General features: G+C 36.2%; 6 protein-coding genes, 2 long non-coding RNA genes and 1 pseudogene across 12 annotated transcripts; 7 read left to right on the top strand and 2 right to left on the bottom strand.

Moving 5' to 3' along the window:
* Window positions 1-13,100: 13,100 nt before the first annotated feature.
* On the bottom strand, window positions 13,101-15,708 carry LOC113329015. Of its 2 annotated transcripts, XR_003349699.1 has the most exons (7): window positions 15,268-15,708; window positions 14,892-14,969; window positions 14,607-14,767; window positions 14,393-14,462; window positions 14,018-14,195; window positions 13,625-13,794; window positions 13,101-13,382 (listed from the first exon to the last, which is right to left on the bottom strand). It is a non-coding gene; the product is annotated as an uncharacterized LOC113329015 (long non-coding RNA). The 2 variants fall into 2 exon arrangements; XR_003349700.1 differs by lacking the exon at window positions 14,393-14,462.
* Window positions 15,709-21,164: 5,456 nt separating this feature from the next.
* Window positions 21,165-21,524, top strand: LOC113329084. Its single transcript, XM_026576056.1, has one exon. The coding sequence runs from the start codon at window positions 21,165-21,167 to the stop codon at window positions 21,522-21,524; it is 360 nt and encodes a 119-aa protein (XP_026431841.1).
* A 1,250-nt stretch (window positions 21,525-22,774) lies between these two features.
* LOC113329085 lies at window positions 22,775-23,137 on the top strand. The gene has a single exon (XM_026576057.1). The coding sequence runs from the start codon at window positions 22,775-22,777 to the stop codon at window positions 23,135-23,137; it is 363 nt and encodes a 120-aa protein (XP_026431842.1).
* Window positions 23,138-24,732: 1,595 nt separating this feature from the next.
* Window positions 24,733-25,095, top strand: LOC113329086. The gene has a single exon (XM_026576058.1). It carries the CDS (start codon window positions 24,733-24,735, stop codon window positions 25,093-25,095), a length of 363 nt encoding a protein of 120 aa, XP_026431843.1.
* A 6,129-nt stretch (window positions 25,096-31,224) lies between these two features.
* On the top strand, window positions 31,225-33,079 carry LOC113329256. The gene is made up of 2 exons (XR_003349773.1): window positions 31,225-32,011; window positions 32,146-33,079. It is a non-coding gene; the product is annotated as an uncharacterized LOC113329256 (long non-coding RNA).
* Window positions 33,080-33,587: 508 nt separating this feature from the next.
* LOC113329228 (macrophage migration inhibitory factor homolog) lies at window positions 33,588-39,444 on the top strand. 2 transcript variants are annotated; one of them, XM_026576189.1, is made up of 3 exons: window positions 33,588-33,840; window positions 38,759-39,094; window positions 39,217-39,444. In XM_026576189.1, the coding sequence occupies exons 1-2, from the start codon at window positions 33,730-33,732 to the stop codon at window positions 39,053-39,055; spliced, it is 408 nt and encodes a 135-aa protein (XP_026431974.1). In that variant the 5' UTR covers window positions 33,588-33,729; the 3' UTR covers window positions 39,056-39,094; window positions 39,217-39,444. The 2 variants fall into 2 exon arrangements, with proteins under 2 accessions (XP_026431974.1, XP_026431975.1); XM_026576190.1 differs by having other exon boundaries at window positions 38,759-38,959.
* Window positions 39,445-45,098: 5,654 nt separating this feature from the next.
* LOC113329208 (PRA1 family protein B1-like) lies at window positions 45,099-47,915 on the top strand. Of its 3 annotated transcripts, XM_026576172.1 has the most exons (3): window positions 45,099-45,865; window positions 47,223-47,447; window positions 47,617-47,915. In XM_026576172.1, exon 1 carries the CDS (start codon window positions 45,155-45,157, stop codon window positions 45,812-45,814), a length of 660 nt encoding a protein of 219 aa, XP_026431957.1. In that variant the 5' UTR covers window positions 45,099-45,154; the 3' UTR covers window positions 45,815-45,865; window positions 47,223-47,447; window positions 47,617-47,915. The 3 variants fall into 3 exon arrangements, with proteins under 3 accessions (XP_026431957.1, XP_026431958.1, XP_026431955.1); XM_026576173.1 differs by lacking the exons at window positions 47,223-47,447; window positions 47,617-47,915 and adding an exon at window positions 46,399-46,723; XM_026576170.1 differs by lacking the exons at window positions 47,223-47,447; window positions 47,617-47,915 and adding an exon at window positions 46,396-46,639.
* A 77-nt stretch (window positions 47,916-47,992) lies between these two features.
* Window positions 47,993-49,388, bottom strand: LOC113329087 (F-box/kelch-repeat protein At3g23880-like). Its single transcript, XM_026576059.1, has one exon. The coding sequence runs from the start codon at window positions 49,268-49,270 to the stop codon at window positions 47,993-47,995; it is 1,278 nt and encodes a 425-aa protein (XP_026431844.1). The 5' UTR covers window positions 49,271-49,388.
* Window positions 49,389-56,860: 7,472 nt separating this feature from the next.
* On the top strand, window positions 56,861-59,002 carry LOC113329245 (annotated as a pseudogene).
* Window positions 59,003-72,089: the final 13,087 nt, after the last annotated feature.

Genomic DNA, 72,089 nt, shown 5'->3' on the forward strand with positions numbered 1-72,089 from the left:
TCAAAGTCTGGTCAACTGTCTAACTGGTCTGGTCACCGAGTCAATTCACTAAATCGGTGATTCAATAGATCCGACTCAGACAGATATATTGAGTCAGCTACATAAAATGAGTCAGCTGAACTGACTGGGACAACTAATAGGTTTCCCTCTATTGCAGCTACAAGAATACAACTAACTTGATTCTATACATAACATTACACAAATCATTCACTTTAAGCGAAATATATAATTCGATACAATTGTAGTTTAAGCTTACCTGCAATTGCAGTACAAGCAACACCCATTCTACAAAATAATCCATCAGTTGGGGCCAAGCTAAAGACTACTTCAACTGAACTCAATTCAACACTATCACTTCCATCAAACCACACTGCCAGCACTAACCTATACAGCTCATACACCTCATGTCCGTAACCACCAACATTACAACATCATTGCTCCTCTGATTCTTCCCAATACACACTCACATACAAACACCAAAAGTGTATTTACTAAAGATTCATTCATGCGTGCAACAAGCTCTTACATTCATAATCACCACCACAATTTACAATAACAGCTCCACTAATACTTCCACCTTCAACACCAGTTCTGAAATAACAACTGCAGCTACACTGCCTGTGCCTGCACTTTCCAGTTCTTTATCTAAATTACCACCGGGCTCATTTACTGCAACCATCTGAGCTAAACAAATTCTGCATCATCTATAGCCACCATCACCAGCTGCAATAAAACAAACCCTACTTCTTCCCAGCTCATACAACCAGTACCATATCCTCTTATATGTCTAGTACATACTACCTGCACCACTAACTGTAAGACAATCATACACAGCCTCCACTATATCCATCTAAAACTCCATATTCATTCACTTCTATTGCTCTTTAACTCTATAACTACCTTGCAAACATAACACCAACATCAACACCAACACTACAGTAAACCACCACAAGTCAACTTAGCCACTGCCATTAACTCAATTCTTCTCTGCAATAGCGATTTTTCCTAATCAATTCAGTTCAATTATCTTTAACTTAAACTCATTACAGCACCACCAGATACTCAATTCCATTTCCACCAAATCTCATACACAAATAACCATAATCATTATTATAACTCAGCCACCTTGTTTATCACAGAAGCATCCAACAGATCATTTCACTAACACCAAAAGCAAACGAAACTTAATTTTCTTTCATCCTCTCACAACCGCACCTCAAACCCTTCTCTAACACATTTCTCTCAGGGTTTGATATTCAAGCATACTATAATTTGGTTCTATTCTATTAGAAATAGAAGTGAAGGTGGTTAATCAGGAAGTAGAAGAATACATTGGGTTGAATCTGAAACAATCTGAGACCAGTGAATCTAAAAGTGTTATTGTTGATTAGAGATTCACAATATCTTGTTTTAAGGAATATGAAACATGGTAAGTTTTTTTATTTTGGTTTTCTTTTGTATTTTAATTTGAGGGTTAGGGTTTTGATTTTTCAATTTTTAGGGTCGATTTTTTGGATGGGTGTGAATTTCTCATGTTATTTGTTCATGATTGAAAATAGTGTGCTCTTGCTAAATCAGATTCGAAAGAATGTTTGTTGATTTTCAAAAATGGAGATGGAAGAATAGGTCCTGCTGCAGATAATGAAGGTTGATGACTTTGAATTCCATGATTAAAGATTAAAGCTTTTACTTTTGGTTAATAAACTTCATTTCCTAATTAATTTTGATTTTTTTTTTGATTTTAGTGTTTATGGGTTTTTGGTTTTAATCTGTTTGTGTTTTATGTGGTTGTAGATGTGGAAGAACTTTTCTCGCAGTGCGATCCTGGTGAGGATATTTCTGCTCCTTCTACCTATATCTCTATTTACACTATTGTTGTTAACTTTCAGCTAATTTTTCATGTTTTTGGGTTTTTTCTCGATTTTTAGTTATCAATTTGATTAGTAGATTATGATTAATGTGAGTGGTTCTTCTGGTCTGGTCTGGTCTGTTTTTTTTTTTTGATTTTTTGATTACTAATTTGACCGAATTAGAGAATTTGATTTGATTTTGACGAAGAATTATTAGTGTTTGAAGAGGATTAGTTTGGGGTTTCAAAATGAGTGACTTGTGTTGGCCTGTGATACTGGTTTTGATACTCAAGAATGAGCTATACATATGATTCTTATCGGTATTCTCAAATGGAGTTGTTGTTGTATGTTTTTAAGAAGTTTTCCACTTACATTCTGTATACTCTTTATTTGATGCAGATATTCGGGTTCATAAATTCTATGAATGTTGAAGATGAGGAAGATGTCGTATCTAGGTAAATATGTGTTACTCTCATTCATTTGTTAATGTGGTTATCAATTAGAGTTCTGTAATGACGGTGTGCACTATTAGGTCTGTGTTTTTTTATTGAATTTCTAGTAAACATGTTTTTTTTAATAGCATAAGTATAACGACAATCCATACTTTACAAACTAAAGTCTCACAAAGAGAATCACATTCTGTAAATGTGGAACTACCAATTTAAGTGTTGTTAAGATCGAATGGAAGGATGGCATGGTAAAGCATATTTTATCTGTTGCTTCTAAACATATATCTAGCTGTATGTATTAACATTAACATAATTTTACTCATTATCTTTTGTCTTAACATGCCATTATTACTGAATATTTACACGACACTCCTAATTTTGATACAAGGCGAGAATTCTTATCTTTATGTTTACAATGTTTGACGCTAATTTGTTTGTCACATGTGTACCTTCATTAAAAATTCTACTCCTTTGTTTACTTGCACTGATTAACGTATTTCTTTTTGTACATGGATTGCTAGTCCAGTTTGTAGTTTCTGCAAATTTTTTTGCACATAAATGCATGTATTAATTGAGGCAGTTAATAATTCTTCGTGCAGGCTTTCTTCCAAAAGTTAGGACTCGGAAAGGTTAACTTATTGATTCTGCTTGAACCTGCATTAAATACATGATAGGCTCATTCATAGATATCGATTTTTTTTTTATGAAATAAGCTTAAATCCTATGTAGTATGTACGCATAGTTTAAAAATCATGAATATATATGTTTTCTTCCCCATCCCTTGGTCCCTTGGATCATAAAATTTAAGTAATGTATATTTATGGGTGTGGTTTCAATGGTATAAAATCAACATATGAATGATTTAGCAACATGATTACTAAAGTTGAGTTAGGTACAAGAATTTTAGTTTCTTGAAGAAACGTTATAGATTGTCTTCCTGGTAATTTTATATTAGGTTTTCGATACTACTAGGATGTAGGAAACATTGGCCCTCAATTATTACTGAAATTGCTGTCCTTTTCAGAAAGTTATAATTTTGAACATTTTTTGGAATATTAAACATTCTAACTATCTCAACCATTTTCTTTAATGATTTACTGATGAACATTATCACATCCTTTGATTTGAATTAGGTTTCCTTAACTGTTTTTGCTTATTTAGGGTTCAAATACGTGGATTTCGGTATATTGGATTGATTTTAATTATTTGTGTTGTTAGAAGTCGTTCGATTTTGGTATGGGCTTTCATTTTTTTTTTCTCTTTTCTAGTTATGGGTTTTCTTAAATGGGATGGAAGTTGTGTTTGTGGGGTTTTACTGCCATTTTATTTGTATGTTGTTGCTGTGGTGGTGCTTTTTCTTAGGTTGGTTGTAGGTGTATGGTTATGGCTATTAGTGGTAACCCTTTGTGTTCTGTTTGATGATTGCTCTCTCTATTACTAAAGGTAGTCTCTTTTTCCATAAAAATTTCTCACTACATACTTTGTGTTCCTGCTGACTTGTTAGGTCGCTCTTCTAGACAGCGAGACCACCTGTGAGAAAAGATATGTTTCTTGCATCAGTGAATGTAATGTCTGCTTCTATTGTATTTGCACTTGGATTGGTGCTTGTGAGGTGTATCCCTAACATGAAATTGTTTTGGATATTTCAGCATATGCAGATGTAGTGATGTGCTATCTTGGACCAAGTTCACAGATGAAGTCGACATGTAATTTCGCAGTAATGAAAGTCACAGTTGAGTATTTGTTCTTAATCTGCCTGTATTTGATTGTTCTCAGCTGGATTTACTTAACGATATACTCTGATCCATGTTTCTTTTGCAGTCATTCTTTGATTTGGAGAACACAAACAATGAACTTAAAAGTGAATTTAAAGGACCTTTACCATAACTTAGCAGTATTAGGAAACACAGTCTCTGTGATTTTACTATGTTTATCAGTTTTCACAATTCACATATCCTGAAATAAGAATTCCCATTGATCTCCCTAAAATAAGATATCATCATAAAATGCAGAAGCAAACTCATTGTCTCATTATCATGTACATAGTTACACCTAATGAGCTTGTATTTTTAAAAGTCAAATAACCAATAACCTGATATTATCCTTATATATGGTAATGAATGAAAATATGGGTTTACTGAGGGAAGCTCATAATCATGCTGAAAAGATCTGCCTTTGTAAAACTCGATGAATATATTGGCAGATCTTACTTCCTGTCAAATGGTTACAATGTATAAGATGACACATGTTTGTTTTGCATTCTATCATATATTAGTTTGTTCATCTGTCGTATTTATTTAGAATATGAAACCAAACATGCTAACAATATATGCTTAACTGACCTATGAGGAATTTGTACTGATCTTCACAACTTTTCACTTTTTATCCTCCTTGAATGTTTCTCTGATTGTTGCTTGTGTTCTTGGTGTCGGTTCTATAATGATTCAGTGGTTTCCATGGATGAATTTTGTTGTAGCTCATGCTTTGTTTCCTCTTCTGGTTGGGATTGTAATAGGGTTTTTACCATTTAAATCCATTTATTCAACAAATAGGTTTCTTTGTTTCCTCGTGCTTTTCTCAATCACTTCGCTAATAAAAACTGGTTTTATTGTTTTTATAAGCATTTTCTTGAGTATTCTGACCTCCCCACATTAATGAGCTGATGGCTTTTGCTGTGCAGGTACACCATTATGAAGTAGGAATAAGTTATTCATTATCATCGGAGTTTATAATTTTGTTGTTTAATCAATAGTTTTTTAGTTCATCGTTTTGTAATCGAATCCTAGAACTACAGATTACACTGGTCAGAACTATAGATTTTAATCCTTTGTGTAAATTGAAACCAATGAATCAATGAATGTTAAATTGAATGATTATTTGTGTGCAAGTTTAATTTGATTCTCATTTTTATTTGGTTTGAATTTGTTTTCATTTGATTCTCATTTGAATTCTAATTTGAGTTTCATTTGATTCTCATTTGAATTTGGTTTTCATTTGAGTTTCATTTTTGTGTTTGATTTCAGATTTAGTCATATTCAGTCAGGCCAGACAACCAATCTGAATCTATTTTTTTATACTAAGATTTATATCTATGACTGACTGAAGTCGGTCATATTGTATCAACTGTTAAAATCAGTCGTTGATATAAGATTTTCAACGACCCCCAAAGACACGTCATAGTTGAAAAAGACACTCAAACAACGACCCTTTCTTTGACCGACAAAGCAAGTCATTGATACGAGTTAAATGACATAATTTGTCGGTCGCAAAACTTCTGATTTCCACTAGTGGATTCAATCAAGCAACTGAAACTTAATTCTGCTTTACTTGTCTCTAATTCAGTACATCGTCTCAAACCACAAACAATTCATCTCCATGAATCCCAGATTAACATAAACCCTAATTTAATCCCCAAATCATTCTTCTCTGATTCGAACACAAAACCCATCACCAACTACCTGATTTCATCTTCAAATTCATCTCCAAATCAAACTCAGAATCCTAATATCAAATTTAAACCACTCTATTCTAATTCAAGATAAACCCAACTTAATTCAATCTGCTAAATCGTCATCTCCATCTTCCATTTCTTTTTTGAGCCTAAAATGAAACCCTAACTCATGGTTCATCATCAAAAAAACTTCAAATATTCAATCAAACATCTACCCATGATTCTACAACTAACCACAACTCCATAAATCATCTTCTACATCTCCAGATTTCAATCCACTTTGCGAACCCTAATTTCTAATTTATAACAACATCAACATCTCCTCTTCTTCTCAAAACTAAACAACATCGGCAACATATTCTAGTTCATCTACTCTAACTCATCGATTGTCTCTCTATCTCATACCAACTCTCATCACCCTAAGAGGAAGAAGAACTTGAGAAAAGAACAGAGAAGCGAAAGAGGAGAAGCAGAGAAGAAGAGGAAAGAAGAAGAAAAGAGAAAGTGAAAGTCTTCTCTCGACATGTTTCAGTGATAAGGCCAATGACCCATGATAAAGGCACCTACCCAAACATTAAATGGAGGAAGGTCGGTTAACTGCAAAATAACTATTTTGCCCTTTAAACAGAACTGATGATATCTTCTTCATCCGGTGTCCGATTGACACGTTCGAGTAGTCCATCTCGCATAACTTCTTGATATATATCCAACTAGCTTCATATCTAGGTTGTTGTTAGATTAATTTATATTAATTAACATTCGTGTTAAACTAATCAATTTATTAGCGACTAATACGTCTCTTGACTAGTCTAATAGCGTTGATGAGCTCGAGGGTCTTTACACATACATTTCTTCTTACTTCTCCATGAAATCAACGAGTCTCCCAAGAAAACATAGTATCCTGTAATAGATTTTCTGTCCGTAATATCCTCAGCCCAATCGGAATTTGAGTAAGCTTGAAGAGTTAGATTAGACTTGGATGAGAAATACATATCTTGATGAAGAGACCCCTTGATATATCTTAGAATTCTGAGAACAACTGCATAATGAGTAGACCTTGGAGAAGACATAAACTGACTGACTATGTAAACTTTATGACTTATGTATGGTCTATTAATGGTCAAGTAATTTAGACTCCCTACTAGTTGACGATACTGTGTTGGATTAGGCAATAGAGTCCCATCTGTAGGACTGTATTTTACATTCAATTCAATAGGTGCATCAGTTACCTAATTGTCAGACAGCCCTGCACGTTGTAGAATCTCATATTCATATTTGACTTGTGATATGAAATAACCAGTGGGTGACATGCCAACTTTAATGCCAAGAAAGTAACTTAAAGATCCAAGATCTTTCATCTTAAAACAATCACTGAGGTTTGATTTGAGTTCAGTAATACCTTGTAGGGCACTGCCAGTAATAACCATGTCGTCAACATACAAGAGAAGAATGAAAATTCCTTTTTCTGACGAACATACCTAAATCACAGAAGTTATGTGTAAATCCATACTGGAGAATTGCATTGCTAAACTTCTCAAACCAAGCATGAGGTGCTTGTTTGATTCCATATAATGCCCTTCGAAGCCTATATACTTGATTAGGTTCATGAGGAAAACCAGGAGGAGGTTGCATGCAAACCTCTTCTTGTAACTCACCATGAAGAAAAACGTTTTTCACGTCCATTTGATGAATCCCCCATTGTCTTGCTGCAACAACAACAAGTAATGTACGAACTGTAACCATTCTGGCACTGGTGCAAATGTTTCTTCATAGTCAACACCATACTCTTTTGTATAACCTTTTGGAAAAACTCATGATTTACATCGTTCAAACTCACAATCTGACTTGGTATTAACTTTATTGATCCATCTGCTTCCAACAACTGATTTTCTAGGAGGAAGATCCACCATTTCCCATGTCCCAGCCTCTACATGTGCTTCCAATTCATCATCCATTGAATCTTGCCATTCTGGAATGGCTGCAGCTTCTCTGTATGTTTTTGGTTCATAAAATGACAAAATAGAAGACAAGGAACAATGATAGTCTGCATACTTAGCTGGTGGTCTTCGATTGCGAGGTGGCAAAGAATTTTCTTCAGAATCAGGATCTCGTTCCTGAGTTGCACTGTCAGGTTGAGTCGTAGAGAGGTCTTGATCATCAGCATTTGGTGGATCAACAACGAGAGGAGATGGAATTTCAGGAGTAGATATAGGAAAAGTGCTAGGATTGGATTTACTAGGAAATGGATCAGAATAAGTGAAAGACTCAAAATATGATGATTTGATGCTTGGAAGTGACCAGAATGGAACTTTATCCCAGAATGTGACATGACGAGAGACACGAAGCTTTCTATTAACTATATCATAACAACGATACCCTTTTTGTTCAATACCATAACCAAAAAAGACACACAAGACATTCTTTTGACCAAGTTTATGACGTTCACGTTCTGGAAGGAGTACAAAACAAGTTGAAACAAAGACTCGAAGCTCAGAATAGTTTGGTTTCTTACCATAGAGATGCTCATAAGGTGATATTTCTCCTATGACAGCTTTTGGGACACTATTGATGGTGTAGACTGCAGTAAGGACTGATTCTCCCCATATATTGGAAGGAACTGAACCAGAAATTAACTGGGTTCTATCCGTCTCTATAATATGATGGTGTTAACGTTTTGAAACTCCATTTTGTTCCGGAGTTTCTGTACAGGACAGCTGAAGAATGGTGCCTTGGGCGTTAAGAAATTCTTTGAATGGATTGCAAAAATATTCCAAATCCTCACCAACACGAAAAACTTTGATCACTTTACCAAACTGAGTTTTTATCATGGTTGAGAAATCAACATATAACTTAAGAAAATCTGTTCTAGAGCTGAATAGATATACCCATGTATAACGCGAATAATCATCAATAAAACTGACATAATACAAAGCACCTCCCTTTGACATAATTGGAGATCTACCCCAGACATCAGAATGTATAAGAGAAAAAGGTTCAGTTGAGATAGAAGTGCTAAGATTAAAAGAAAGAGCTGGTTTTTTGCCAGTTTACAAGAGATGCAATTTGTTTTTTTATCTAACTGAGTATCTCCTAGTAAATCCTTATTGATCATACATGAAATACGAGAAAAGGAAACATGACTTAACCTAGAATGCCAAGACATGAAGGGAGATATTGACACAAGTGCAGTGGGAGTATCAGCTACAACATGACTTTTAGATTATGCTGAGAGAACAAGATATTGAAGGAGATACAACCGACCAACTCTACGGCCTATCCTAACTAGCTTCCCGGTTTTGAGATCCTGTATAGCACAACCAAAAGGAAAAAAAAAATGTGTTATAACTTTGATCACACAGTTGACCAACTGAAATAAGATTCATTATAATATTTGGTACAAGAAGCACATATGGTACATAAAAGTTATTTGAATTATTGAACAAGCCTATATGACTTGCAGTTATTGTTGATCCATCAGCAGTATGAATCTTAGGGGTGATTACAGGATGAAGATTTTCAGAAAAACTTTGATTAAAAGTCATATGGTTTGATGCTTCTGAGTCGAGAAACCATTCAGTTGAATAAATACCTAAGGAGATAGAGAAGGCAGATGCAGCTGTAGGATTGTTACCAATTGAGAGTGATTGTTTAATCATCTCTTGAATATCAACAAGATTTTGTGCAGAACTACCACCAGGTACATCTAATGCAGATGAGTTTGATGTTGATGCAGGTGAGACTGGGGCTGCCATAAATCTGGTTGGTGCACTTGATTTGTTTCCTCCATTAGCATTTATTCTTCTCGTGTTTCTTGAAGTTGGTGAGGTGCAAAATCTGGATGAATGACCAAGTTCCTTACAGTACCCACACTGTGTTGTGGGCGTGTAAGGTATTATTGGAGAAGGTGAGGAATTTGCTGATGGAATATTGCAATTCCTTGCAAAGTGCCCAAAAGTCTTGCAATTGTGACATTGTACTTGAAACATGTCACGTTGCACTGAAGCACTTGAGTTTCTTGAAATGTTATTTGAACTTGAACGTGTAGGCACGGAAAACACTCTTGATATCTCTGGTGTGATTCTTTTTCTCGTTTCTTCTACAATAAGGTCAACCAAAGCAGCTTTCACGATTGGAAGAGGTGGTCGATGAAGAATAGATGCTCTAACAGATTCAAAGTCATCACGTAAATCCATTAGAAGTTGAACTAAACGTGTTTCCTCTCTATATTTCTTCCACAGTTCCAAAGCTACAGTCAATTTTGGTTCCATAAGTCCTAATTGATTCCAGACTATAGACATCTCAAAATGAAAAACAGAGACAATTTGATCATGTGGTTGCTTCATAGATCTAATATCTTGTTCAAGTTTATATCTCCGAGCAAAGTTGACTTGAGTGTACCTTTTTGAAAGAAAATCCCATGCATCTTTGTTTACCTTAAAACTGGTGAGTTGCATGCTTATAGAAGGAATAAACGTATTTCCAATCCAAGTGAGAATCCTGTTATTGTTAATCTCCCATTTTTCTTTTGGATCCTTTGTTTGTACTTCTTTTCCTTTGTCATTAGAACTGCTTGTTGTAGGGGCTTTTCTGTACCATCGACATACTTCCACATACTCTTTCCTTTAAGAAAACTTCTCATGAGGAGTGACCAGTGATTGTAGTTGATTCCATCAAAACTAACAATGATAGGTTGAGAATTTTCTGTTGACATGATTACTATGTTTTCTTTGGGTTGTATTTTCTCTGGGTTGTATTGCAGCGGAATCTGGTTCTCAGATCTTTCCTAGCTATGATGCCATAGTAAACATGAGCATAGAGATTCTAATAGTTGTGAGAATAATTCTCTGTGTATTCATTGATAGGAAATGACCTGATTTATACAACTTTACACAACTAGATAAGGCAAATAAAAGATACACCTAACAATATCTAGGATATATACAACAAGAATATATATGAAGTTACAACCAAATAACAACACAATAATGTCAAGATATATGAAATCTTGACCATATCTTAACACTAAACTCCTATCTAATCTTTTCTCAATTAACCTAGTATCATTTATATGATTCGACCATGTAAAAGGATAACCATAGAACCCCACATCAACTAGCCTTGCTTGATTAACATCTTCGACTGATTTTTCCATATCCAATTTCTTTATTCTACAAGCTCCCCTAGATTATTCCTTATGCAAAGTGAAATTTAGGTCTCCAATTACCATCCAGGGAAGAGTGACTGAAGACATTTGAGATTGAAAATCCCAAGTTATTTTCATTTTTTTTGGGCTTCCATAAAGATAGCTAACAATCCAATCCTTCGTAGTAATCTGATCTGTTATACAAGCATTTATGAAGAAACTTGACACCTGAATGACATCTAGTTTAAACGTATCCAACCAAGATAAAGAAACTCCGCATGATTTACCTATCGGGTCCATAACATGTATATTTTCGTATTTGACTGATCTGAACAAGCTCTCTACTTTAGGTCTGGTTTGTTTAGTTTCACTAAGAAATATTATATCTGGTTGAACCGACTTAACAAAATCTTTAAAGTGATCTCTTGTGTAATTTTTCTCGCACCCTTGATAATTCCATGACATAATTTTCATACTTCCAAAATGAATACATTCTTTATACCAGACATAATTATGCATATTTAACACACCAATATCAATCAAGTAAACATGTTTCCTTCTATTCTTACATTCATGCATAATTACCTCTTTACCAATCAGAATTGTACCAAAATCATACTTCATATTCCAAATTTAAAGAAATCTCAAGAAATTTAAACCATGCTTGCACTCAATATCATTGTTATCACTCATGTTCTTGTTTTTGCAGATGACATTAACTAAGTAAAGATTAATCTAAGAGTGTACCTGATTGTTTGTGTGAGCAGAGAGTAATATCTCGTTACTGATTCCAGCAGCTTGGTTCAGGCATGGACTAGCAGGCGTATTAATGACGTAGTCATTAAATATATCATAAGGGTCATCATGGTTCAGAACATGAATGCTAATCATTTGAGGATTATCTAGAATTATATTGGTATCACCTTCACCGAAGCAACACAAATAAGGAGTAGGAAAAAGCATATTAAGAGTCGAATCAGAAATGTTGCAAACATCAACAAAATTTTTTGAAGGAGAAATAGATTCATTTTTGCAAAGATTTTTTCCTAAAATGATCTCACCAGAAATCTCATCCCTCTGATCCACCTTCATTTTCTTAGTATTCTCATCAATCACAGTTGTCCTCCTTTTGTACTTCCTCTTCTTTTTTTCAGGTTCCACAACATTAACTGAAAAATCTAATAAAGTACTTGTTTTAATTGGTACTCTTTAGCCTCATCTATATGCTTGATCGCTTCCTCTAAATCCACTGTTTTACCGCCTTCCCTTATTACTAAAGTTCCCGTTGAAATTCCATCCATAGAAGGAGGTGGTATCATAACTCTCACCGAAGCTTCACCCACTTTTGTTTTTCCTTTAATTATGTTCATCACATCTACCATTCTATTATCCTCCCTTCTTATGTTATCATCCCTTGCAATTTGATCAGCCACCAGATTGAGTTCCCCTGAATTTTGTTCCTCAACAACAATAGGGTTCTCTTCCCCACATACCTCATTCACAACAGCTAGTAACTCTTCCTCCAATCCTTCTGTTGAACCTCTAGCCTCCTTTAGAATTAACTATATAATTGTTTCTTTTCTTACCCCATGCTTACTCATGTCAACATGACCACTATGACCAACATGATCCACATCCATCAAGATTTCAGCTTTATCTTCACTGCCAGAAGGAGTATCATTCACCGATATTACCTGACCTTCAACACAAGGTTCAGCTCGATGATCCAAAGCTCTACATAGATCACAAATCCTCCAAGGCATCACATTATAATTAACTGAAACCCATGCCCTATTCTTGATCTCTCACCAACACCCTCTTTGGAAGCGATCCTGTGACATTTATCTTGATTAACATTTTAACTGTTTTATGCTCCGATGACAGAACCATTGGTTCAGCAAACCCACATGAAAAGGCGAGGGTACCCAAATATACCTCAAGCTAAAACTTTTCCTACCTATAAGTCCTTTCTACGAAAGTGATTGTCTATGGACTGAGTCGAGACAATACAACTAATCGGTTCACACTTCGTGTGATCATCTATGGATACGAGATCGAGACAATACAACAACGAAGTATGTTTACTTGATACAAAGGTTCGGACTTAACCAAACACAATAGGATTGCTTATCAAGTAAATAGGAATTAACGCTTGTGTAATTTACTTTAATTATAATAAAACAATTATAATGCAGAATATAAAAGTATGGCGTACAAGTAAACCTTTATTATATATAAAGTGTTCTCAGAAACAACTGCCTTATAATTTATAGTGATTATCATCTAAGAGTTTTTACAGGTGGTTCTACTTCCATAATACTCTTATAATCAAGTGTCTAGTTCAACCAGCTTATATGTTAAAGCGTTTCAACAACAATAGTAGAAGCAACGTCTACAACACAATACTTACCAAGTGGTTACCTTTGACAACCTCTACAATTAACATTTCGATGCAACTCCATATCCATAGATTTATCTATCTTGTGCTTCTGAAATAAACCAAAAGGTATAGACATTAAGAGTAAAAATAATACTTAATGAGGATGAAAAGCAGTACCAATATTACAAAAAAAAACTAATAGGTGGTTCACAATAAAACAGATAGACACTGCAGTTGTCAAGAATTCAACCCAACCCTCAATGAACCAGTACCTAATAAACACTAGACAATGGTCAAAATTAAAAGTTATATAACAACAAAAGAGTATCAAAATTTCGTTAAGTTGTATACCTGACTATAATTGAATCATACAGGCTCCAACTTATCAGTTGGATGAGTTGGAGGGGCATCTTGACAATGGAAAATCGAAATGGACTTCATCCCAATTCAGAAATGCTCGAATATCCTGCTTATTAATGCTTCCATTAATTGTGATTTACATCTCCAGAGATGCAACTATACTGCAACACAGTAAAAGCACTTCCCGATCGAATCAGTTGCTCAAGTTTGTTTACTAGGAAATGGTATCTAATAGAACATGACAAAGCAAGTAATTTAAATAGATAATACTTATAGAGCTTCAACAAACAAGGTTTAAGGTATATGCCTTACCCTTAAATACAAAAGTGGGAATTAAAAACCTTCTTAGTATCTCATATTAGAATGGATGGATAAGTGAGTTACCTTTGTTAAGTGACCGCACAATCCATCGTCTAAATTGGAGGTACCCAATACAAGATCAAATCCAAGTTTGATCCAATCCCAAGGAAATAGAGATGCTAACATAAATGCCAGCACCATTTTAATAAAAGTTTGGATGTTTTGCAACCCCAAGTTTCTCAACATTTGATCCCCCATCAATCTGTACAAAAAAAAAAAACCCATCTCAATTTCAAGAGTAAAACGATCACTTTGACATAAATCTTAATAAAACTGGAAAATATTAGCTCACAATTTACCCCAAGTAGTAACATTAATAGCAATTAGTAAATCGTAATAAAGCTACAATCTTCTAACGAATTTGGTACTAATGAAACTTTTGTTTGGCCAAAAGCTCACCCGAATTCAGCTCTCTAATGAAATTGCGTTGGATGCTTCACGGATGACAGGTAAATCTGATTCTTATCCTCTGTAAGCATGAAAAGTAATATAACAATTGAAATAATGCTGAAAGGCCTTTTAGTAAACTGAAGAACCCAACTAAATGCCACTACCAATTCATTGAATAACAAAGGGTCGAAGTTTCACATAATCAGTTTCTAAGAAGACATACCATGTGCAGCGTAGATAATAATTCCTCCCACTGGACAAGGTATTCCACAACGCTTGGAACACGGCTAGTATGCATCACTGGTTCACTGTCTTCTGTTAAAGTGGGTTGCACTTCACTGATTCACTGTCTAATCTCTTAACAATGTCATTTAGATGGCTCACCTGCAACAGCCAAAAAACCATAACACCAAATTGTAATATCAATGACATGAAAGTGCAATACATATTACAAAACAAGTAGAAGACTCATCTTTAGGTAGATAAATCGAGTACAAATCTAGCTTACCATGAAACTGTTGTGCTTGAGAACCCCCCAAAATCTAATTCTTACTACTTCTCTTCTTTTGACTAATCTTCTCAATATCTTCTCAAAAGAAACACAAACCAAATTCATTGTAAATCCAACAAATTTTAGATCTAAATGATGGAATACTATCAACACAAGCCAAATCAAAACAAAAATAAACCCAAGAAAATCAATACAACTAGATTGTACACGAATATAGTAACCTAACTCACAACTCAGATCATAAAACTGAAATTAAAACCAAACCCATTATTTAAACTCCATGAAATCAAATGAAAAAGCATAAAAATTGAGGATTCTTGAAAAAAAATTTTACTATATATATAAAAATCAGACTCATAGCATCAACACTTACGAAAAATCTATGGTTTTATTATTCTTGGGCTAGTAAGCAATAGGTCATGCATAGAGTATAGAGATTTCATTTTCGAGGGATTATGTCGGAGAAAATCAAACTTCTAGGGTTCAAATGGATTATTGAATGATTGGGTTTGGTTTCTGAAGATCGTTTGTTTCTGAGATATAGGTTTAGGAAAGATAACTCTGATTAATCTTGTTGAGAACAGATATTCGATTCAATGTTATGACAATGAATCGAATGGAAGAAAGAAAAAGAACTCTGAGAGATCGAGAGACAGAGAGAGAGAATATGTGTCCAGTAGTAGCAGAAGCAGGGATAGAAATCAAAGAAAGGGGAAAATGAATCTCCATAGTCCACACGCGGACTTAATTTTATTTCTTCTAGAAGCTCCCCCGATTTACTAAACTATCCCCTTTTCCTATTTTTTTCTATAGAAACGTCTTTCCTTGGAAGCTCCATCAATTAAGAAAGCCCTAGGAAGTCATATTTATAAATCCCAAACAGACTTAAAATATCCATTTTCCACTAGTGATCCTCTTTTACCGAAACAAGTATTGTGCACACCAAAGATTATAAAACCCAAGTCAGATCTTCAATATCTTCTTTGTCTTCAAATCTTCTTAAATCTTCAGTAAAAACCTGCACACAATCACTTGAATCTCTTGTGATCAATCACGCACAAAACGGAGTCTGTTAACAATGGATTATCACAAGATCGTCTTTAGAACTAACAACAGTCTAAAGATCCATGTCGAAACTCTGAACTAGTTTGAGTGAATCTTATATCATAAGAGAAGATTATAAAGAATAAACAAACTAGGTGCAATCAGATTTCAACCACCGTTAGTCAATCAAATCAATCGAAAACAAAAGATAAACCACAATTATCTAGTTTCCCACCAACGGTACACGCTAGAGATTCTCAATCCAAAAGAAGACTTTAAACTGAGCGGCCGTAAGAGATTTCGCCTAATTAGATTACTCTCCTGTCCGAATAGGCGGCTACACCAGTTACAACAACAAAAGAGTAAATCTGTTGTTACGAAGGATTAGTTTGCTAGAAAGGAAAACTTCGAGAATTTATAGACAAGGAAGTTTGGACACCAAGGAATTTCCAAAACCGAAAATATTCTCAAGATATTCTTAAAAGCACAGATTCGGTTTTCATAATTCTTGGAAATGCTCTGTCCAAAAAATAACGATCGAAATCTCTCGGAAAATCTAATTAGTAAATGCACATTACTAATTCTGTAATTTCCCTACAAAATAAAATTAATAACCTTAATTAAAAGATTCTTAACTTACTTATGTTTCGATCCTGGAATTCTCTTCCCTTAGACGTTAAGGAATATCTTTGAACAATTAAAGAAATAAATGTTCACAGCACGTGTTCAAAGTTTGTCGACATCTTAACTTTGTAAGTTCTCTTTCACACTTATAACCTTGAAACCGATTTGCCACACTTCCAAACAAGTTTAGAATTGGTTCATCTAACTTTCAAGAAATAAGTGATTGATCAAACCAACATTCAATCACAATCATGGGTTTACGGTTCTGCCAAAACAAGTGGTTCTACCTCCATGTGAGTACTGTGCATAGTCACACTAGCTTTCCAAAAATTCGGTTGACTAGGTACTGGGATCGGTTCCCCACATATATATGGTATCTAACTTATATGTGTTGCACATGTCCATAGGATCGGTTCCCCTTTCTGATATAAACCTTGTTGCACCCCATACAAGGATCGGTCCATTTGATGTACTGCACCCCTTACAAGGATCGGTTCCCCTTTCCTTTTAATTGGTCAGACATACAAAATCCGATCATACCACAGGTGATTACTTAAGATCGGTTTTACTAATAAAAGTTATACCAATACATAAATCAGGCCTTTGTTAATAGTTCTACCAAGAACATAAGAAGTTTTGAGTGGTTATACTCTATCACACATATTGGTTGTTCATAAGATATGCAATAAATAACAAAACCAATAACACCTGGCAATTTCCTTTCCGGTCCACAAACAAGTTTATGAACTTACTTCCTTAGAACACATGTAAACATTGTTCCCTGGGATGAAATTCTCACCTCATACCCATACATAATCACAATAGCATTCAAATGATTATGGCGATGTCTTATCTACAAATTTTAATGGTTAAGCAATAAACCTCGTATTGTATTCCTTAATACTATGTCTATCTAGAGTTCAAATTTGCTACGCAGTTATGTTTTCAATATGCACGACTTGAAAAGATACGTTAGGGAATGAAACAGTTCAAGTCAAATATCACTAACCTCAAGTGGAAGGATGATTGTTGTCGTTGTAGCTCCTTGCTTCTTCACATCTTCAAGATTTCTCAATACTTGTAATGTCTCATATCCTAATACTTTCAAGCTAACCTATACGAAGTTGACTCTAGTACATAATCAAGCGACTCTTAACATGAGTTTTGATTCACTAAAATATGACAATAAAACTTGACATACCAACGCTTGGTGGGTTCAACCGAGCAATGCTCTAACACCACATAATTTACCAACTGCTGAAGCCATAACTCTATAGGCTGCTGTAGTTAAAAGCTAAGCTGGAATTCTACACATAAACACAATGAATAACTCATAATCCATATTAATAGCTGCACCAAATTGGAAGCCCATCTCTGGAATTTCAATCATCACCAACCATCCAACACCTATGGTCCATCATCTGTGATTCTCATAGTATCAATTTCAGACCCAAACTTATAAAGGTGAGCATTTAATCTTACTCCAAATTTCTTCATACCAACTTCTCTGAACATTGGCCAAGTATCTCTAACCAGTTTCTTAACTCTGCTTGTTGAGATAGTAAAAGGATAGCAAATTTTGCCTAACATACTTAAACTGTAATATTCTTTTTCTTTTTCTAACACCATATGCTTATCTAATTAGACAATTGGCTCTATCGCACTTTCTAAATTCAGATTATTCTTCATATTGACAGCTAAAGTATCCACAATATTAGAAGGAGATCAAGATTTTGACTAAGATTATTTAAGGAAATAGAGGTAGAAGCCATATGCAGGAAGAGAGTTTTCTGATTATACCTCGGTTTTAACAAATATTTATACCTGAAAAATTTTGTACCCCAAACAATCATGATACCAACTATGTTGAGACACAACCATTGGAATAAGATCAGAATTAGGTGAAATTTAGTGATGGCTTTAAATCCATAATAGTATCTAGAGGCATGAACAAGAACTACAAGATACCAAACCAGAGGATAAAAAATAAAATAACAACAAGGACAGGGAACACAAAGGGAATCAAATTGGAAGCAAACCGTGAAAAAGAAACCAAGAGTTGAAAATCAATCAGCAATTGCAAAAGGGGTAACAAACCCAAAACAAGGAAGAAATCAGAGGAGGAAACGTGAAAGAAAACTAAACCCAGTCGAATGAACACTATCACCCAATTATATCTTGAATGATACCTCACAACAACCTGTAAATCACACAACAAACCACTTGACCAAACCAGTAAGGTTAGAAATCAAATAAAAATAAGGGATCCCTTACCTGATCGAAATAGAACCTCTCTACATCAACAACCAAGGAGAAACCAGCAGCAAATCACTAATAGAAAAGCACCATTCAACTTAAATAAGTAAATGAAACTAGTGTCGATGTTACCTTAGTACAGCGGGGAAGTCATTTGGTAACGCAGGTTTCAAAATAAACTATGTACAACAATGTTCTTGTGGGCTGTTCTAAGTTTTTAGTAAAAAGAAAAACACGATAAAGATTTTCAAAGCAGACGGTTTCCAGCTTTCTATACATTTTGCCAAATGTTGTTTCACAAAGATTCCCGCAAAAAAAAGACGTTACAAAGTACCTCAGTTAACTCCAGGTATTCCAATGTTAGGCATGCACTGACCGGGCACAACACAGCACAACACGATACAACGCGCTCTCAAGCACGGCACACCTTAATTTCTGAACGACACATCACGACACGTAGCACGGCGGGCTCACCTTTTAATGGGATGTGCTGGGTTGTGCCAGCACGTTTTACACCTATGGCTACATCCACTGTAAACCCAACAGGGTGAAATATGTTATGAGATAATTACATTTACATTAGAGAATTCCTATTTATAGTGACAATAGGATAAACTAATAACCTAGAAGAGAAATAACTTGACCAGGCAAGATGTGTTTAGCTTAATTGCAGGATCTTGTAAACTGACGATTCCCTTTTCTTTTCTAGCACTCTTTGACTGTACGGTTGCTCGGTGCTGTGCACGATCAGGCAATCAACAAAAGTTTTAATTAGCCGTTATTGCGCGCATTTTTACCAGTCAGAATTTTTGAAACACGCCGAATTGCTAACCAGGTTTCACGTACACGCAACACGGAAATAAAAATGCTAATAAAATAAATAAGTAAAGAGAATGCAAACAGAATAAGATTTTGTTTATTGATCATCACAGTGATTCATGGTTACACGATTGCCGAATGATCAGCAGTATTGTTATTAGCTAATGGTATTAAATCAAATTAGAAATAACCACCATGCTTCTTAATTATTGCCGGAACCATGAGTTGCACCACAGATACCGTTACACCACTCAGGATCACTGGTACATTTATGTTCGTCATACTTTTTTAAGCAATTCCTCAAGCATTCGTCGCAGTCGTCTTGAGCCTCGACGACAATGACATTAGTAGTAGTACTGATCAGCAACATACCCATAATCAACATTGAGATGAACATAATCTTATTGCAACCGGCCATTTTCTCTCTTTCTCTCTAGATATATAAATATATTGATATTAATTAGCTCTTATTGATCAATGAAGAAGCTTTTAGAAAGAGAGAAAATAATTAAACAGTGCTGGTTGAGGATTAGACGAAGACTTGCATGACAATTTATAGTGTTTTAGAAAATCTAATTTCGGATAGTTTTAACAAACGTATTTGAATTAGTTGCCGAGTAGTTATAGTTAATCCAGGCTTATTTAGTAAATTTTATTTTGATTAGTTCTAACAAACTATTTTGAATAGTTCTTGACCACAACAATCTAATAACCTTAAATGAACCTGCCTTAGAATAGAAGTGAGAAATAGAGATCACCTTTACAAGGGACTCAAATTCTTGGTTAGTGAGGCTTGAACAAATTACGGGACGACTCTTCGTATGTTAAACACAATATATATAATACTAGTATTGGATTGACCAAGGGGAAAATTCCGAAAGTGAATCACAGTGGTCTACTCTACCGTATCATGACTTGCGTGTCAATTTTTAATTACACTTGTCCACAAAGGTTCAGCATTTTTCTTGGGATTTTTTTCCTTTTGGTGTACCACCAACACTCGAGGAACGCGAAAAACTGCGGGATTGAGCCCGCGGTAAAGCTAGCATTTTTGTTTAGGTATTCATCTTCTTCCTTGTTAGTTGCAGGTTTCGCAATAAACTACGTACGTACACAACAATGTTTTGTAGATTGTTTGTTCCAAGTGTTTTCTAGAAAGAAAGAAAACGACAAACCTTTTTAAAAGAGTCCATTTCCAGCTTCTGCTGTATATTTTGCCAAATGTTGTATCACACAGACCCCCCACAGAAAAGGAAGTTACGAAGTACTACCTCAGTTAACTCCTGGTAGTCCAATCCGATTTAGTTCCCAATGTTAGGCATGCAGTGCTGATCATGAATTCTGCAGGTTAGCTCATTAATGGAAGGAGGAGTTAATTTCAAGGAAGAATTGCAACGTGGCCAGTGTTGGTCAGAGGAATATACTTTGTAGTTTGTACTAACTGAAGGATCTATATATAGGGAGACCTAAGCATGAACAGTTTCAAGAACCATCATAAGAGAAAGAGATATCAGAGTTATGAAAGAGATGGCAGCAGTAAGTAGCAAAATTTGCAGGTCGAGTTTAGTGATACTGCTCTTAGTTTTAATTTTAACATCAACAGCAAACGCACTTTCAGGCCGGAATGTTCCAGGGTGTGAAGATGAGACTAAAGCTTTGGTAGACCTTTGTGCAAAGTATGTACTGAAGAAAAGTCGGATTATTCGACCAGCGAAGAATTGTTGTGCATTGGTGAAGGAGGTTGACGTAAATTGTATTTGTACTTATGCCACTAGAGAAGTGGCAAAACTCATTAGCATGCGTAAAGTTTTTTATGTTGCTTCTACTTGTGGCAGAAGACTTCCTCCCATAAAAAAATGTGGAAGTATTGGAATTGGTTCGGGGTAAGAAGTTCGGAATAGGAAAGAACAACTGAATAAAAGACAAGAGACAGTAGATGAAAATCTAGAAATATAAGCAGAAATGTATAAGTATCAATGTTCAATAATTTAAGGTGTTAAACCCTTGTTTCCTATTATATTTATGTTATAATCTTGTTTTCATATCGCTTTTGATTCCTCACAAATCAAGTTTCAACTCTCTAGTACACGTATAACATCTCCATTTACCTACAAATCCATGCAAATCTTCTAAAATTTCAAACGCTCATAGGAAAGCAAATACAATAATATCAATTGAGCCCAGGTATTGCTCACTAAAATCGCGTTCACAGAAAGGCCAATTCTTTTTATTTTGTACCTTAGGAAACACGTACTTGCTTGCTAACATCAGGAGAGAATCATGCTTGCTTGCTAATATCAGGAAAGAATCAAAGCGGTCTTGCCAGAATATAATATAGCACAAATGCATGTTTCATGTAGTCTCAAGAAAACTAAAACTTCATCAGCCAGATAATGTCATCATTTTAACTCATCGAGAATACAAAATGTACCGCAACGACATTTTTGTAAAATCTGTACTAGAAACGTTTCCGTTGTCTATACATTTGAGTAACAAAGGGTAATATCACCTCGGAAATTGCCTTTTTTTTTTCTTTTTTTTTCTTGATCCGGAGTGTCTTCCTAATTATAATTTCATTTTTGTAACGTCTACTCTAAATCATCCAGGAAGTTGCATGTACCCGAAGGATATATACTCCTTCCAAGGTGAGCAACAATCACAGGAGACAATGATAATAACTACGCTTTGTCAGAAGGACATAAAACAAATTTGTGTTCTACTGTTCTGAACTCTTAACTTACAAGTGTTTTTGAAAACAAAAGTGGTTCAATGACAGAACTTTTCAAACAAGTGGCGTCGCTTCCATATACGTTATCAAATGAAAGCATATTCCAAAATATACCTTAGTAACCCCATATTGTCCACTGCCACTTACTTAGTGCCTAATGTACGTTTGGCATCCACAGATCAGGCTAGCTCATCAAACAAAGGAGGAGATAATTTCTAGGTGTGGTTGTCAGTGGGCTAATATTGGTGGCAGAAAAACTATGTACTCTACCTTTTTGGCCTAAACTACGTACTCTGCCTGCCTTTATGGTAATGTGCTTCTTATAAATAGTAGTATTGGGAGACCCAACCAAGCAGTTTCGAGCTAAACAATCTCAAAGAAAAAGAGTGAGTAAGGAGCTTAATTAGACATGGGAATGGAAATTAGTAGCATAATTTGCCGGTTAAGTTTACTTCTAGTATTGTTAAGTGGAATTCTAACATCAACAGGTTATGCAGTTTCGCAAAATGTCCCAGGCTGCGATGATGAAGCTAAAGCTTTAGCACGCCTTTGTGCAAAGTATGTATTGAAGACAGGTCCAAAAATTCGACCATCCATGGAATGTTGTTTGTTGGTCAGGCAGGGTGATGTAACTTGTATGTGTATGCATGCAACTATAGACGTTGTGAAACTTATTAGCATGGATAAAGTTTTTTACGTTGCTGATACCTGTGGAAGGAAAATTCCTCCGATGAAGAAATGTGGAAGTATTGGATCGATCGGAATAAAATGAGAAGGATGAACAAATGAAAGATACATAAGAAGCAGATTTCCAAAATGTTTTTCATTTCTTTTTTCTTAGCAGGGAAGCGTGCCACATGAGCAAACTCATTACGATGTACCAAGTGGCACCTATGAACCAAAGAGATGATGTTAATAAAAAATAACACATTTATGCACATTTAATTTTCTACACACTCAATTACCTCAAAGAATCTTTGTCTCTCACTACATATATAACTGCCAGAATTACCTCAAAACAAAATTGAATTGCATTGTGAACACTCGTTAACGAGAGGAACTCTAGACTTTTACCGCCAAAGAACACGTTGTTGTAGTTGTTATTTGGGAATCAAATACTCATGAATTTTTGAGTTTTTCTCTCCACAAATGCACTCTTCAATACAAAAAAAAAAAACATTTTTTCTCTTGTATTTTATGGCTTTTGTTAACTTGTAAATCTGATTTGTTTTTTCTAAAAATGGTTAGTTCCGTTGTTACCATCTCAAGTTTATATTATTTTATTTTATACAACACAAAATCGATTTAACTTTTTTCTGGAAGTATCATATTCGTGGACCCTACTTGAGATCTCTACGGCCATGATTTGATCCTTCCTCTTGCACATTTTCTTCCTCCTCTCTGTTCATGGAGAGTGATTGGAACCCTTTAAAATCTAAAAGCTCTTAGATCATGTTTTTCGTAACCAATTTTCACCTGTATCTTTACCCCAAAACAAATTGACAGGAACCATTCAAATCTAAGCATAAAAACCTTAAATTACGTTTCTGGTAATCAAATCCACATGCACCTTTACCCTAAAACAGATCAATAATATGATGTTTAATCATCCAAATTAGTTGATAAAACCCCAAAAAGATTTAAAGAATTTTTGATGCGTTAGTTACTCATTTGAATGCTCCTTCACCTTCATTATATTCACAGTAGAGAACCTTCTTCACAGTAGAAATAGAGACATTAGCGTGTTACAGTATCGTAAACATGGAGAAGAACAAGATAAAACGGGAAGATGAACATCAAAAAGGAAAGTCAGAGTGAATTAAGGACGTGATTAACAAAGAATACGGGTACCAGTGGAATTTAGATCTCACTGATAAAGAGATTAAGTTATTACTGTACCGACGGCTGGTTTGTATTCCCCGTATAAGTGTTGGACGAAAATACCCCTGTTGACGCGTATATTCTTATCTTATGCATGGATGTACGAGATAACAAAACACATTTAATAAAAAAAACGATAAAACTGTTCAAACACAAGGTTTCCAACTTTCTATGCATTTTGCCAAATGTTGTATCACAAATATTCCCACAAAAAAAGAGGTTACAAAGTACCCCAGTTAACTTTAGGAATTCCAATCCATTCCCAATGTTAGGCATGCATTGATCAGGTATTATATAGGTTAGCTCATTAAAGGCAGGAGGAGTTAATTCCGAGGAGGAATCGCAACGTGGCCGATGTTGCTCAGAGGAATATACTATTTACCAACTGAACGATGTATATATAGTAGTATAAGGAGACCTAAACATGAGGAACTTCAATCTTAAAACATCATAAGACTAACAGATATCGAAGTGTTAGAGTTAGAGATGGCAGCAGTAAGCAGAAATATTTGCGGGTCGATTTTTGTTATAGCGCTCTTAGTTTCAATTCTAACATCAACAGCAATTGCACTTTCAGGCCGGAATGTCCCAGGGTGTGAAGATGAGACTAAAGCTTTGGTAGACCTTTGTGCAAAGTATGTACTGAAGAGAGGACGTCATGATATTCGACCAGCGAAGAATTGTTGTGCTTTGGTCAGGGAAGTTGATATAAATTGTATTTGTACTTATGCCACTAAAGAAGTCGCAAAACTCATTAGCATGCATAAGGTTTTCTTTGTTGCTGCTACTTGTGGCAGAAAACTTCCTCATATGAAAAAATGTGGAAGTATTAGAATCGGTTCGGGGTAAGAAGTTGGATCTATCGAATAAGAGAAACGAAAAAGGAGAACTATGGACAAATGAAAGACAAGAAGATGAAGATTAAGATCTAGAAACATAAGCAGACATGTATTAGTCTCAATAGTCGATAACTTTGAGGTGTTAAACCCTTGTTTTAATTCTATGATTTTTGTTATAATCTCGTTTTCACTATCGCTTTCGACTCCTCACAAATCAAATTTCAACATCTTCTTAAAATTTCAAAAGCGCTTAGGAAACCACAGTATATCAATTGAGCCCAGACATAACTGTTGCTCACTAACATCACATTCTCATGACATTTAGATAGCAATATAGGAAGCATATTCACGTCCTCCTCCTTACAGCTCAATACACATCAACGGCCTAAAAACCACACACCATCTCTCACTCCACGTCGAGAGTTGCCGTAACCTCCATTCCTATTGACCGGTCAACGAAACCCTCATTCCTGATTGGTTGAGAAGCAAGTTATACCCCTACATTTTATGATCGTTAATTTTTAATAGAATTGGCTTGATCCGATGTCCCAAATTTAATCAGGATCCTTACACCACGTTTACATGAATTTAATATAAAAAAAAACGGAAATCCTTTCGGGAAATCTAATTATTTCCCTTTTCTGATTTTTAATGCTAAATCAAGATTTTAATTAGATATTTTTTTATTAAAACAAATATATATCCTCCCTTAAAAATCTAATAATTGCCGTAAAAAATGATTTTAACTTCTGTTTTCGGAATAGTTTGGTATGTTTTTGGAAGGAATATAATCTCTATCATTATGGCTTATAATATGTTTTCAGAATAGTTTGATATTATAAGCATATAAGGCGCTAGGGCTGCACATACTCCGGTACGGTCCGGTTCTCTTATGGAACCGGTCCTTGTACTTGGTGTTGACCGGTACCTCATTTTGAGGACCGGTCCCTGTACTTGTACCTGGAGTTGTACCGGTCCTCCGGTACCGGTCCGGTACAAGACCGGTACCGGGTTTTTTACCTGAAAAATATTACAAAATATAATACAACATTTCCATAAGTTCAATGTTCAACAATCCAAAATAAGTTCAGGTTGCATACATATTTAAGTTCAACATTTCGCATAACTTCAAAACAACAATCCAAAATAAGTTCATAAGTTCAGTTTGCTAAAAAGTAAAAACAACATTTCCACTACCATATAAGTCTGTCTACGACAAGCCGACAAGAAATGAAATGCGATCATTGCAAACGAAAATGGATGGCTGCACAGCCTGCACTTGCAAGTTGCAATCCTAGGCCACAAATCTGCACTTTCCCCTCCAATAAGGCCATTGATTGGATAGAACAACCTCAACCTGTGTGTATTACAAGTTTACAACCAGTTCAAAACAAATAGCAAGCAAATACATAAGAAGTTCATAACTACAGTTGAATTTGTGCAGATTGAATATTTTCAGTCCATTCATTTCCATACATTACATATTCTCATACACACCCCAATACTTATTGTACTTGGGAAACATACAGTATACAGACATACTGACATACAAACTCAATATTATCAACAAATCCAAGTTAGGAAATACCTCCAGTGAGACATACACATAGTGATACTGTCATACATACTCATACAAGAAAGATACAACTAATTGCAAAACCATTCATAGAATCACAGTTAATCAGTTATCACTTATCACACAGTAGTACAGAGTACAATCAATCTATGTATTCATTATAACATATTAACATGTATTGCTCAATCAATCTGAATTCTCAAACCCTAAATTGATCTCAAACTCTCAATCAATGTCAAACCCTAAATCATTTACATCAACAAGGTTAATCTCATAAGATAGATTGCTCAATCAGAAGAACAAGAATAAGTAAAGACTGTAAAGTACCTTGGAAACAAAAATGTTTAGATTGAATCTGATAGACGAAGAAAAAATTGGTATCCTTGGCAGTCACCACTTAACCTGCGTGAGTATAAACACTAGGGTTAGTTGATTAGTCAAGCGATAGCTACTTAAAATCGTTTACAATTCCTAGGGTTTCCTTTTGTTGAAACAGAAAGGAAATCGAAAAGATTACCTGATTGATTGATAGCTACTAACTAGTAAGACTTGAATCACTTGATGATGATCGTGAATTGGTGATTTCCTGATTGATTGGTGAGGGTAGCCGTAGTTACTCAGAGATGAAGAGGCTGCTCTTCATAGGTTCACTGCTTCAGAGAGAGAAAAAACGAAGAAGAAAGAAACTGAGAGTGAGAGAGTTACCAGAGTTAGCGATTAGTATTAGGGTTATCTATATTGGACGGATAGGATTAAAACTAGTTAGGATCTTAACGGCTGAAATTAAACGGTACATATGGGCCGGTTCCTACCGGTACTTCCCCTAGAACCGGTGTCTGTACCGGTCTAGACCGGTTCTCAACTTCCAGTACCGGTGTCTGTACCGGCTAGACCGGTTCCGGTCCGGTACCGGTTCGGTATTTCCGGTTCCACTCCGGTCCAGATCCTCCCAACCGGTTCTTGTGCAGCCCTATATAAGCTAAGGTTAGTTATTCTACTAGGGGTAAATAATAGTCTAATATCAACACGGGTTCGATCATGGGTTGTGTTTTGATTTTGCTGGTGAATTCAAATCTGTTCAGCTATAGTTTAGTAAGCTAATAGTTTATTGAAATCAGCTGTAGAAGATCATAAATTTAGTGCGTATCTTTGATGATATTTGGTATTTTTTATTTTTACTCGATACCAATACTTCAGATTTGCTTTATCGCATGAAATGATATCTTGAATCTTTGTTTTGGTTTTTGTTATAGGATAACATGAAGATCGGTAGCGTACAACGGTACTGGTAACCAACAAGGATCGTTGGCACAATTCTGAATGTCTAACTTCTGGGTAAGGCTGACAAACTGGAGGTTAATTTTTTTCCTTTTAAAACACAAATTTTGATGAGAGAAAAATAAGAAACTGAACAAACAAAAAAACTAATGCTGGCAGATTTACATTTTCTGTTAGGCATATACAATGACAAAAGATCTGCTTCCAGGTCGTCTCCCACCTAAAATTTTCCCAGGATGAAGGGAATGGAGGTATGTGTAGGTTGCCGGTGTAAGAATTCATGTATGTTTATTGTATTATGGTATAAGGATTTAACTTTTGTCGAGTATGAAACTTATAATAAATGCATTTACGTGCATACAAATGAAACTTCAAGATTTCTTTTTATTACAGTCTCAAACTTCTTATGGCTTATAAATGCCTTATAACAACGCTTTGAAAAAAGATTCACTGCTCAACACATCAAATATGATATTTGCTATTGGGAGTGGGTTATGCCATGACCTCCGTTTTCCCACCACGAAAACAAAAGATACACCATTACGATTGAGATTGCAGGTATGAGTTAGTATTTGTTCCTTTCCTATTTTTATTTGACTTTTGTTTTCTTATTTTCTTAGTTAATTCTGGCAACATATGTAATTTGCTTAAAGAAGGTGCTTTTTTTCCCCTCTCATTTTATATTTTATGAAATGAGACCTATTGGTTTTAATTTTTATGTTATTGTTGGGTTCTTTGATTAGAAATTTATGGTGAATTTGTGAATCAAGTTTTGTGATAGAACACATAACTCACACTTGAGATAGATAACTCTCGGACTTGAGAGATTTTCCCTTTTTTTATTAGACTGTACAGATGTTACAAGTACATGACTATATAGCCTTACACATCAACTATCTAGAGTCTTCTGAACCGGTTAACTAAAGTTGGTGTTCACACAAGAACTTTGATTGGCTGTGAAAACACTAGACAACTTACAGACTAGTAATTTCTTTTAACCACTACACTAGTATTTACATTCAGAGAATTCTAGAAAAAGTGTATCACACATTTCAACACTCCTCCTTGATACACTTTTTATCAACTCCCAGTAGTCTTCTTAGGAACTCAAATTTTGGCCTTGCCAAAGATTTTGTAAATATGTCTGCAATTTGTTCTCCAGTATTGCAGTACTTGAGCTCAATTTCCTTGTTTGCTGTTGCTTCTCGAATAAAATGATGCTTGATAGGAATGTGTTTTGTGCGATTATGAAACACAAGATTCTTCGATATAGCAATCGCAGACTTGTTGTCACAGTATATTTCAGTCGCTTGATTTTGCTTTTCTCCCAAATCTTCAAATATTCTTCTCAGCCATATGTAGCTTGGCGTGCTGATTCTGCAGCTGATATATACTCAGCTTCTGTTGATGATTGCGCGACTCTTTCTTGCTTTTTAGAAGTCCAAGAAAATATACCAGAACCAAGTGAAAATGCATAGCCTGATGTGCTTCGCATATCATCCACTGAACCAGCCCAGTCACTATCCGTGTACCCAACTAGTTTTGAGTCTGTTTCTGGCTTGTACCATATGCCGTACTCCTTTGTACCTTGTAGATACCTTAATATTCTTTTTGCTGCACCATAATGAATTTGTGTTGGACTTTGCATGAATCTTGACAGTAAACTAGTTGCATACATGATATCAGGCCTTGTTGCCGTAAGGTATAACAAACTTCCAATTATACTTTTGTAGGTTGATGCATTTGCTTTCGCTGATCCATCTTCCTTAGTTTTTCATTAGGTACCAGTGGTGTTGCTACAGACTTGCAACCAACCATCTTGAACCTTTTTAGTAGGTTTTCAATATATTTCTTCTGAGCATCTTGAACCAGTGGTGTAGAATTCTTTTTACTCACATGTTTTTGAGCATTTTTGATCTAGCACCTTAACAAATCATATTTGTCTTTTCTTTTTTGATTTACAAAGATCATGTAACTAAACGGCATTGGAGGTATGCTAGGGAGAAACAGGCACTTTGGAGGAAGATAATTTGTGAGAAAACAGGCTCTGATGAAAACAGTTTGGTTACTATAATTCCTACGGCTACAATAGGAAGAAGTATGTGGATGGAGATTGCTAAGGATCGAGAATTCTATGCGGTCTCTAGTATCCAAATAGGGGACGGTAGGGGGTGCATTTATGGAATGACTGGTGGGTAGAAAGAAAGCACAAAGGATTCGTATCCTGAGGTTTATAAGTTGAGTATGCAGAAAAATACAATGGTTGCTAATATTCTAGGTGATAACATGAAGATGTTGTTCGTCAGGGAACTCAACCCAGCAGAAAGAATTGATTTTTTGGAGATAAGACATGATATAAGGAATGTAACTCTTACAAACGGCATGACAGATACAGTGTCAGGTAACTTTACGGCTAAAGCATGTTATGAGAGGTTGGTGACTGTTCTTGAGGAGATAGATTTTTATGTTTTATTGAGATGTATGATTCCTCCAAAAGTCAACTTTCTTTGATAGGATGCTCTTCACAACTGAATCCCTACAAGAATGATGCTACAGAATAGACGTGTTCAGGTACAGTCAACTACCTGTGTCCTCTGTAATGAATAATGAAGTTGATGAAGACATGGATCATCTTTTTCATCCATTGCAGCCGGGTTTCTCAACTGTGGAACTACTTTATGGGGTCTCTTAATGTTAAATGATCAATGTCACGTGAGTTTAAAGCGCTTATACTGAGTTGGAGAATACAAAGGCTTGGAAAAAAAACAATCTACAATATTTGACAACTCATTCCTTATGGAAAGAAACTCAAGGTTTCATGGTGGTCGTTTGAAGTCAGTTCAGGAAATTCAAAGTAACATCCAAGAGACAATTTTCCAGTGCTGTTCGGCAACAAACACTTTCTCATACTTGTCCATCTCTCAGGTTATATTTCAATGGGAAACTGTAGTTAATTTTTGTACTCTAGTTTTTCTTCTTCTAGTTGGGGAGGTTTCTGAAGCTCATCTCTGTACAGTTGTATATATCTTTTTTTCTTCAATGTATCCTTATATTTTAAAAATAAATAAAAAAAAAAAGAAAAAGAAAGAGAGAATGTAACTAACCACCACCACTGGTTAGTTAAGGGATGATGGCTAATACTAATGTCCATCTTTGACTCCAGTAGACAGTTGATTAGCCTTGTCAGCACAGTTGGTCCCATCATCACGTCCATGTTGATTTTAGTGAAAACTACATACAAACTCATTTTTCGGATTTTCTCCATTGAAAAACCCACGTCCAGTAAAACTCATACTCGCACCCATTTTTTATGAAAAAATTTCTTCCAAACCCATAGTTTACAAAATTAGGTTTCTGTCTTTCTTATATTTTTCTTCTTCTTCTTTAATTCATTTTCTTCTTCCTCTCCGTTCTACTGTGTGTTCCCGATGAGCAAAATTATCCATCGGGAAAAACCTAAAAATCAAATCAGTGAATATGAATTGTTGTTGGTGACTGAGCAATTGAGAAGAATTTGTTATTGGGTTTCTGTTGCAATTACCAGTTCTTGAGCAATTGAGAAGAAACTAAACAGTGGAGAAGACAAAGTCTTCAGGATTTGGCTAAGGAGCTCTTCACGATCCAGGTAAGGAGTTAATCTTTCCAATCTTTCCTTCGTATAATTATCTCCTCAATCTCTCTATCTATCTACCCTCCCTTCACAGCAGAAGAACTCTATGCGATTTGAAAATTAGGGCACATTTTGTTTGCTTTGTGTTTGTAAAGTTCGTGGTTCTTATCGAAATTGACCCAAAGTTTCTCTACATGTTTGTTTGCCAACTAAGTTCTCTGTTCAAAACTTGAGTCAAATGATTGAGAAATGTTTCATTTTTTATCAGAAATTTTTAGATGCATTTTGTTTGATATATACATCTTCCAAACTGATCTTATTTTGATCGAATTGATGGATATCATTTAGTAATTCGTTTTACTGTGTTAATTTTTGTTTCATATAATTTTTTTGAGCAAGAGGAGGAAAACGAAATGGGATTTACACGGAAGAATTCTGGCTACTAAAATGATGGCTTTGCTGGTAATTGAGTGATAAGTCTACTTACCGGATTTCCTAGTGATTGTGTTTGTGATTTATTGTTGCTGTATTTGTTTTGCATTTTACGGTGCACTGTGCAATCACTAATTTTGAAGTTTTGACAATTGAATTCGCAGAATGCTGAAGATAATGAGTATCTGGATGGGGTGGAACCATCATTAGAATTTGTGATGACTTCTACTGACATAACAACCACTGTTGCTCCTGCAACTCTTTTAGAATGCAACAATGAAAAAGGATTTTCATCAAAAAAACATTGATTCAATCTTCATTGTGTGGCGTTCTACTAAAAAGGGTCATAGAGGATGAGGTTACATTGGAGAGAAAGATAAGTCTATCTCTGGTATATTGCTTTTGTTTAAATTACGGGGTTCGGATTTTTCGTGTCAACAATGAGCAAAGCCATTTTAGTGCTGACATTAGCATATTAAGGGGTTAGTGGTGTTTTTTCGGGAGTTAATTGGGGAGAGGAAGTTTGGATTGAGATTGGGTTCATGTTTGGTGAAAGTCAGTGGAAATAGGCATGCTACTGCCAAGGTTTCGAAGTGGTCTCAGTTGAGAGCAACAAACAAAAATTTGTAGCTGCGATTGCACAATTTTCTTGCCTGTTATAGCCACTGCTCGACGGCTGTGTAGGAGGGGTATTACGCAATGGCCAATAGATGTTTTTGATAACCACAGGAAGAGAAGATATGTGCATAGATTGGTTAGCTTTGGGTCTGTTTGTGCCGATAAGCCAGCCAAGAAAAGGTAGCTTTGGTCGTTTTTTTATGCGAAAAGGTTGCAGAAATAACAACCTGGTGGCACTAGTTTCGGATGTCGGATGTTGAAATTAAAACTGGGAATCCTAAAGCTTCACTGAATCATAAAGTGGTACAAGTCAGAAGATAAAATTGGTGGCGGGATATACGAGTTTCCAGTCACGCTTTTGATCAAATTACAATTTATTTGGATAGAACTTGAACTCAATTGCAAATAGTGGAATTTGTTTTACATTAGGAAAGTATGTTAGTATTTGTATATTTGAATAATATGTTATGAGCTATGGAATTGGTTGCATGACCTGTTATGCATCTACAAAATTTGTTGCATAACTTGTTATGCAGTCCAGAAAACGGTTGCATAGCACGTTATGCATCAACTTTTTCGTCACTATTGAAACCAACAAAAACAAAGACTGCATAACTTGTCATGCACCTACAATAATATCTGCATAACATGTTATGCAGTCGTGAAAATTGATGCATAACCTGTTATGTATCAGAAAATATGGCTGCATAATGCAGCGAGAAATTTGTTACACAATCTTTTATGCATCGATAAAATTGATGGATAACCTGTTATGCATCCGAAAATATGTTTGCATAATGCATTATGCATCAATTTTTTGTACGCACTAAAATCAACCAAAACAATGGCTACATAACTTGTTATAAATGCATAACTTTGTTATGCAGTCGAGAAAATGGTTGCATAATTCGTTATGCGTCTGCAGAATGTGTTATGCATGTTTTTTAATTTTCCCTATTTTACATATTTACCCAATAAAATTCAGTTTACTCTTCTTATATGTCATCCAAACTTCGTGAAATTCATTCCATTTTCAATCTAGTCGCAGTTGCTCCATTTCACTGATCGGAGTAGAATTACGACACCAGCATTCTCAGAGAGTTTTTTTAGTGAGATAGAAAATCAGAAACATGCCTTGCTTGAATGTATCAACGAACGTGAACTTGGAAGGGGTGAACACTTCTCCAATCCTCTCTGAAATCTCTAAAGCTGTTGCCAACATCATTGGTAAACCTGAAGCTGTAAGCTCATGCAAAACCCTAATTTATTTATTGCTTTTCTCAGTTTTTCTTAAAACCTCTTCCAATTTATGGTATTAACAGGTTCCGATCTCCGTAAAACCCTAATTTTAGAACACCTCTTTAGTAGTTCTTTATTTAGTAGCTTCAATTTGGTGAATGAACTTAGTGTACGATTCAACCTTTCTATTTTGAGCTCAATTGAAACTATCATTGTTTTCGTCATGGATTGTTGATACTTAAATGTGTGATTTCTGTTTGCTTCTTGATTATTTAGTTACTGTGGAAGCTGAAACTCAAGATGCATGTCTTAGAGGTTGGTTGCTGGGATAGCTAGTGCATCTAGCTGTTCTGATAGTGTTGTTTATTGGTTAGAAGGTCGATGTTAGGTGCCTGTAACAGTAGGTTATGTAACCACTAAAATTCGCAATAATTTGATCTTCTTATGGGTATTTGTTTTTTTTGGTAACCTAGTAGGAATCTTTATATATGGTGAATTTGTGTATCCCTTCTAAAACCCATGGTTGGAGATATCAATGTTTGCGATAGGGAGGGGTAATATATAGAACTCTGGAGTTTCTAGGAAGTATATTGGACACCGTTGGGGTAATACACATAGAATGCTAATATATTGATATGTTGAATAATTGCCAGTTATGCTAATTTGGATACCGTAGGCGCAGGTGGTATCAATTGATAGCTGTGAGCATGTGGCCTTTATATGTAAAAACTGATATTCATCACCCTATTCACCTTGCTACCCGGGGTGGCATACCTCTCACCCTTGAATCATGGCATTAATCTCAAGGGTTCACTAATCCATAGACATAGTGTTTATTAATGCGGACCACATGGGATTGGGAGGAGAAAAGGTAGGGGAATTGGGTTGTTCTTGTATGTTAATCTAAAACTTTTCATTTTTTCAAGCTTTTACTGGATATAACATTGGGATATGCCAAAAAAATTGCCAGTAATAATTAAGAAAATCAAAATCGGTTATCATTAGATTATCAATTACAACTAGAGAAAACCAAGGTTAGGAAGTCATGTTAAGATTTGGTAGGGAATCTGAATAAATACCAGCAACCTTTATGTGTGGGTTTTAGATTGGCTTTTGAAATCAATGTCCAGATCCTGATAAGTGCAATTTAGTGATTTACGTTTACCGAAGAAATTATTGTATCATGAAGTATTAGTACGAGTGAAATTTGAAGTACTATACGTTTATGACCTATTTGGAGATAGCAATGAATGATGCAATATCTATGTGCATAATTAGCATATTTTTTTTCTTTTGTTTAATATTATCTTACCTCATTGTGAGTTTCTGTGACTTTCTGAGATAGTATTAGATTATGTGGGTTTCTTTTCACAACAAGGTAAACTTCTGTTCCAAATTTAGATGATGATGCCTGTGAATTTAACCAGATCAGGCATATATTTGTCTCTTGGAGTATTGGTATCAGTTCGAGCTGTTTCTACTTGTGATGGTTCTACTGAAAATTCATAGCGATAACCTTTTCATTTTAGGCTCAATTGGAACTATCAACGTTTTCCTAACGGATTGATGATACTTCAATTTGCTTTCTGTTTGCATCTTGGGGTAAATACGAAGCATTTAAAGTATTAATCAGCTCTTGGTGAGTTTGCTACTTCCAGATAGAGCCTTAGAGGTTGGTTGCTGGGACAGCTAGGTGTATGCTAATAGTGCTGGCAATTCGTTAGAGGGGATGATGTTAGTGCCTATAACTGCATGTTATTATGTATCTAATAAATTCCCAATGATTAGATATTCTTATGGGTGATTTGTTTATTTAGATAACCTAGCAGGAGGAATTTTGATATAGTGAATTTGTGTATCACTTCCATTACCCATCACTGGAGGTTGGAGATATTACCTTCAGCAATTAAGGAGGGGTCATGATTTGCCAGTTTTGCTACTGTTGATGCCGTAGGTGCAAAAGATGATAGCTGTTGAGCATATGTGGCCATTATATGTTAGGAATGATATTTACCTCCATTTTCTCCTTGCTAACCCAGGTGGTATCACACTCACCCTTGAATTAATGCATTAACCTCAAGGGTTCACCAATCCCTAGGCATAGAATTTAATAGTGCGTGCCTTATGGGATTGGGAGGAGAAAATATATGGGAATAGCATTGTTGTTGTATGTTGATCGTATTGTGAATTTTTATTGTTTAAGCTTTTACTGGATATAATGTTAGGATATTTAAAATATTTGCCAATAATGATTAAGAAAGTTATAATCAGTGTGGGTTTGCCATTTAGTGATCAATTACAATTAGAGAAAACCAAGCCAAAGATTTCGTTTAGAGTCTTGATAAAATAAATTAGTTAACTATGTACTATTCAACGGCCTTTGGTGAAATGAACATAGTTAATCATGTAACATTGAACCTTACATTTTAGGCTAAATCTGTTTATCATATCAGCTTTGTGAAGTTGGATTATTAGCATCCCAATTAGAAACTATTCTTCAGTTCCTTATGGATTGATGATACTTAAAATGTGATCTCTGTTTGCTTCTTAATTACTTGGCTATACAATGGTTACTGTGGAAGCTGAGACTCCGAAACTTAGGATAAAAGAAGATGCATGTCTTAGAGGTTGGTTGCTGAGCAGCTAGTGTATCTAGGTGTTCTAGTATTGTTGATAATTTGTTAGAGGGCTGATATTTTGGTGCCTATATTATCAGGTTATTTGTATCTACTTAAATTCCAACAATTAGATTTGCTTATGAGTAATTTGTTTATTTTGGTAGCATAGTAGGAGGGATATTACTATGGTGAATTTGTGTATTGCTTCTGATATTCATCGTTGGATCCAGGTTGGAGATATTAACGTTTGCAATAGGTAGGGGTAATATACAGGACTCTTGAGCTTCTACGCAGTATAATATAAGGGATGTGCTTTTGATTATTTGTCAGTTTTGCTAATTTTGATACCGTAGGGCCATAAGCATAGGTGCAAATCTATGTATCAAATGATAGCTGTCAGCATGTGGCCTGTGTATGTAGAAAAAATGATATTCATCATCCTTTTCTCCTTGCTATCCGGGGTGGGCATCGCACTCACCCTTGAGTCAATGTTAGTTACCTCAGGGGTTCACCAATCCCTAAATATATGGTTTATTAGTGCGCACCACATGGTATTGGGAGGAGAAAAGGTAGGGGAAGGAATAGACATTAGGATCAGCCAAAAAATTGTCAATAATTATTACGAAAATTAAAATTGGTTATCATTTGATTATTATTAACAACTAGAGAAAACCTAGGTAAAGGAAGCCATATTAAGATTTGGTATGGAATAATAAATACCAGCGACCTTTAAGTGTGGGGTTTAAGTTGGATTTGAAAACAATGTCCAGATCTGATAATTAAAATTTACCTTTACTGAAGAATTTATTGTTTCATGTAGTATCAGTAAGAGTCAAATTTGAATTGTTCTAATTTCTAGGGTCCTATTGAAGAACCATAGAAGAAAGTGTAAGTTATGAACTGTAGGGATGCTTTTTTGGGCGATACACTATGATCGTTTTTTAAGATAGGAATGAATGAGGCAATAATATCTATGTGCATAATTGGCACTTTCTTTCTTCTGTTTAATACTCCATCTTACCTCAATGTGAGTTTCTTTCAGTTTCTGTGGTAGTATGATATTATGTAGGTTTCCTTCAAACCAAAGTAAACGTTCGTGCCAAATTTAGATGGCATACGACCTGTGATTTCACTATTAGTGTAATCTGACCAGACCAGGCCATATATGTCTCATGGAGTATTGGTATGAGTTGGAGCTCTTTTTGTACTTCTGATGGTTCGATTAAAACTCATAGCGATTTAACCTTTTCATTTTATGCTCAATTGGAACTTTCATCATTTTCTTCATGGATTGACATACTTCAATGTGATTTCTGACACTGTTTGCTCTTAGGGTAATTATGATGCATTTGATGAATTAATCAGCTCTTGGTGACTTAGAGGTTGGGTGCTGGAACAGCTGGTGTATCTAGGTATGCTAATAGTGTTGGTAACTGGTTAGAGGTCTGACTTTAGGAGCCTGTAACTGTAGGTTATGTATCTGCTAAAATTCCCAATAATTGGATCATCTTATGGGTAATTCATTTGATGATTAGTTCCAGCTAGAGACAACCAAGCCACACCCTGGAAGGGATTTCCTTTATGTCTGGGCTTTGGATTGACTTTGGAATTATTGTCCAGAATCCTGATAAGTGCAATGTGAGTCAAATTTTTGTTAACCTAGTAGGAGCATTCCAGATTGACTTCACCCATCAAATTTTTGTTTCATGCATCATCACTGTGAGTCAAATTTGAGCTGTTCTACTTTCTAGGATCCTTACTACTATAAAAGAAAGTGGAAAGTTATGAACTGTTGGGATATATGTCTGGGAGTATACGTTATGACCACTTTGAAGATACCAATGAATGATCCAAGGGATTTTTCTTCTTTTTAATATTATCTTACCTCGTTGTGCGCTTCTTTGACTTTCTGTTGTAGTATTAGATTATGTGGGTTCTTTTCACAACAAGGTAAACTTTCGTGCCAAATTTAGGCGACGACGATACGACCTGTGAATTTACTATTAGTGTAATCTAACCAGACCAGGAAATATTTGTCTCATCGAGTGTTGGTATGTGTTCACGCCGTTTTTCTACTTGTGATGGTTACATTGAAAACTCATAGAACATGGAATAAGTTTAACACCGGAAGGTTATCTTGTTTGGCAATTTTAAACATGGTCATCTTACATATCATATGAATGTTTCATCATATATGTACTGTGTACATTTTTTGCATTAAGTTTCAGACTGGCGAACTTTCCTTGTCGTGCAAACTCTTTCTATATATGTTTGCCAACTGAGGTTTCATGTTAATTTGCAGTATGTTATGGTTCTACTGAAAGGATCAGTCCCTATGTCATTCGGCGGGAGTGAAGAGAACAGCGCATTTGGTGAGCTAACATCTATTGGAGGTCTTAATGCCGATGTAAACAAGAAACTGAGTGCCGCGATTGCAGCAATTCTCGAAGACAAGATCTCTGTGTCCAGATCTCGCTTCTTTATCAAGTTCACTGACACAAAGGCAAGCAGTCTAAAACTCCTCGGAGATCTACTTTGGCATATGTTGCGTAGTCATTCATTTAGTCATTGGTCTGATGGATGCTTACACCAACATTAGAAAATGTTGAGAATACCATTCAGTGTTTCAAAACCACCAGTAAAGTTCTTTCCAAGTTTCAAGTTTCATTAGAACATCTTCTGATTGTACTTCGAGACATTTTCTACCTCTTAAATTAGTATCTTTTGGTACTAATGCCATTGTTTCTTTTATTTGTGCAGGGTTCCAACTTTGGATGGAATGGGTCCACTTTCTAAAGCCTTTCTGGTATCTTAAATCTCTTATAATGTGATTAGGTTTGATGCATCCTTCCTCTCGAGACTAAAACCTGTGTATCTATTTAGCCAGCTTTTATGATTGGGATAAATTCTCTGTTCTAAAATCTAATTTCTAAAACGTATAAGAATCTAGAGATGTTATTATTAAAGCATACTCATTTTCCTAGGTTCCATGATGTTTCATTGAGCTTTTATCTAACGTCTAACCATAGCAGCATCAGAAGTGCCATATAGGTAACTAACCTCTATGCTTAATTCCTAAGAAACCTCTTCGGATTTTGGTTAAATAGGAAGCTTGATCTAGTAGTATAATATTGTGACAGGTTGCTTGCTATAGCAGATTCTCTTGAAATGCTTAACTCTTAAGAAACCCCAAATAGATGTTGAGTTGACCATTTAGAAACTCCCTTTCTCTTTGTGTGCTTCTGCGTCTTGCTTAGGCCTTAAGTATATTTTGACATCTTAGGAAAGAAAAAGCCTAACTTAGATTATAGAAAAAAAAAACAAAAATAATATCTGGGAAGGACTGCAAAGGGGTGATGTAATGTGAGACTAATTGGTTGGTTCCTGATTGGATCTAAGGCTGCAGATAACAAGGTTGACTTCAATATATCTTTCTATATCCACAGTATCAGATCTCTTGAATGGCCTTATTTTATATTCTAACTTCCATGCTCTGTACCATGAGAGAATCCTTAGATATTAATGTTTTATTCAAGCTTACTTAATTACTAGTAACTCTGATCGCCTGCAGCTATTTGAGTATGCCGGATCTGGCTTATTTCTTGTATGACCTTGTATCGTTAATCCCTGTAACTGGTTATCTAGTCAGCCAACCTGGAATTGTCTGACAACCACCCTAGATTTTGCTTGTGCCCTTTCCCCGGAGAAAACAAGGTGGCCGGTTTAAATTGTTTTGTGAGAGTGGGGGGAGAAATGTGTGGGGTGAGAAGCATTTTCAGTGCCAACCCACCAACTGAGATTTTATACTATTTAGTCAGGCCAGTTGGGAATATGATATTGCATGAATTTCGTTTAGTTTGCTTGTTGAATATGGGCTGTCAGTCATAGAAAATTGTTCTTGCAACAAAGCTAACATAAGAGGATGCGAAAGCACTCTCAAAGCAGTGGAGAATTTACAAGTACGAAACCTTACTGGGCTAAATTTTGAAGTCCAGGTTATCGAAGAAAATAAACAGGTCTAGGTGTTCCTAGCATATCAATGCCTTTGTTGCTTTCAACTGTGAAAGTATAATCATAATGCACCTTCACTCCCTTATAGCCCAAGTACAGTGTCATCTTTGATAAAAGCCTAAGAGTGTATTTGTTTTTTGCTAATTCGGGGTATCTGACTCAACCATTTTGTTATTGATTTTGATCCAAATCTGATTGGACCTTTATTCGGACTCATATGAGTCCGGGAATAAAATGCTCTTGACTCGTGGCAAAGCACTGGATCACATGTTTTTGAGTCATATGAGTCGGATCTGGCTCAAAAAACAAACATATTGAGTCAATTTCAGATAAGTCAGAATAACAAACAAGGTCTTGACTCGTGGAACCGAAGCACTGGATCACATGTTTTTGAGTCATATGAGTCGGATCTGGCTCAAAAAACAAACATATTGAGTCAATTTCAGATAAGTTAAAATAACAAACAAGGTGTAACTTTGAGATTCAGACATAAGTCAGAATAACAAACAAGGTGTAACTTTGAGATTCAGACGACTCACAAGGTGTAACTTTACAAAGGGAACCATAAATATGCTCCGAGTTTATCCTCCAACCAAACACAAACCGCCAGTAATTTCCTAGCTTCTTCTCAGAGTATCCCCAATTTTCCTCGTGAAAACTACTGTCATCCTAATTTTTTGGTTTTTTTCCACACACAAACCCACGGGCGTAAGATTTCACGCGCGCACCCAATTTTCGCGAGAAAATTTCTCGGAGACCCATATTTTCCGAAATTAGGTTTACGTTTTTTCATTAATCCCAAATTGACCTTTCATATTTTTATTTCTCTTCGTTTTTCATCTTAAACAGAGACAGAGGCGACAGAGAAGCTGCTGATTTCTTTTTCTTCAGGAAACAACGTTAACATCTTTCTTTGATATTCTTTCTCACTGTTTCAATCCATACCCTAGAAATCATAACCTATAATTGTCAATTGGGAATCAATTTTTCATATTGATTTTCTGCTTTTTGTGTTGATTTTGGGTTATTGCACCATGATCTTTTTTACAATTTTAACAATCAATCAGGCAACAATTTAATATCAATTTTCTGTTTTTTCGTTTGTGATTTTGAGTTATAGCTTCGAAATTTGATAGATTAGGGTTTAATTTGAGAATCTATTTTTTTTAATTGATTGGATTTATTTATATTTGGTTGCTGGATTAGTTTCTTTAATTGTGCCGGATATTGGAATACCTACGGATTATAGTAGTTCATCAACAAAAATTATCGCCATTGCTGCCGGAGAAGCTCATACTCTCGCTCTTACAGGTAATTGTGGTTTTGTTGTAAGATCACATAGAAAAAGATCGAAAATGTGGTGATTTAGCCAGTCTTCGTAGTCTGGAAATTCCTGATGTAATCATGGATTATCAAGCTAATTTCTTGTACGAACATATAATCTGTGAGAGAATTTCGTTCTCAAGCCTTTTGCTAGCTGTTTTCGTAGAAAAGCTTGCTAGTTCTCTGTTACGATTTTTCTTTTACTAGCTGTTTTCGCAAAAACAAAAATTTGTTCACTAATTTATTTATATCTCTTTAGTCAAATGGATTAAGAAATCTAAATAAAAAATTATGAATGATTCTTAGTTTGGAAACCATTTTTATGAAATTTGTGATTTTGATCCAGATCTGGTGGAAAATTTGAGGAATATGAATATATGAGTATAGAGAAATCAGATTGCACAAGTTTCTTTTCTATTTGATTCTCTAGACTTGCTAATTGGGTATGAATTGTAATGATTTTCCTTTAAACCGTTGAGATGAAACAAAATTGTAATCACTTGTGGTGGTCATGTTACTGTTGAATATGAGTACTGACAATGAACTAAGTTGAATATGTTGAATACTGTTACCTGTGGTTGTGTATTGTAGTATGATGAACGGCAGTTGCAAACAACTTTTTCTAATTTAGTATTCCAATAGTTTTTCATATCATTGTATGTTCTTCACATCCTAGTGTTGTGTTTCCCTTGTAGGGGATTAGGCGGAAATGGGATATAAGGAGGCACACTTCAAATGGAAAATGACAATACCGTGATCCAAATAATTCAACCATGACAACAGTAAGATATAAGAAGTCCCCTGGGAATTACAAATGAAATTTTCATTTGACTTATTATTGTGTTGATGATGACCAAGTAATTGTACTTTTCATATTGTAACATAAAGACTTATAATTTTAAAGATTTTTGTGAGTTATTTTTTTTTAGTGTTTGCATAATTTGTTATACAGCTACAAAAATTACTGCATAAACTTTTATGCATTCAAAAATGGTTGCATAGCGCATTATACAGTCACATTTTTGTTACACTGAAATAAAATAATGACTGCCTAATCTTGTATGCAACTACAAGAACAACTGCATAATCTGTCATGCATCCTAGAAAATGATGCATAATTTGTTATGCAGTTGACAAAATGACTGCATATTCCATTATGCGGCCAATTTTCTTTTGCTGATATTCAAGTCAATTTAAAAATGACTGAATAATTTATTATGTACCTTCGAAAGTGCTTGCACAACATGTTATGTTTTTTTTTGCATGGTTACACAATGTTATGCAGCCACCTTTTTGTTAGCGCTGAAATAGGAAAACGACTGCATAATCTGTTATGCAGCAGCAATAATGGATGCATTACTTGTTATGCAGCCACGTAAATAGGTGCATAAGTTATCATGCATCATAAAAGATGGGTGCATAATTCATTTATGCTAGTTAACACTTAAATCAAACAAAAGAAAAATAGTTCCATAACCTATTATGCAGCTATAAAAATTACTGCATAACCTGTTACGTAATCGAAAAAAAAAGAATGCATAATTTGTTATTCATTTTGTTTTTGTAGAAATGTTAATTTTTAGATCTATACATGTTTTTAGTGGTGCATAATCAAATTAGTGGATGCATGAACCAAATTGCACAATGTGTTATGCGTTTTTTGTTGTGACTGCATAATATGTCGTGCATCATTCTTTTTGTTAGAATGTTATTTTGTAGACATATACATCGTTTTAGTGGTTGCATAGCCTAACTAGTGGATGCATAATCCAAAATATGGTTGCATAATTTGTTATGCATCCTTTGTGGTGTCTGCATAATGTGTTATGCATCCTTTATGGTGGCTGCATAATGGTAATGTATCCAGTTTTTGAATTTTCTCCTGAAACGATAATCACCTCTGACTTTTTCCGTAAAACATTCGAATTTGATATTGTTGTTTGTGCTCGTTTTGTAGAGCTTTTTAAAAGATTTCCAATGAGATAAAATTTGTAAACCTCCAAGGCACGGTTTTTTAGATGTGTTATATTCAAGTTTGCATACCAATTATACCCCTGAAAAAATAGGACGCATAACGAGTTATGCAGACTCTTTACTAAGCAGAAAGGAAATCCAAATTTCTTCCTCTTATAAGTAAATACATTAAGGGTAACTTTGTCTTGTTACTCTCTTTTTATAATTTTGAAAAATAATGGGTGTCACGATAGCTGAAAAATATTTTGGGCTAGCCAATAAGAATACTATTTGTTTTGGGCCTTAGCCTAAGTTTCCCATTTTCCTTCTCTCATTGAACCATAATATTGGGCATACCAAAAACTTTATAGGCATACAAAGTCATTTTCCTAACCAGGGTGTATTGATAAGGGGTGTCTAATGGGTATGAATGACCTATATACCCTTAAACACTTCGAAAATATTGATTTATAGGCTTTAGGTTCGGCTGACTCGTGTTGATGAGTTATCAGCCGAACTTCCCGCTGTAGACTGAATTCTGTCGATCTTGTTTTGATCATAACTTCTTCGTCCAATGTCGGAATGACCTCATTCTTTTTGCGTTATCTTCGTATTTTCATTCTCTTGAAGATGAAGATAAAATCTACTTGATTTTAATGGGTTAAAATCTACGATTTCCATTATATAAGCTGAACCATTAACATTTTTTATTCCTGAACTCTCAGGAATAGGTTCAGCTTACATCTATGAGCCGAACCAACCCATTGATGAACAGTTCCGCTTACATCTATGAGCGGAACCTCACATAATTTTTCTTCCAGATCACACAGGACTAGGTTCGGGTCATTATGATATTTTTAAACAAGCCGAACTAGTTGGTTCCCCAAATTTTTCATCTAAAACTTTGATTTTTTTCCCCAAATTTTTCATCTAAACAACTCTTATAATTCTGAAAATTATTTTAATCACTAAACAAAATATTTAATCACTAATCAAGATTAATAACACTAATACGTAAAGGGCAGATTTGCCATTAAAAATTTTTGGGTTAAGGGATTATCTGATTTTGCTATTTCACAACCTTTTTTATCTTCATTCAGTATGCCTTGGAAGATTTTGGTATGCCCAATATTACGGTTCCTCTCATTGCCTCCTTCCTTCACGTAAGTCCCTCATAACCGTCCCTTCATTCACCGAACCAAGGCCCACCAAAAACACGCGTTATCAGATCTAACGGCTCAAAACTTTCACTCTATAACTTAACCGCGTAAACTGGCTACACAAAATCAGATCTCATCTCATCTCATCTCTATATAAATGAAATTGTATTTTTCACTCCCTAGATTCCTCAAAAATCTAAAAATCCTCCCATTCTCTTTCTTCTCTCTCCAACCACCACCAACCACCGGTAATGGCGTCGCCACCAAATCTCCCGATCTCAAATCCCCAAACAACCACCGTAGAATCCTCACAACCACCAATAGCAACACCAGCATTCCGTCTCTTCATCAACCATCTCACAGACACAGTCCGCAATGGTTTCGCACAACGCCGTCCCTGGTCAGAACTCGTAGATCGCTCCTCCTTCTCTCGTCCAGATTCACTTTCTGAATCCATCTCTCGTGCTCGCAAGAATTTCACATACTTCCGTGTAAATTACATGACGATCTTAGCTGCCGTTGTTGCATTCTCGTTGATTACAAATCCGATCTCGTTACTCGTTCTCGGTGGTTTATTAGCGGCTTGGGTGTTTCTGTATCTGTTCCGTCCATCAGATCCGCCGTTGGTTTTGTTCGGAAGGACGTTTACTGATAAGGAAACGTTGGGGTTACTGTCGGTATCGAGTGTTGTTGTGATTTTCTTGACGAGTGTTGGATCTTTGTTGATTTCTGCTGTTTTGATTGGATTAGGGATTGTGTTTGCTCATGGTGCTATGAGAGTTCCTGAAGATTTGTTTCTTGATGAGCCTGAACAGACTAATGTTGGTTTCTTGTCTATTCTTGGTCTTGGTGGATTCAATTCGGCTTCAAATCCAGCACCAGCACCTCCTACTGTTACTGGTCGCGTTTGATTGGTGAAATCAAGATCTTAAAATCTCATTCTGAGATGTGATTATAATGAGGTTGGTCTTTAGGAATTGTAGATCTGTTTTTTTTTTTTGCTGCTTTCGGATGGAATAGAAATATAATTTGTAAAACTTTAAAAAAGAAAATGATGATAAATTGGAGAAGAAATTACTTCTGGAAATATTATTCTATTAAATTTTTTGATTGTAATTTCTTTGTTTTTTTTACAAATTCTTATTATATAAAGCATATTTGATACCATTGATTAGGCACCTTTAAGATGAGCTGAGGGTTTGATTTTGATTAATTTAGTTTTGATTTGGAGGGTTTTTCAATTTTTGTTTGATGATAATGTGTAATTCCAGTAAATCATGTTAAAGAGGAACCAATTGTAGGTCATGAGAATGACATTAAGATTATTGAATGTTACTTGGTCAGTTATGAGCTTAGGGAATGAGTTTTCATGGGGAGATAGCCACTACAGAGAATTCTAGAGAGTAGAATTTCGTTTCACTTTTGCATGCTTCTTTGGTGTGATACTGGTGTTAACATGCTTTTCTTGCCTTTTTCATATGCAATTTTGCAGCAGACACACATTATTGAAGCAACTACGGTATTAACATGCCTCTTATGCTTTCTTTGCACAATTGATGGATGCTACTTATTGTAAGGCAAAAGCACAGACATGGCGAAGTTGCATTATTGATTGAGATCCCTCTGTATACCATAGTTGGATATGCCTTCTTTTCTGTCCAATGTTTATGTTATTGTCATTTGTAAATGCTGTGACTGCTTTCTGCAATTGTAATCTCAACTCTTTTATTAGTCCACGGTGAGATTGCAGTAACAAGTGTTTTAACATAATCTGAAACTTAAAGACTGAAAGACCACAATATGTGCTTTCGTTTTTTCAGGCTCATCTCCTCCTCTTTTTGTTTGATGATCATAGGTAGGAAGGAACTTGTGTATAGGAAGGAACACAATTATAGTCCTAAGAATGAGATTAAGATTATTGAAGTTCAGTTGTTGTGAGTATAGGAGATGAGGTTTCATGTAGAGACAAAACCTACAAAGAATTCTAGAGAGAGACCAGGAGAGAGTTGTTTTCTGCATTGATGATCCAGTTACGGCTTTAGCATTTGGTTTCACTTTTCTTTCTTTGCACAATTGATGAACGTTGCTTATTGTAGGGCACAATTGCGCAGCCATGGCTTTCTTATATTTTGAGATCCTTTTGTACACCGTACTTAGATATGCCTTCTCTCCTGTCCACTGTTCATTCTGTTGTTACCTGCATTGATGAACAATTTGTGGCTATAGCATTTGGTCTCACGCTGTTTAACTTTTGCGTTCTTCTCAGGGTGATGGGTTGTCATTAATATTGGTGTTAACATGCTTCTCTTGCATTTGCAGACACGCAGCATTGAAAGTAACTAATCTGTTATGCTTGCTTTACACAAACATGGCTTCCGTGCATTATTGATTGAGGTCCTTTTGTAGGCCATACGAGACATGCTTTTCTTCTGTCCAGTGTTCATTTTATTGTAATTTATGAATTCTGACAGTGCTGTCTGCAATTGCAATCTCAACTCCTGCATTAGCTTTGCAGCAGACAACAGGCAGCAAAAGAGTAACAAGGTGTGTTAACATAATCTGAAAAGTTACATTAACAGACTGTTTTCCAGTTTTTGTTTGATGATTATGTGAATTTCCCACAAATAACTGTTGTACTTTATGCATGCTTATTGGTTATTTGGTGTGATGGGTTCTCATTGATACATGCTTTTCTTGCATTTTGCATCTGCAGAGACACACACACCTTTGGAAGTAACTAGCATTATACATTCTTGCACATTGTCCCTTATTGGAGGGACACTAGCACAGCCATGGCTTGAGATCCTTATGACTAGCATACTTGGATATGCCTTTTCTTCTGTCCTGTGTTAATTTTATTTGTCATTTGCAAATTCTGTCGGTGCTTTCTGCAATTTCTATCTCAACTCTTCCATTTTTGTGGCAAACAACAGGAAACACTGAAACAGTGAGATCGCAGTAACAACATAATCTGTAAAATTTGACTAGAAGACCTTGGTTTTTTCAGCTTCATCTCCTCCTCCACTCCAGTTGCATTATATCAGTTATTTATTTTTCAGTTTACTTCATTTTTCTTTTTCGTGTTTACTTCATTCTTCCTCTAGTTTTTCTTGCCCAAGAAAAGTAGCCGAGTTTAGTGAAACCAAGGTGCCAATAAAAGGTTCTATATCACAGAGCTTCGGAAGACTAGATATCTTTAGTACTCTGGCTCTTTTGAGCTTTGTGTCATATGCCATCAAACCAACTTTCTGCTCTTTCCATAGATAACTCTCGAAAAGGATTTCACCATTCCGGAAAATTTGAATGGGCCTTCCGTAAATCATATCTGCTATCTCTTCCGTGATGCTAAATTCCTTGCTCCAAATGTAATCCTTCATTGTCCACACAACAGCATCATCCTTCTTATGCTTAAGAACTAGGCAGAGTTTTCCTTCCCATGTACCTAATTCTGACATGCCATGGTTAATCCAACAGTTGACAGGTAATGATGTCTCGCGAAATGTCTCATCGCAGATATCAAAGGACACCGTGACGCAAGAGGCTTTGGATCCGGTACGTCGAGCAACTGCAATCCAATGAAGAACACCATCAACAAGATGACCGCGATTTCTATCCCAAGAAAAATCATACTGTATAAATCCAAGGCTTTTCCATGAATTCGATCGTAGCGTATAAACTCTAGCCTCAGAAACTTCATTATCTGCAAAACCCACAATCCTTAACAACTTATAATCATCAATCTTGCAATCGAAACCAAACCCATATGAAATCTGTATACAACTTGCCACGGCAGAAGGAGACTCAATTGGGGTTGCTGGTACTTGTCTGTATTCTTTCGTATATGGGTTCCAAATGCAAATTTTCCCATAGAGCTCAATGCAAACCAAGCCATTACAAGAACCAATAAGTTGACTTGCACATTTCTTAGACATAAATGGATAGTCAATCCCAACAGCCTTACCCAAATATTTTGATGATAAAACATTGTGATCAACTGAACAAATGTAAATATCTGTAGGTTTACTATGATCAGTTTTTTGATTGATAACCAGAAGATTAAAGTTATTGACTGCAACAGTACGTTGAAGATGTATTTCTATAAAATGAGGGTTTTTGAATAGATTATTGCACCAATTCTTACAAACACACCTGAATCTTAATACGGACTTGACAGGCAACCTCGTGAGTATGTTTTCCTCAATGACTTCTTGTGGTAAGGTTGACATTTCTCCTTTCCTCCTTGTGAAAATTAGTGAAACACCAAGGGGGAAAAGATCACAGTAGAACTCTGTGGTCTCAAAATGACTTGTGACCTTACTGGAACCTCTCTGCCCCAGTCCCAATATAAAGAAACCATGGCCTATCATTCACGAAACCAGCTGTCAAATTGGTACCGTACGTGTCTGATCGAATGGTAGAAAGCTTCCAGTTTATAGTTTAAGCCCATGGTATTCACTGTATAGAATTGCAGCTCAATCTTCTCTAGATAACCATCCTACCAAACTCTTATCCTTCCTCTAAAATTTACAGATGTCAGCTGATTCCAATAGAAGGAAGCCAAATGTTGTTTATTTGTTGTTTGCATATGCAATTTTGCAGAGCACACACCATTCATGGGCGGAGATAAAGATGATATATAGCTAGCTGGACAACAGCTTCTTGACATCTTGGCAGTTACACTTGCATGAGCAGATTTTGTGTCGCAGGCCCGGTCCTCGGTGACAGGGGCATATTTTGGGTTTTAACTAGTGCTCCAAACTTTAGTTACTGTTCGAATTTTTATTTGGATAACATGGTTAGCTTTTGGTGGTTCACAAATGTTTTTTTTTTTTTTTGGAGGTTATGTGTGAGCCTTTTTAATCTATAAAACATTATTCCTTCTGTTCTGAAAAAGTGTTACTTTTACTTTTTCAAATTAACCTATTTTTTGGTTAAAATGTAGAAAATGAAAATATCACTTTTTCGGAAATGGAGATAATACCATTTATTTATTCAGGGTTTCGACGGGAAATTGTTATGTTACTGTAACTTGTTCTTGTGTTTTGAATTATGTTTTTAACAACTCATAATCTCTAATTAAATATGATATCAGTAGTTGAACAATTATTTGATGGGCATCATAATTATGACATTTCCTTGGTAGTAAGGCAGCAACCGGCCGTCCAAATTTTGCGTTTGAAATCCATATGTAATCCTTACGACATTTTTGTCAATTTATACTTGTACAAAAAAAACCTACATTTCCATCTCTCTTTTCGTTCTCCTTCATTTTCAACAATATCATGGGCATCCACACCACCCTCTGCTGCGTACAAACTGCAAAGAAATAAAAGGAAGGAAGGACGGACGGACGGACGGAACACAACTCAATATGTTTTCTGTCATATTTTACGTCTCTTTCTCTTTCTTAATTTGTTTAATCCATTGCTAAAAACCAATTCTAATTTCAGGTTGTGTGTGGACCCTTTTGTTAAGATTATTAGTCCCGCATTGTTTGGGCAATTTAAAATCTTGCGGTTTATAATTCTTAGGGTCTCTCCACTCATTTCTAATTGGTTTTGATCGGATTTCCATATTCTAGCATGGTATCAGAGCAGGCTATTTGCGACGAGTCATTAGACCGCGCTTTACTCCGCGTTACCTGGATTTAATTGTCCACGTGTTAGACCCAACGAGGCTACAGGTGACCACGTGTTAGACCCAACGAGACTACAAGTGAGAGGACGTGTTGAAATTATTAGTCCCATATTGTTTGGGAAATCTAAGATCATGTAGTTTATAACCCTTAGGATCTCTCCACTCATTATCAATTGGAAAACGAATAATGTGGATAATAAATTTGACAAAATGACGGTCAGTGGGATTCAATGCGTGCTCCACTGAGTCACCTTATTATTGATTCACCTTTGGTAGCTTTCAAAGTTAATTATCACAATTTCCCAATTGTGGACCTTTTCGTTATTGTAATTAGTGAGAACACATGTGCGGTGCACATGCTTGAATTTGAATCATTCATTAATATTATATTTGAAAGCAATGAATTCTCTTGCATAAAATAAAAATTTATTATTTATATTTGTACTCGTTACATAGATAATTCAATTGTTTTTCAAATATATGGATCTTATAAAATTCGGGCTTATGTTTTAAAACATACTAAGTTTTTAAAAAAATTGGTTTTTTTTATAACAATGACGTTTCTGTAAATATATACGATTCTAATGGGTTTTTTTAAACTAGTGTTCTCTAATATACGTTTATTTCTTTTATTTTTATTGAAATTACCTGATATAATAGAGCTTGGTAATTTACGGGGTCTCTTGTCAAAAGTAACTCTATTCATTATTTTAATATTAATCATACATATAAAATATAAATATAAAAATATTACTATACTATATGATATATTCTGAATCCTACTCATTAGGAGCAATAGTTCCTATTACGAGGGTTCAAATGCTGAATCTCCTTTACAAAAGTTAAGATATGAATCCATTTCAATTAGGCGCGAGCCTGTAAGGACCTGCCTTACAAATTAGCACAGAAGCTACTCTTGATCTCTAAGGATATAGATGGATTGGGGAGAACAGAAAGTTTTAGAGAGAAAAGACTAATTTCTCCGATAAATTTTTCATGAAGAGTTGTACAAACAGAAGGAGAATATAAAAGATAAGAGTTTGGAGTGCACACGTGCCACTCACACAAGCACTCTCCTAATCATACTTAGCAACAGTTATCACCTAATTAACCAAGAATAATTAACTACTAATTACATTAAACGGATTACTAGACCCCCCAACTCAGATGACCTTGACTGAACTTGTCAGCCCAAAGATGGGTCCTGACAAATCTCACTCCTTAAAATTATCCTTGTCCTCAAGGATATGAACTGAGCTCGACCCGTGAATAGCAGAAATATGAACTCCACAACTTCAACACCTTTTCCAAGAAAAGCTGGAAACCATTCATCTGAATAGCCGGCGTCATGCTTCGTTGAAGTCCTTTAAAACTAATCGATGCTCCATCTTTCAGCGTCAGATGATCTTCTCTCCTACCAGTTGAGGTATTAACAAGCATCTTCGTGTTAACTTCTTTGCAGTGAACTGGTATGTGAAGATGTAGTCATAAACCTGCATTCTCTACTAACACAAAAACTGTCACCTGCGTCTTATTTCTTAGGAAGATAACTTCTTCAGTCCCGACATGTTGTTCACGTTTCTTACCCTTGTCAATAAAAAATGTCTTCCGATGCTGGAAAACCTCCTCTAGCAGAGTACCTTTTGAAGAAATTATTTCTCTAGTGTTTGTATAAATACATTCAACACTACCAACAACTGTACATAAGTCGATTGGCTTGATCAACTTCTGGTTGTTTGTTAGAGCAACGCAATGCACATTCTTTTCTGAGAGAAGAATACTGCTGTCCAGGTAGTGTGCCAAAAGGAACCAACTAACTGAATTCCCCTTGAGGAATTTCCTAAGTAAGCAATTATCAGCAAAAATCGTAATTATTATCTTGCCTAACTCTGTAATGCCTTGTTTAACCAGTTTGAGTGCTTCCTTTCTGATCCCATATCCAATTCCAAACTCCAAACTGAATTTTATGATATAAGAGAAAAAGACTAACCTAAAAAGTCCCGTAGAAGAGAAATAATTTGAAGTAGCATAGATAGACTCTTTTAATTCAATCTTGTATGATAATCTGGTCACACTAAGTGGAATACCACTTACAACTGCATTCACTTTCATGAGCATCAAGGCTAACTTTTCGCACTTGTAAGGAACAAATACAACCTCAAGAATTAAGATTCCTAGAAAGCCAGTGTGTAAGATATACCTATTCATTTCCTCCTTTAGTCTAGCTGTAAGAGAGTGATGACTTGTGCTGACTTGTAGAGAAGTATCGACCATGGTGAATATTCCCAGCCAAAACCTTTCGAGAAGTATACCATATTTAGAGTACAGAATGTATGCAGGAAATCCATATAATGTAGTCACAAGAATTATCCTTACCTCTTCCAAACTCTGTATCACAGCTATAGAGTTGAGAGCCTCATCTTCCCCTTGTTTTGTTGAGCCATCAGATGTGAAGGTCTGCAGTTTCTTCAAAAGATATCGGGTAGTCCCAATGAAATACCCAGATGTCACTATAAAGTAATCGTTACAACTCCTGCTTCCTATGACCAAGGAAAGCTGCTGCCACTCATGACTATAAAGGTATAAGGCTAAGGAATAATTTGGTACAAAATCTGTAGAACTCCAACTACTATTTATCAAAACCTTATCTAGTCTAAAACTAGCTTTAATCTACTAAATCAAGAATGTGTTTTGGAAACTAAATTTGACAACTAAATTGACATACCAACGCTAGTGCGTTCAACCAAGCAGAGCTCTAACAAATTCTTCAACAACAGATGTAGAAATTGAATCTTGTTGAACCAATTGTTAATTGCTATATACTCGGACTATGGTTATGAAGATTGAGATTGAATGAAGTTAGGTTTTCTTAAACTCGAATCTACAAATTGTAGATTTAAACTCCGTCGGTTCATATGAAATGAAACTTGTTGAGATCTAGATTTCTTTTTTAGGTTTTTCTCTCGGAGAAAAATTTGCAGTCATGAGAGAATGATGAAATGAATTGAGGAATAAATGGGACTGGGTGTTTTTATAACAGGGTTACTTTTGTCATCAATTTTTATTACTTTGGATTGAATTACGTGACGGGTCTTGACAGTCTAAAGCCTAATAAAAATGGGATTAAACGTTAATTTCTACATCGTTTTTTGCTGGTTGGTTCCGTTATCACAAACCTACCTTAAATTGGCATTGGTTAGAAGATGCGAAGTCCATGTTAAATTCCCCATTTATTTCATTTTCTTACTTTTGTTTTAGTTAAATTCGCCAGTTAAATTTCATGTTAGTTATTTGAGTTTCTTACTTTCTGACGTGGCTTCATCACAGCCTTTTTTTTCTTTAATATATTCTGATCAAAATCGTGATTACATGATGGCATACGAGAATAACAAAAACATCAAAGTACACGATAATCAAAAACCTAATACAAATGCATGTAAATCGCAAAGAGAAAGAGCCATAAACCGTAAATATATCCAATTTTTGTAAATGTAGCTAGTAGGGAAGGATGACCGTATAATAAGGAATCGATTCCGACCATTTAGTCTAATTTTCTTCTTTTTCAATAAGAGATGTTCCTAGAAAAAAAGAGTAATTTTCTCAAAATCTTGTAGATACAAACGAACCCGGATGCCCTAAATCTCTTGGATTGAATATGGATTCAAAGCAATACCTTGTTGAATAGTCAATGTTCTTGAATCGAGAATAGCAAGTTACGAACCAACAATCAAGGTTGGAATAAATCGTCCTCAAAGCGAACGGAGATTCTCCCAAAATGGTGCAAAAAAATCGCTCCAAATAGCGAAGAAAAATATGTTAAAAGACAGCAAAAAAAGAAAAACAGAAAAACTAATTTTATTTAATTAAAACTTAAAAAGAAAAGAAATCTTTCTCGGATCTGATCCAAAAAAAACCTAATCTGAGCAAGAGGTAAATGGATGCTATGTTGTTTTTTCCTAAGAGAGAATATGAAAGGAGAGGAAAGAGACCGGAGGTAGTAAACACTAACGAATTTTTCACAGCCTCACATTTTCCTAATTCATCATTTTTCAGTACTGCACATTCCCTATGTGTACAGGTGACATCTAAACATCTACATGTGGTAAGACAAAGTAGAATCCGATGCCTAATATAATCTTCTTAAAATATATTCTTGGTACTAAAATAAATTAACTGAATTACACTCACACAAAGCTTTTGGTTGGTAACCTAGTGACAAGCTGGGCTCCAACTCCTCTTTGAATAGCAACACCTTATCTATAAAAAAATGAAACTAACTACGCCACTAGTAGCGTCATTGCTAAATAAACAATTCTTTAGACGCTTGAAAAAAAAACCAGAGTATCCTCACCAAGTTCCCCTAAGGTAGAGAAAGCTAGAACACCCAAACCATATCCATGTGCAGCACACTTGTCCGAGTACTTGGTACGTTTATGTGAAACCGTGCCAGAAATATCCTTACCGGGGACAAAGGAGCGGACACCATCACCAGTGAATTGAGAGACACCTGTAACATCCATACAAACATCTTTACTATTTTCCCAGTTAAGAACAAGGATATCGGCAGGCTTTAGATCTCTGTTATCATCCGTCCGAAGACCGAGAGAAACCTCCTTGCGTGCAGGCACATTGGATTTGTAACAAACGTCACTGATAACATCACGAACAACATCATGGCGAAACTTATATCCAATATCCTTAGCACAATGAAGTGCATGATCTCCAAAAATGTCCATAGATTTGTTACAACTTGGGCATAAATTATTCTCAACAAATAGAGGAATACCAAGGCGATAACAAAGCACAACTCTAAGTTGTCTAGATCCGAGGCATTGATTAAGCCCACTAATGGGAACCGCCAAAAGATAATCTTGTGCATGCTTGACGAGGTTACATTGCCATAGGACGGAATCTCTCGCAGACATATGAAAATGGTCTGGGATTTGCTTCTTAACTGCATCAAAATAAACTACTGCCAGCGAATGCATGGAAGGGGGGCAGTATCATCGACACAGTAAATAGACGGTAATCCACATACCTGGGTGAAGGTCTGAAGAGCCAACTGATAAGCTGAACCTCTGTCTGTTGAGAATAAATCACCAAGGATCATTTTCTGTACTGAAGTAGTATGTCTCTGAGAAGCAGTAAGCACGAGTGTCAGCCATGGTATAAATGTCAAGTCCACCATCTTTAATAGGTAAGGTAGCTAATCGCTTCTGTAGAGGACCAAAATCCGCACCATCCCCAGTAATCAGAAGCCTCAAATACTGATATAACTGGTCATCAAAAAGATCCGTGGCAGGTTGTGGGCAACATGATTTGTAGTTCGCATTGCAAAATAAAATCTAGACACACCAGTACAGTTGCGAAGCAAAAACATCTCACTTTAAGGATCCTTGAGTTTTTTGATCGCCTCCATTAGTTGAACAGTTTTGTGCACCCTGCTCAACAACATGTCGCTAATGAAGTCCATATCTAAACTCACTGTGCCGCCCAAAAGTTTAACACCCTTAGAAGGTCTACCAATATCCGAGGGGAAAACACCATCTGATGTACTCTTGGTATCAGGGGAAGGCCAAAAGACTTCTGCTTTATTTATATTGAGGTGTAACCCCCTGCTTGGTCCTTCAGTTTCAATTATATGCAAAGCCTTAACTACCTCTATTGTATCACCAACAATTGTACCATCATCATCAAGGTACCATGCGTGCAAATCGAGTATGCAGCGAGAAGCAAGAATATACCAAGAATATATTTTAATATTCTTTTATCAAAAGAAAAGAAATTAAAATTTAAAAAAAATATTTTTTAAAACTTTCTATAGCCGTCAAGCTACGTATAAAATATATAGCCAAATCTAAATTTACTACACTCGAATAAGAAATCCAAAAACTTCATTTTCATCTTCAACGACAACAATAACTACTAGAATTCAAGAAAATTACACATAGGTTATTTTTTTTAACACGAAATCCATTAATTAACTAATTAAAAAATTAGTGTCATCAAAATCAGTAATTAATATTTAGTACTACTAAAAATATTCAATAATACACCATGGTGGGTAGTGTGTACCGTTGTTATGATCCCCACCACCATCACCTGACCAGGTCATAAGTGTTATTGACTAGGTACCCATAAAAAGATAGCCGTTAAAAAACAGATCCCCACCTCCCACGAGCTCCATCTGACTATCCATATTCCTCCAACTTATAATATACACACAAAAAAAAACTAGCCGTTAAAAAATCCCAGTTCAAACTTTTATAGAAGTAGCAGTAGCAGTGAGTAGTCATTCTCAAATCCCTGCTCACCACCTATCTCCACTCTCACTCACCTCCATTCATCTTCTCCTCCTCCTTCATCATCTCCGGCGAGCCGAGGGTCGATCCATTTCATTCCGTCACATTTCTGTGACATTTTCAAATGGTCATACAACTTCTGCTACTGTTTTTGGTGTTCCAACAGAGTTTATGTTACCAATTAGATGGAGTTGTTGTTACGTTAGGAGATCATGATGCACTTGAATTCATTGTCTGGGGCAGTCCCAATTAGTCTTACTCGCTCAAATGCACTCACATTTCTTGCATTAGACAACAACAATCTTACTGGCTCTGTTCCTGACAGTTGGGGTAGTGGAAAAGAAGCTCAGCTTCAAATCCTAACTCTTGATCATAACTCTCTATCCGGAAATGTTCCAAATTCGTTGAGTAGATTGGGTAATCTCGAAGAAATTTCAATGAATCATAACAAGATTAATGGAACGATTCCGAAAGGGATTGGTCGGATTCTAGATTTGTCAGAAAATGATCTTAGTAATGAGATTCCGATTTCACTATCTCAGTTCTTTCAATGTGTCGTACAACAATCTTTCTGGCTCTGTTCCATTTTTTCTCTCAAACAAGTTCAATTCCAGTTCTTTTGTTGGAAATCTTCAGCTATGTGGTTTTGCGGGTTCGCCTCCGTGCCCCTCCCTCCCATCTTCTCCATCGGAAACTTCGAAATATAGTGGTCGGAAGTTTAGTCTGAAAACCATACTTCTCATAGCTTCAGGAGCCTTACTGGGGGTTCTGATAATACTATGTATTATATGGATCTGCTGTATGCTTAGCAGAAGAAGTAAAGCTTCGAAATCAAAGAACGGCGACAACGTTCGAAAAGTCACTACTGCTGCTGCGGGAGAGAAAGGTGTTGCGGTATCTGGAACTGAAGTTGAAGCAGGTGGTGATATGGGAGGGAAACTAGTACATTTTGAAGGGCCGTTAGTGTTTACGGCCGATGATTTGTTGTGTGCGACTGCAGAGATAATGGGGAAGAGTAATTACGGGACCGTGTATAAAGCTACATTGGAGGATGGAAGTCAAGTTGCAGTTAAGAGGTTGAGGGAGAAAATTGCTAAGAATCTGAAGGGGAAGTTAATGGACTTGGGAAGATCAGACACCCGAATCTCTTGTCGCTTCGCGCTTACTACATGGGTCCTAAAGGAGAGAAGCTTCTTGTCTTCGATTTCATGCCCAAAGGGAGCCTTGCATCTTTCCTCCATGGTAAGTTGCACACAACCTTATCCTACACTGCAATATTTCCTTAACCTACACTATTTTAATGTAGCGAATGGCATTTTAATTCCTTTGGCAATACCAATTTTTACTTCTTACCAGTCTTACATTTGTTGTGCAGCTCGAGGACCAGACACCCCAATCGATTGGCCAACTAGATTGAGCATAGCAATTGGAGCAGCACGTGGATTGAGCTACCTTCACGCCAATGAGAGCATAATACATGGCAACCTCACGGCTGCAAATATCCTACTTGACGAGCAAACAAATGCAAAGATCGCCGACTATGGTCTATCACGCCTCATGACCACCAATGCCAGCTCAAGCGTGGTTGCAACTGCCGGTGCACAAGGCTGCAGGACACCTGAGCTTGCGAAGGCCAAGAATTTAGGCACAAAGACCGATGTTTACAGTCTTGGTGTCATAATGCTGGAGCTCCTGACAGGAAAATCTCCAGGTGAGCCAATGAATGGAATGGATTTGCCTCAATGGGTGGCATCAATTGTGAATGAGGAATGGACAAACGAAGTATTCGACCTTGAGCTAATGAAAGATGCAAACAATGGCGACGAACTGCTTAACACACTGAAATTAGCTCTGCATTGTGTTGACCCATCACCTGCAGCGCGTCCAGAGGTTCACGAAGTCCTGCAACAATTGGAGAAAATCAAACCAGCTGAATTGCCTGTCAGTTCCGGGGAGGATGGTGGCGACTAAAATCGGTTTCTACACCATCTTTCACTATGAGATTAAAAGCATGCATACAGCTACAAATTCATTCATTGTTTTCCATTAATAAGTTATAAGTTCAAATTCTTTCATTCATTCGTGAGAACTCCTCTTACGCCAATAATGAGTTTCTCTGAACAAGTTGTTCTGTTGTTGTACTCTTCTGTTTGTAATTATTGCCTGTAGGCATTGTATCAGTTATCACATAAATGTTGTATCACTGTTCTTATGTCTTATAAACCGATTTCTTCTTTCCATTCCAGTTCTGAGTGAAAATTTTCGCCGTAAGTTTACACTTTTGCTCGCTACGGAGCTAATAACTTGGCGAGTCACCTGCAACCTGCAAACGGGTCTCTATGGTCAAAATCAAAAAATCAAGTAGATGTTGCCAAACTGCAAAAACGAATTTTGGGCTTGACAAATGGGTTTAGTTCAATTGGGCTCGATATAAGTTGGTTCAATATGTAGCGGATTGAACTAGAACGTTTTTTTGGGCACCATTGAAATTTTGAAATTGAGGCAAATCCATTCCATTCATTGGCTCAATTGTATTTCACTCATTGGTGTTGGGGTTGTATTTCACTCATTTTTAGGGGTCTTTCATTTGGTGTTGACCTCAATTGTATTTCACTTCTGCGAGAGCAAAAACTATTTAGTAGCCACAGCCCAACAATGCCAAGGAAGATGCAAAATTAGGAGTTGTTCCTATGGAATGAACAAACTATCAAGTTTGTTCATTTTGTTCCTACTATGGACTCAACAAACATAAAAAATAGATGTTTAAACCCAACAAATTTGTTGGTTTGTTCATTGAGTTGGAGGATGTAGCAAACGTTTGATGATAGGTCGCGAGTTGGAAAGAGAAGCGCCGGAATTGGAAAGAGAAAAGCGGGCGTCAGATGTTTGAGCGCCCTTTGGTTTTCTCTCTCCAACAACACGGTTATGATTTTTAGGTTTTATTTTTTACTATTTCTTTTATTAGTTAAAACTATCTTTTGGCTGTTCCTATTAGTGGTCTGAATCAATGCCTTGGACCAAGACAGTTTAGAGCTGTTGTTTGTTATCGCCTTGGTATCCCCTTGTTCGTCGAAGGTGGCTTATGCTCAAACTGCAATAGACTTATGGATATTTTTGGTGACCATGCTCTTCATTGTGTCAAGGATGTTGGGATCAAGTTTCGGCATGACCTTGTACGTGACATTATTGTTGATATATGTTACAAAGCCGGTGTGCCTGCTCGTAAAGAAGTATCCCTTGGTTTTCTGTCAGATGATAACAAGGATTTGCGCCCTGCTAACATCCTTGTTCATAGTTGGGAGAACGTCCAAGATGTTTGTATGGATGTTACAGGTGTTCGTGCTTTCATTCCAGGCCAGGCTATTGTGAAGGCTGTTTTGCGCAAACGTACCAAATATTTAGATCAATGTGTTTCGCATGGTAATGGGCTTGACGTTCTAGCATTTTCCACGTTGGGAGAGCTTGGGGAGGATATGTTGTGTTTTTTTAAGAGGTTGAAGAATTGTCTTGCTAATAATGATGTTAGTAAGGAAGTAGGTAAATTTAGTTTTCATAGACTAGGAGTTGCTATTCAAAAGGATGTTGGCGCCAGCTTGTTATTAGGCTGCCACCTAAAGTATTGTACGATTGATTATTATTGTTTTATTCATAAATAGATAGTTAGTTAAATAATAAGTGGGACCAAGCCCTTATTACTTTATATTAATAAAATCTCTATTAGGATCCAACTTTTATTAGTTTATATTAATAAACTTTTGGCCATTCCCCATAATATAAAAACATGTTTATTCATCCACCAGGCTCATCAATTTTTTTTTTTTATTAATCGCCCTAGGAACTTCCCTAAGAGTAAGAAGTTTAAAAGTTTGCTTATTTGATTCCAAAAGTTTCCAAATTTTAGATAGTAATAGTAAATTATTTTTTAAAACGTAATGCATACCGATCTAAAGTTTCAAAATTTTAGATAGTAATAGACATAGTAAATTATTTTTTAAAACGTAATGCATACCGATGTCCAATAGATTTCTAAGCTGGCATTCGCACACGATTCAAAAGAAATTTAAGTTTAAAAAATATTCACACGTCCAATCCTACAGTGCACGGTTTAGGGTGCTCACTCGGAAGATCAAAAAAAATTGAGTCAATATCTGTCAAGGACATATCTCAACTAAATTTAAAGTTTTCTTTTTTATAATTTTATAATTTTTTTCTTATATATAATATAATGTAATCTATTTAATATCTTTCAAATAAATGGTAGGAATCCTTGTCACCAGCTGGGTGATAGACGCATTTATGTGTCTAATATAGCCCAATTGTATATATTGTTAGTACCCATTTTTGTACTTATTATGTTATTTTATTTGTTTGTAGGTGTTTTTAGAAGAATAAGGTTTTGCGGCAAAATTGGCTGAAAATGCGGCGTTTGAACCTCCGTTGATAGAGTACCGAAAGCACCTCAGAAATACCCCGGAGGAATCCCGAAAAAGTGCGGAAAATGTCCCAGAAAACTCACTATACGGACCCTCAATTTTGGATAAAGGGTAACCTAATTACTAAGGGGTGACCCATTTCCAGGCAGGTGCTAAAGGGACACCGGAGTTGGATAGGGGGCATCTCTTCTTCACATTTCAAATGAAGTTTTGGCGGGAAAGTGAGTTTGTTAACCGGCAGTTTTTGATCGGAATTTTTGAAGGAGCTATAGTGCGATTAAAGGGCTGGAAATGTTTGGGCTTACTCTATGGACTTATAGGAAGCTAACATGGGTGATTTTAAGGGCCAGAAGTGGCTGGAATGACCGGGAGAAGAAATCAAAGTCCAAACAGGACACGTATGTTGCTGTTCACGTTCAAATATTTTGTGAGAAATTTTTGGGAGACTTTCACGCTGGATATACATGTATTTGGTCCTGTTCAAGTCCTAAGAATAGTTTGGTTACTATTTCATAGCTAACAACACGCGTAGAGAGTCACAGGAGAGATTTTCTCTCAACTGCATGCGGAGAAGAATAAAAAGAATGGTCGCTGTTAGTAGAGATTTTTGGGGTATTTGAGGGCTATATAAGAGTGGGTTTACGTCATAGAAAGGTTTAGAAAGTTTTAGAAGAGGTTTGGGGTCGAGCAGAGACCAGAGAGAGGCTAGAGGAGCGAAGAACGGGAGCTGCAGGAAGGAGGAGTTCTGCTGCTGCTGCTGCCATTAAAGAGCACGAAGAACACGAAGAACAGACTCCACAAGACAGTCGTTTATCAACAGTGACAACGACTTGCTTCTGTGGGTCTTAAAACAACAGCGTCAATAGCAGCAGTGAGTATCGTTATTTACAGCATTGGTGTCTTATCGTTCTTCTTTGGACGCTTAAAGAGGGTCGTAGTTTCTCTGTATTATATTTATCACTCTTTTAATCATATTTTGAGCATCAAATATTTATTTTTAGAACATGATTATTATGAGTAGCTAAAACCCAATCCCAGGGGTGATGGAGGAAGCCATTCTTCCAAAAGTTATGTGGTAAAATTCATTTAAATTTATTTATGCAATCCTTTTATGATTAATTGCACCGAATGAAAATTGAATAAATGATTTTTATTAATTAATTGTGTTTTCTCTTGATGGAATATGCTTGGTTTATTGATTTTGATATTTCATGCTTGCGATTAACAATGGATGTTTTGAAAATCTGATTTAGGCAATGATTAGAATCACAATTGTTTTTGATTTGAATTATAACGTCTAGAATTGCATGATAATATATTATTGAATCACATGAATTTTGGTGAATGGTGAAATCCTAACCCCTGGTCTTTCCATAATATTTACATCACCTTTGAATTTAATTTGTTTTATCTTTAATTTTTTATTAAGTCTAAAAATTATTTTCTTTTCAAGTCCGAGCAACGAACACCGTATTTACCGCATTGAAATTACAACAACAAAATGGCGCCGCCGACGCGGACTTGTATATAGATTTTTTTTTAGGTTTAATTATTTTATTTATTTATTATTATTTGTTCCTTTTTACGTTTCTTTTTGTGTCTTTGATTTGCAGGTTCGAAGTGGAATACTAAGGACTTGGGAACAAAAAGCTTAAAGCTAAAAGAGAAGAAAAAAAAAGACATAATTTTTTTTTAGGATGTAATTTTTATTATTATTTTTTTTTTGTATATAGCTTTTATTTATTTTTATTTTTAGAATTTGTAAATAGGCTTTATTTTTCATAATTTTTGTAATTTTTGGACTTTTTATTTGGACTTTATTCTGGACTATTGGACATTTTTTTTTATTTTTAACCCTACGGAAGGGTCTTATTATTAATAAAAAAAAGAAATAAATTGTTTGCAGGGAAGGACGACGATTACGATATCGTCTCGGCCCCTCGGGTTCGTACATGACATAGGAGTCGTGGCCCGAGTCGACTTCAACGGTTCATCCCCCGTCTGGTACGGGAGGTAAGTCCATCGAAACACTCGCGAATCTCCTGTAAGCGAGTTACTGTATTCCTTAAGGTGATTCATTGATTGAGGACGAATTTGGACTGTTTTTAATTTCCTAGTAAAGGGCAAGGCCTGGCCAAATCAAGATAAGGACTCAGGTTTCATCACCGTTTCCTTCTTGCCCGCCTTAGGAAAACGAAACCTAAAGCGAACCTAAGCCTAAAATTTGGACTAGAAAGAGACCTATAGGGTATCGAGCTTAACAGGACAATCATTCGAAAAATATTGGTTACTCTTTTAAGCACACCTCGAAGTTCTTGACGGTTTCTGCGAGTTGAATGCGTGACTGCGCCGCATTGGATCGGTGAGGCCTTGGGTATCAAAGCTCCACTGAGCTTCCCTCGCCTCGATTCAACTTACATTAGCTCGGATTGATTCCAGAGGGGTGTGCTCAAATTGTAACGAATTCCTTTTCGAAGGAATAGAAGCTGGTCTAGAAACAATCTAAGTGGAGCCATCATGCTTTTTGTTTGCTAGAAATCTTTAGGTTTGTTTTGGTGGAGTCGAGTCGGACTTGTTTGTGATTGTGTAGAATTCCCTTGCAATTAAGAATGTCGAACTGGTATGATAGAAGCCAATACAATGAATATCGACCTGAATTTGAATATGGACATCATCATTTTTATGACCATGGTGGGAATAGTAGTTGGGAACGCCAACCTTTTCAAGGTTATGGTTCATACCATGGTGAGCCCAATTACTATCCACACATGCATCAGTCTTACGAGCAAGAAGATTATAGTACTAGTTCTTCGTCTCTAGAGGATACAATCAAACTATTGAAAAGTAGTCCTTTTTATGATCCTTCTGATAATTCCTCTTTACTAGAGTCAACACGTAAGTTAGCTGAGTCGACGCGTAAGTTAGCTGATATGAATAGTATAATTATAGACGAAACAACTACAATAATGCATGAACCTTCTTTAGAAGACCACCTCAAGCGGATAGCTGAGACGAACGAAAGAATTGCTCGAAATTACTTGAATTGCCAATATAGTGTATCCAATAATACCCTTGAGAATGAAGATAGTTATTTACATAATCAAGATAACAAGGTTAGAATTGGTAGCACTACTTGTTTTGATGAGGTTCGATCTTTTTCATGTTTTAATGATGATTATGATGAGGATAGTAGTGATGAAGAATCTGAAATATGTAGGCATAGTGATCAGGAATCTAGTAATCCAATTGAGCTGTATAGTGATTATACTATTTCTAGTTCAAATCCAAATAATTTTTATGATTATTCACCTATTCAAAAGGACGAGGATTTGATTAGGGATACCACCGTTTTAGACGATGTAGTTTTTCCTTTTGATTACGAAGCCGATAGTGGTTTAGAGGAACGGGTTCATTTCGAAAATACTGTTTTAGAGTCTAGCGACTTAGAAACAATAGTCTTGGAAGAATTAGAAGATAGACCCGTAGAGATGAGTAAAGATGCACTACCTGATAATAACTTAGAAGAATCTCTTGAATATATTAAGGACTCTGAAGATACGGAAATTCAAGAAATAATTAGAGGTCTATCTAGAGACACTGAAAACTCTAAGTTTGGGGGTGATTATCACTTCCCTAGTGCCTTACCTTTAACTCTCAGAAAGTCCCCACACTTAGGACTTGATATCTGTGCCTCAACCATTTTACAAGATTACCTTCATACTCGTTTTCCCGAGCCTAATGATGTCCAGGAAGAAGTTCAGTCGTTAGAAACCCATCCTCTGGTTGATGTGGTTTTCCCAGGCTATGATCCCCAGATTGACTTTGTTTTCCCACCAAATAGTTTTCTTCCAACTGTGGGAACGTTTATATTCCAAATGTGTCGAATATTAAGTTGTGAGACTAAACCTAAATGCTTTAGGAAATTAGAATCGACACATTTGCTTCAGAATGACCACTACTCTGACTGTGGTAAACTATGTAAGTCATACCTAATTGACTTAGAGGATCCTAAATTATTTAGGTTATTTTGTGATTCCAGGTTCTTATCTGAGTTTTTCCAGACTCTAGGACCTAATAATTTGGATCTTACCTATAAGGAAATGCATCCGAGGAAAATAGTCTATTTAGACCCCTTCATAGAACCTGAACCTGCACCGCAATTAGCGATAGTTATCCAGAAACTAGGTAAGGGCATGCTAGTCTTGTACATTTTCTTGGTTCACTGCAGTTTCCTTTTGTCAGCTCTTTTTGGTTTTAAAGACCCACAGTTATTCCGGCTACTGTTATACGGTTCGAGTTGACTAATCCTTGCTTAGTCTGGCTGAAGACTTTAAACTTAGCACTTCTTGGGAGGTAACCCAATATTCATGCGACACGGTAATATCTTTCCTTATCTTTTTTTGCTTCAAGTGGTAACAATTTCTCCTCGTTCATGCTGTTAATTTTATCATTAGAAACATTGAGGACAATGTTAGATTTAAGTTTGGGGGTATGGGAGAAACTTTTTAGTTGCACTTTTGAAACTTCTAGCGTCACATGGTATCCGGTCAGCTAAGTTTACATACTGTTTCTCACCGAAAAGATAGAAATTGGAATGCTACAGATAACAACTTATTGAGACATTAGAGAAAAAGACATTGAGATCCTTGAAATTCAGGAGAGAACTTGTTCCTTTTAGAGGGTAACCGTGATGGACCTAACCATACATGATGGAAAGGCAAGTAGGTCAGGAAATGCCAGAAAGACAAAGCAACCTCACAATGTAGTCTTAGTTACTGGATTGCGACTCTCTCAGTAAAAACTTATCATCATCAACAAGCGGAGCAACATCAAAATCTATGAAGAAAGTGAAGACGTTTTAAGGTTTAGAAGCAACAATAGAAAAGAATAATTCAAAAAATCAAAGTTGAAGACTTAGTTACAAGAACTTACAAGAGCAAATGATATAAGTTGTTAGAATCCATGATACCAAGACATCACAAGTTGCCAAGTTTTGAAAGTCCTTCTCTCATGTCCATGTAAATTTTTGTCTTGTAATTTATTCTATTTTAGCCAAAAAAAAAAAAAATAAATAAAATAAAAAAAAAATGAAAAAAAAAAAATGAAAAAAAAAAAAAAAAATGAAACATCATTACGTTCTTTTTGTTCAATAAGGCCATAGGGAAGAAGAAATTTATAAGTCAAGCAAGAAATCGAAGAGAAGAGTTAATTGTCAAGGTTCTATGAGGTTCGATAGTTTATCATCAACAGTTGAAGACCGAAGAAGACGTTGTTTCTACTGAGCACTATGAGAGAGTCGAAGAAAGATGCATTTTGGTTGCTTTGTTAGTCTGCTTTCAATCTGGCACAAGATCTTTCTAGCACTGGTTTAACTCATCACACGTAATTAGTCCAGCTGTATAGCAGATGTCCTTCTCATTTTTATCTCTCTCCTAATCTTATCCAGCTGCAAAACAGCGGACGCATCTTACAATGTTTATCTAGCTGTATAGCGGATATCTCTTTATCTAGCAGTCATGCAGATGTGTCTCCCCTTTTCTTCAGTCAGCTTTAGAGCTGACATCTTTAATTTCTCTAGCATTCTACTTACTTGGAGATAGGTTGAGAATATGTATGTCCTCATAGCTCTTTGGATACTTGTGACCAATTAGGAGTACAGGTTTTGTGGGTATATCTCTGGTAAGCCCTCCCAAGACTATAACTCGGCCACTAGGAACACCTAGGGGTTTAAAGGCTTATTGCATACGCTAAATGCAATCGACGATGCCTGCGACAGTGAGTTACGATTTTATTTTTATTTTGATTTGCTCGGGACTAGCAAATAATAAGTTTGGGGGTATTTGATAGACGCATTTATGTGTCTAATATAGCCCAATTGTATATATTGTTAGTACCCATTTTTATACTTATTATGTTATTTTATTTATTTGTAGGTGTTTTTAGAAGAATAAGGTTTTGCGGCGAAATTGGCTGAAAATGCGGCGTTTGAACCTCCGTTGATAGAGTACCGGAAGCACCTCAGAAATACCCCGGAGGAATCCCGAAAAAGTGCGGAAAATGTCCCAGAAAACTCACTATACGGACCCTCAATTTTGGATAAAGGGTAACCTAATTACTAAGGGGTGACCCATTTCCAGGCAGCTGCTAAAGGGACACCGGAGTTGGATAGGGGGCATCTCTTCTTCACATTTCAAATGAAGTTTTGGCGGGAAAGTGAGTTTGTTAACCGGCAGTTTTTGATCGGAATTTTTGAAGGAGCTATAGTGCGATTAAAGGGCTGGAAATGTTTGGGCTTACTCTATGGACTTATAGGAAGCTAACATGGGTGATTTTAAGGGCCAGAAGTGGCTGGAATGACCGGAAGAAGAAATCAAAGTCCAAACAGGACACGTATGTTGCTGTTCACGTTCAAATATTTTGTGAGAAATTTTTGGGAGACTTTCACGCTGGATATACATGTATTTGGTCCTGTTCAAGTCCTAAGAATAGTTTGGTTACTATTTCATAGCTAACAGCACGCGTAGAGAGTCACAGGAGAGATTTTCTCTCAACTGCATGCGAAGAAGAATAAAAAGAATGGTCGCTGTTAGTAGAGATTTTTGGGGGATTTGAGGGCTATATAAGAGTGGGTTTACGTCATAGAAAGGTTTAGAAAGTTTTAGAAGAGGTTTGGGGTCGAGCAGAGACCAGAGAGAGGCTAGAGGAGCGAAGAACGGGAGCTGCAGGAAGGAGGAGTTCTGCTGCTGCTGCTGCCATTAAAGAGCACGAAGAACACGAAGAACAGACTCCAAAAGACAGTCGTTTATCAACAGTGACAACGACTTGCTTCTGTGGGTCTTAAAACAACAGCGTCAACAGCAGCAGTGAGTATCGTTATTTACAGCATTGGTGTCTTATTGTTCTTCTTTGGACGCTTAAAGAGGGTCGTAGTTTCTCTGTATTATATTTATCACTCTTTTAATCATATTTTGAGCATCAAATATTTATTTTTAGAACATGATTATTATGAGTAGCTAAAACCCAATCCCAGGGGTGATGGAGGAAGCCATTCTTCCAAAAGTTATGTGGTAAAATTCATTTAAATTTATTTATGCAATCCTTTTATGATTAATTGCACCGAATGAAAATTGAATAAATGATTTTTATTAATTAATTGTGTTTTCTCTTGATGAAATATGCTTGGTTTATTGCTTTTGATATTTCATGCTTGCGATTAACAATGGATGTTTTGAAAATCTGATTTAGGCAATGATTAGAATCACAATTGTTTTTGATTTGAATTATAACGTCTAGAATTGCATGATAATATATTATTGAATCACATGAATTTTGGTGAATGGTGAAATCCTAACCCCTGGTCTTTCCATAATATTTACATCACCTTTGAATTTAATTTGTTTTATCTTTAATTTTTTATTAAGTCTAAAAATTATTTTCTTTTCAAGTCCGAGCAACGAACACCGTATTTACCGCATTGAAATTACAACAACACTGGGCGCCAATACTCTTCTGTATGAAAATCCCTAATCTATGAAAAAAGAAATTACATATCTTTGCACTAATATTAAACCTAGACAAGTGATTGTGCACCCTCTTCAAAAGATCAACAAACTCCTCGCCAAGTTCTTCAAATGTCGTGAAAGGTAAAGTACCAAAGCCAAAACTTTGAGCCAAACATTTATCAAAGTATATTTTTTAATGTTTACGAGAAATGGCATTCCTCAACCTGGATGACTCCTTCTCCAGTAAAATGCAACACAAACAAAAGTCACGCCCCTTATGCCATTGTAAACTATAATATCCGCGGGTCTCAATGCCCTACAATCATTAGATAAGAAACCCAACAAGACTTCCTTCCTAGCAGGCACCCCAGCACGATAATACATATCCGTAATAGTATCTCTGACAAGGTCATGCCGAAATTTGAGCCCACCTCGTGAGCACAATGTAAAGCGTGGTCTCCAAAACAATCCATGTCCCGGTCACAAAAGGTACAAATACTATTCATAGTAAAAAGGGGGATACCCAAACGATAACAAAGAAATGCACTAAATTGGAGCGCTCCAAGCCTCTGGTTGAGTCCCTCTATGGATAGAGCTTTGAGAAAGTCTGAAGCATGATTGGATTTGTTGCATTGCCAGATGGCAAAATCACGAGCAGTCATGCAAAACTTCTCAGGAATATTTTTCATGACAACCTCAAAATACATAACCTTCAGAAATTTCATGGGATGAGGGGTATTTAGATCGACGTTGACACCAGGACATGCACGTGAAAATATATCCATAGACCGCTTAAGACCAAGATCAGGACCCGATAAAGAAATGTTACCTAAAATAACAGATTGAAGGGACTGTGTCTGGATCATCGAAGCCAAGTAACAGTAATGAATTGCGTCAGCCATAAAGAATAAGCCCAACACCATGCCTCAGAGGTAAAGAAATAAGACGAAGTTGTAACGACCCCATACCAGGTCCATCATTCGTAGTGATATGATGCACGTGCTGAGACAAGTGCGAATAAAAGATGCCATGTGCATTTGTGAAATACTCGGGCAAATTAGTTCGCATAGAAAAATATAGCTCTTGCACAACTTCTCAACAAGTGTAATTCACACTGAGGATCCTCCAACTTCTTCACCGCATCCATCAACCCCATAGTCTTGAGAACCCTGGCCCTTGACTAAATCGCTACCGTACCCATGATCAAGGCTTACCGGCCCACCCAGTAATTTAACCCCTTTTACAGGTATACCAATCTGAGAAGGGAAGGCATCATGACTACATGGATCATCTGCGGGACAAAACACCTACGTCTTAGTGATATTAAGATGTAGGCCAAGAGAACCCCCTATGAATGGATAATGTTTAGCGCCTTGGAAACCATAGGAGTATCCACAATAATCGTGCCATCATCTGCATACCATGCTTGCAAATCAAGATGACACTGATCCGCAATCTTCTAGACCAATGGGTGAAAGGTAAGAGCAAAAAGAAGAGGACCAAGAATATCTCCCCACTGAACTCCTTGAGCAGACGACAAAACAGAATCATTGTAATATAGCCTCGGTGGTTGAGAGTAGCTAGCAAACCACCAACTTAGAAATGGATGGACACCTAACTCTCAGTTCTTGGAGCATAGCAGACCTACTTACCAAATTAAAAACATTCTTAAAATCCACAAGAAGCATAGTCATAGAATTAGAATTACCTTTTTCTCGAATGAGCATGTTAACTAAATGTAAAATAGCCTCCCGCCGCACAGAACTCCTACCCCAAACTAGAAATCCTCAAGGTACGAACACATGTCTTTGCCTACGGAATGGGATGCAACTTTATCCACCAAACATCTCCACACAGTGCCAACATCAATGGGCCGAAAACCACCATCCGGCTTGAGAAACAAAGTAAGTGGTGCACTAGCAACATATTCCCCAAGCTGTGTAGGGCATAAACCATCCATCCATAGGTTTACCACACCACTGATAGCCGCCAAAAAAATCCTCCTCTACATCATCATCTGTCCCGTTGAGGGCATCAATAAGATTTTGTACCCTCAAACCATTGCGCCCACACGACGTACCTTTCGGGAAACTCTTAATTCTGCCAAGAATAACCTCCTTCGTCGAAACAACACATCCATACACGGGAGGATAAGCAGGCGCATGGAAGGCGAAGGAGCGGGAGGGTGTTTCTAAATCAGGATACTCAAAGTATTCTCATCATTCGGTTCAACGCCGCTCGAAGTAAGAACCTTGATGGAAGTAGTAAACATCCGTTTACGGATCTTCTTGCGACATGCTCTAAGCATATGAACTTCATGTTTAACCCTCTTACGCGGCTTAACAATGGACTGCCGATGCTCACACAAAACCTCTTGAATCAACCTTACACAACCATCCGGTTCAAACCATTGATAAATGGCTTGGTTGATTGAAGAAATATGGTTATTCTTGCGATTTTCAGACGTCTCCTCACGGCTATTCTTAGGGACACAAACATGCAACACACCTACTGGTAGAAGCAACAATTTGATCTATCTTGAAACATTACACGACCTGTCTAGAATCTTATCCAACGCAAACTTCAATACTCTAGAGAACTGCAGTCTATATTTTGGTGGTATAACATTCATAGTGGGAACCTGTTTCCGAAAAACTTCATCCAACAGACCCAAATCAAGGAGCGACGGAGAAACAGAAGATAAACATGACACACCTGCAATGGAAGTCTTAGTACTCTCGCTTGAACTAGAAGCAATAGGACCTTGACATAAAGGATGGAAGGTGATGCCATGTATTAGAAACTCAGCCTCTCTATTAATGGGACCAACTGTATCATCACCTGTGTGTTTGCAGGTCGACTCCAGGCATGCAGGAGCATGCAGTTCGTGCACAGCCACATCTGCAGATGTCGTAAGGAATTCTCCCAAGCCTTGTAAACCTCACAAGTGGAAGAGATTCTCTACCTACAAACCTCCTTACCCTCTCTATCCATTTACAAAGTGTCTATCATTCAAATGCTTAATCAAGGAGTTCATAGCCTATCCTTTACCCCCTATGCCATCTTTACATCCGTCATCTCCCTTGAACGTACAACGAATGAAATCAGGATTAGAACCCACATCAAAAGAAGAGGAATCAGAAACCTGGGAAGCTCTAGAACAAGGCATCATGAACCCTAAAACCGATGTTGTGCACAAACATGGAAGCAACACCGATTAGGGTTTCACAAAACACAAACAAAAGGGAAAACGAGAGAAAGGACAAACAGGGAATAAGGAGAGAAGGGGAAGAAATGGGTTGATCAAAGAAA

This window comes from Papaver somniferum, unplaced genomic scaffold (genome assembly GCF_003573695.1).
Source record: "Papaver somniferum cultivar HN1 unplaced genomic scaffold, ASM357369v1 unplaced-scaffold_115, whole genome shotgun sequence".
In the NCBI taxonomy this organism is placed as follows: domain Eukaryota; kingdom Viridiplantae; phylum Streptophyta; class Magnoliopsida; order Ranunculales; family Papaveraceae; genus Papaver; species Papaver somniferum.

Bases quoted from the DNA above. Each gene is read 5' to 3' on its own strand.
- LOC113329084 (XM_026576056.1), top strand. From the start codon at position 21,165: ATGGCAGCAGTAAGTAGCAAAATTTGCAGGTCGAGTTTAGTGATACTG.
- LOC113329085 (XM_026576057.1), top strand. From the start codon at position 22,775: ATGGGAATGGAAATTAGTAGCATAATTTGCCGGTTAAGTTTACTTCTA.
- LOC113329086 (XM_026576058.1), top strand. From the start codon at position 24,733: ATGGCAGCAGTAAGCAGAAATATTTGCGGGTCGATTTTTGTTATAGCG.
- LOC113329228 (XM_026576189.1), top strand. From the start codon at position 33,730: ATGCCTTGCTTGAATGTATCAACGAACGTGAACTTGGAAGGGGTGAAC. The intron at 33,841-38,758 runs GTAAGCTCATGC...GTTAATTTGCAG, and splicing joins TCATTGGTAAACCTGAAGCT to TATGTTATGGTTCTACTGAA.
- LOC113329208 (XM_026576172.1), top strand. From the start codon at position 45,155: ATGGCGTCGCCACCAAATCTCCCGATCTCAAATCCCCAAACAACCACC.
- LOC113329087 (XM_026576059.1), bottom strand. From the start codon at position 49,270: ATGATAGGCCATGGTTTCTTTATATTGGGACTGGGGCAGAGAGGTTCC.